The sequence below is a fragment of the Schistocerca serialis genome, chromosome 6, assembly GCF_023864345.2.
Source record: "Schistocerca serialis cubense isolate TAMUIC-IGC-003099 chromosome 6, iqSchSeri2.2, whole genome shotgun sequence".
Taxonomy (NCBI): domain Eukaryota; kingdom Metazoa; phylum Arthropoda; class Insecta; order Orthoptera; family Acrididae; genus Schistocerca; species Schistocerca serialis.
In genome coordinates, this window is record NC_064643.1 from 187,635,560 (window position 1) to 187,707,648 (window position 72,089).

The window sequence follows — 72,089 nt, forward strand, 5'->3', positions numbered from 1 at the left end:
TTTGACAAATGGATTTATGCCGACATTTGTAAAAACGGCGATGATACATCAGTCCATACTAATGTAAAATTGCCACCTTCTGAAGAAGACAAATTTAAATTTGTTGAAACCTAGGTAAAGAATTCTTTATCCATTGCAACTGGTCGGCTGTTAATAATTTCAATTATCAGCATTAATAAACTAATTATACAATAGGCTACACAAATGAAGAAAATGGTCGGTATTATTACGAAAGTAGGAATATCCTAAAAGAGTATCATGATTAGATATATTTAATTTGTTGAAATGTACTGCTGACAAAGGCAGATCTAACTTTCATGACAATGTTTTTCGAACTTCAGCTCACAAGGCACACATGGCTAGCTTCCACATTCTTGTTGCGCGCATTTTCCTCCGCTGCTGACAATACACTGACCATTGTGTTGTGCGACAGATCAATTGTTTATTTTTCTCAATAACAACTATGCCAGTATCTGGCATGTGCCTATCATTCTGCCTGAAGGAACGCACGTCATTATTTTAATACTGCTCAGATCAGGAGACGGAATAAAATCCTTTGGTAAGTTTCCATTCCAGTCGCTCAGTGTTAAAAATACGATGGGTTACGGGGGGTTCCACCAAAATTCCAACAGAATTGGCAATCTATTTTTGTGTTAGTTAACCTTTTCTCATTCGAAGAAGCATCACCATTTATCAGTAACGGCCACATTTCTGTTGGTACAGGTTTAATTGTACTTCCTTTGTCACAGTGTAATTTGCCAAACTCATCTCACAGCAGCTATTGCGACAGAATTCTGAAACGGAATGCCTCATTAAACAAGTAATTGGCAGTCACAGAGCTCAATAGCTTACGAAAAACCTCATAGTCTCGGTTTGCAGTAACACAAGAGAAGAAATTCTATGTTTATTTTCATTCTAGGAAACTCTTGTTTCGCTAGCTGTCGATAACTATTAAAAAATTAGTCACTGGAGTGAAATAAATAAAAAGGTAAGTATAAGTAGTGATATATCGCCATAGATAAGAAAGTTCCGTGTGTTTAATAATTGGCAAAACACTCTCCTCCCTGTGTGCTATCATTCGCCACACTTTCGTTTCGATGTCTCTAGTGTTTTAGGAGATACGAGAGATGTTGCGAGTATTTCATTCTCGAGGGCGTGAGATCGGAAGTGAGCGCGCTACATGGGATCCATTTTCTCGAGATCGGAGGCAGATAGAGACCTCCTCCCAAGTCTAAACAAAAATTCAACATGTTAGCTAAATTTCATACGCAGCAACATATGGTGTAATACGCACCAAACGCAAAATCATAGCGACCTCTAATTTTCGTTGCAAACTTTTTGAGTTTTGCGTAGTGTCTTACTAAAATGTGTACATCACAATAAGAATGGTGATTAGCGAGATGATGGGCACTTTGCCACGAAGCTGACATATAACTCTACAAGTAAGGCAAAAATGAAATGTTTTCAGTGAATAGTTTCTGTAAAGTCGTTTGAGGAAGGTTCGCCAGTCGGCACGTGTGAAGTATGGTGTACGAGTCGCAATATGCGCTGCACCCGCGCGACTCGTGCGGCACGTGCGTGTCGCGCTGTAGTGTCATGTCACGTCACACGTGCTATACGCTATACGCGTCTCAATTTGCGCCTAGGCTAGGCGCAAATTGAGAAGCGTATAGCACGTGTGACGTGACACGACACTACAGCGCGACACGCACGGGCCACGCGGGTGCAGCGCATATTGCGACGCGTACACCACACTTCGCACGCACCGACCTGGCGACGCTCTGCGCTGACAGAACCGAAGCGAGCGCAACCTCTTATCTTTCTCAAACGATTTTACAGAAACTATTCTCTCAAAATATATGATTTTTGGCTTACTTGTAGCGTTATATGTCAGCTTCGTGACGAAGTGCCCATCACCTCGCTAATCACCATTCTTATTGTGATGTACACATTTTAGTAAGACACTACGCAAAACTCAAAACGTTAGCAACGAAAATTAGGGGTCGCTATGATTTTGCGTTTGGTGCGTATTACACCATATGTTGCTGCGTATGAAATTTAGCTAACATGTTGAATTTTTGTTTAGACTTGGGAGGAGGTCTCTATCTGCCTCCGATCTCGAAAAAATGGATCCCATGTAGCGCGCTCACTTCCGATCTCACGCCCTCGAGAATGAAATACTCGCAACATCTCTCGTATCTCCTAAAACACTAGAGACATCGAAACGAAAGTTTGGCGAATGATAGCACACAGGGAGGAGAGTGTTTTGCCAATTATTAAACACACGGAACTTTCTTATCTATGGCGATATATCACTACTTATACTTACCTTTTTATTTATTTCACTCCAGTGACTGTAATTTTTTTAATAGTTATCGACAGCTAGCGAAACAAGGGCTTCCTAGTATGAAAATAAACATGAAATTTCTTCTTTTATGTTACTGCAAACCGATACAATGAGGTTTTTCGTAAGCTATTGAGCTCTGTGATTGCAAATTACTTGTTTGATGAGGCCCTCCGTTTCGGAATTCTGTCTCAATAGCTGCTGTGAGATGAGTTTGGCAAATTACATTGTGACAAAGGAAGTAAAATTAAACCAGTCACCAAGAGAAATGTGGCCTTTACTCATAAATGGTGATGCTTCTTCGAATGAGAAAAGGTTAACAACTCACACAAAAACAGATTGGCAATTCTGTTGGAATTTTGGTGGAATCCCCGTAACCCATCGTGTTTTTAACACTGAGCGACTGGAATGGAAACTTAGCAAAGGATTTTATTCCTTCTCTTGATCTGAGCAGTATTAATATAATGAAGAGCGTTCCTTCAGGCGGAATGATAGGCATATACCAGATACTGTTTACTCATCTAGGGCTTGCCAAACTGACAATTCGTGATCGCGAGTAAAATAGTTGTTATTGAGAAAAATAAACAATTGATCTGTCGCACAACACAATGGTCAGTGTATTGTCAGCAGCGAAGGATAATGCGCGTGCCTTGTGAGATGGAGTTCGAAAAACATTGTCATGAAAGTAGATCTCCATTTGTCAGCAGCACATTTCAACAAATTAAATATATGTAATCATAACACTCTTCTAGGATATTCCTACTTTCGTAATAATACCGACCATTTTCTTCATTTGTGTAGCCTCTTGTTGTATAATTAGTTTATTAACGCTGATAATGTGCATGCAACAACTGAAATGCTTTTTCTCATCACGGTGAACCAATTAAAACATTGTTATTTGTGACTGCTTTTCGACTGTTTCTAGCTTGCAGTGGAAACATGTTGTTCACATCCATGTAGTACAGTGTGTCGTATTACTTTATTATATCCATATCAGAGTAATCACAGTGAAACTTATATACTTCTGATCTTGGACGCTTTTTACCAGAAGCACAAAGGGATCACACCTGTGGAGATTATCCCTTTCTAAATTTTTGTAACAGATCGTACAGATACGCTAGCTTACGAGTCAGCGACAAGATAACCTTGCTTTACTTTCCTGCCTTGATTCTTAGTCACATGGTTTTATAATATTCCCTGCTTCCTTATTCACTACCCTCTGTCCCTTCTTGCGATCTGAAAACATCGCGGAGGCATATGGTGCAATTCCAGCGGCCAAATGGCTCATCAGTTACTGAAGTATACATTTTTCGTGACAGAAGAAAAACAAAACAAAACAAAACTATGCAGATATACATAACAGAAAAGTATAACGTGCTAACGAAGAAAGCTGGAGCGTTTAAATGGCGAAAAACGAAACACTACCCAAAGGCAATTAAATTTAATTCACAATAAGGCAAAATTTATCGTATGGGCAATACTACCACTGCTCATATGAGCCGTTCCGATGTGAGCACATGGCCGGGCTACTTTTCCGCTCCCCGCCTCAAATTTCCCACGGTGCCAGCGAGGCAAGCGCGACGCGCGGCGCGAGAAACTGTGCCGCAACCACAACGCCGCGCGACCTGGCGCAGGCGCGTGTCGCGTCCCAGTCGCGTCGCGTAGCAATTTGCGCGGTCCCATTTGAACCTGCAATGTTACAAAAACGCGTGCTGCGCTGCGTCGCGCCACACGCGCTATACGCGTCTCAATTTGCGCCTAGCCTTAAAGTGTAACACATGCAAGAAAGATCAAGATTATATGTGGACGCTTAGCTTCTCTTGCAGCTTATTAATCTTCGAGACCAGTCTTATATGTGAAAGCTTTTCGTTTCTTGTTGCAACACTATGTATATTAATTCAAACCATTAACTTTTCTTTTTTTTTTTGTTCGCGCTACTTAAGAGTGATCTTGTTATTGGCTGACTACATCACGTGTCCTATGCTGTCATCAGCTGGCGAGATCACATGAGCTATGACTGGCTTACAAAAGCGCGTTGCAATCTCGATTTCAATGCTTCGGACACTAATATGCGGTGTTTGGTGGTATTCGAATTTATACGTTCGTAACACGAAAATATGCAGCGTACATGTTGCTGCACATCAAAGATCTTTCCAAAATGTGCTTTTTTCCCCCCTGAGTTTCGCTTTCTAAAGTGTCGGGAAATTCTATGTCGGAGTTTAAAACCTTAAACATTCAAAGGATTGATAAGTTTTACACTGCTCAGGAAAAATATATTGTCATTTAACACGGAAAAACTGTATTTTCACCGGGAGAAAGTGTATTTTCAACTGGTAAGTCCGGGAAAAATCCGGGAATTTTTTTTCCTTGTCCATGTATACACCCTGTATTGTCGAACTATCTGTGTTCTGATCGCACGTGACGGTCTCAGGAGCAGCAATATGTTTTTGTAATCAGCATCACTGAAATCCCACAAACACCTATGCAAAGCATAGATATACAAAAAGCGAATATTATTCTCCGTTCCCCGCTTCATATTTCAGTTTGTCTACAGTCTACGTACACACATAACCTCAAAACTCATGCAACTAGTGTCGCCAAAGTTGGAACACGGCAAAAGTGTTAAGTTTCACCGACGAGTTGTCAAACGCGAGGCGCGCATGCGCAGTGGCCGGTAGCGCAGTTGCCTACTACCTAGTGTCGTCGTGTAAACTAGGTTTACGTAAGGGCTTATAAATTTACCAATACGAAAACTGACTCGTTACTGCTCTTACGCTACATTTATAAAAGAGCATATTTCATGACATGTGTCATTTGTACTCGTATATTGCTCTAAAGAATGTAATAATTTAATATTTATTCTTCGTTAAACTTTGGTTTTCATAAATTCTTCCAATTACTTTAAATTACATTAGGGAAGTACTGCACTCAGAAAAAATTCTTTGCAATATTGACTTGGTAGACTACTAATGTTTTACTACTTACAATGGAAATTAATTCCTTTCAACATCAGTCTTTGGGTAAATGATCTATCACAGTTTCTCACAAAGCACTTCCTTTGATATCACCTTAGTAACAGCACAGATATAGACGTGAAACTACACAATTACTAAACACAAAAATAAAAATGTATTTGAGAATAAGAAGCATATTTTGTCAAGAATATATTTCTTTATATACCGATGAGGATATAATTCTTTAATACAGTGCGACTCAGGCTGTACAACTAGATAACTAACTTCATAAGGGAGTATTATAATCTTGTTGGATCCTGTAAATAGCATTGGCCATTTACGATTTGTCTTCTTCAGCAAGGTAGGTTTAGGGAGCGTTCGAAGTAGGATGCGCCGGCCGGGGTGGCCGAGCGGTTTGCCGGCACGGTAGCTCAGCGTGTTCGGTCAGAGGGTTAGCTTCCCTCTGTAATAAAAAAAAACTGAGCTAATCGATCAACAAAGAACTGAAACGGATGTCTTGCGACGTTCGCCCCGAGCAGATACAGCGAACGAAAAAGAACAAAAAAGCGGTTCTAGGCGCTACAATCTGGAACTGCGCGACCGCTATGGTCGCAGGTTCGAATCCTGCCTCGGGCATGGATGTTTGTGATGTTCTAGGTTTAAGTAGTTCTACGTTCTAGGGGACTGATTACCGCAGAAGTTGAGTCCCATAGTGTTCAGAGCCATTTGAACCATTTGAAGTAGGGTGTTTCCACCAACCTTGTAACTTGCGTCGTATTTCATTTTGCGTATATAGCCATTTATGTTACCAGCTTTTTCGTTGAATACTTTAATATAGCTATAGAGCAGATCTTTTAATTCATTTTGTTGCTCAAATATTTGGACTCTGCAGCTTTTTCTTTAATCTGATTCTTCCGAATCTGCACATCACATTTTTCTTATCCTAACTCATGTACTTGAAGTGCAAGGAAACTTGTTGTCTTTAGACATTACCTCAGTACCTACGAATCCAATCCTGACACCCTGACATAACCTACTGCATCCCGTCTTACTCTTCATAAGTGGTAAGGTTAAGTCGACAAACGTGATGACATAACTTTTGTTTGAAGTACTATGTAAATATTTCATTGAGTTTTTCAAGTTAAGGATTTGTTCCACGCATGATCGACCTTTTCTGAACCCATCTTGGTATTCGCCTAGTTTTGAATCCAGCTGAGATTCTGCGCGGTTTAATAGGGCTTTAGACAGAATTTTGTATGTTATTGACAGTAAAGAGATTCCACGATAGTTGTTGGGGTCTGTTTTACTTCCTTTTTTGTACAGGGGATGTATGATGGCAGTCTTCCAATCTGTGGGGATTTTTTCAGTTTTCCCGATTTCATGTATAATTTCTTTGCGTTTTGCGATAAGATTTTCTCCTGCATTTTTCCATAATTCTGCGATGATTTGGTCTTCTCCTGATGCTTTGTTATTTTTCAGTGACTGAATTATCTCTTTCATCTCTTGTAAACTTGGTGGCTTTGAGTCTGGGTTTCGTTGTGTGCGATGGAACTCAAATTTTTCTGCAGGCTTTTCACAATTCAGTAATTTAGAAAAGCATTGTGCAAGAATTTCGCCGTTTTCGGTGTTGGTATGAGCAATTTCCCCACGGTCATTTTTGAACTGGAGTGATGGAGGAGAGTACTTTGTTAATTTTTGTCTGAATACTCTGTAGAAATTTCGGGAATTGTTTTTCTTGAAATCATTTTCTGTGTCTTGCAATTTTTTGTCATCGTGTTGTTTACGGACTGTTCGTATTGCTTTTGTGACCGTTTTCCTGGTATCTTTGAGATCTTCTAGGGTTTTTTGATTTTTGTTGCACAACCAATTTTGCCAAGCCTGTTGTCTGAGATTTATCAGTTGGTCACACTCATCTGTCCACCATGGGTGTTTACGTGTTCTTGTTCGCGGTGCTACAGTTTCAGCTGCATTTAAAAGTCCTGCTTGCAGTTGTTGCCAATTTTGTGGTTTTAAATTTTGCGTTTCTTTTGTAAATTGTTCATTGCCATTTATCTTTTGTACATCATATTTACGGTGTGGAGATTTCTTAGTGAATTTTCTTTTTTCTGGAATGACATCTAGGGAGAATTTTGTTGGGTAATGGTCGGAATCTAGGTCTAGTCCATTAAGGACTTTAAGTTTCATGATTTCTACTGTATTTACGCGGGAGATCATTACATGATCCAACTGATATTCACCTAGTAATGGATTAGGTGAGATCCAAGTTTTCGTTTTCGAGGCTCTTTTCTTGAAAAATGTTGATTTGAAAAATAGGTCATGGTTTTTGCAGATTTCAATGAGTCGCATGCCATTCCGGTTGGTCTGTGTATGCCCTGACCATTTACCTACCCAATATCGATATTTCTTTTCTTTACCGATTTGTGCCTTGAAATCGCCCATAAGGATTTTGACATGGTTATTTGGGATTTTTTGGAGAATATTATCTAATTGGTTCCAGAATTCTTCTACTTCTTCTATTTTGTTTTTGTTAGTGATGTTACTTGGTGCGTGTCCGTTGATTGGGGTGTATATCTTATTAGCTGATTTTATTGTCATCGTGGAGAGCCGACCCGAGTTAAGATTTGAAAGTTGCGACTGAATCAAGTATTGATGTATCTACTATAAATCCTGTTCCAAATTGTGGACAATTTGCCATGGCTCGTTTTCCAGGTTTTCCTTTTTTATATCCTGTATCCTTCCGAATCAAAAGGATTTTCATCCGTGTATCGTGATTCCTGAAACGCAATAATTTTGATTTTACGTTCTCTGGATTTGTCCAGGATGTTTTTTAGTTTTCCCATTTTTAAGAGAATTTACATTAAATGTCATTAGCCAAATTCTATATTTTGGTTTGATTTTGTTATTACGGGGTTTTGAGGTACTCCGATTTACCTCCATGCACACTTCTGTGGTCTCCCCAGAATCCGAATAGACCACTTGCGGTTTTTCAACCGTGGGATTTGACCCACTGGGGTAATTTGTCTTTGAAGGTGCTGTATCCATGTTGATTTAATTGGACTGGGTTTGTGACTGAAATTGAGATTTCAGTCTGGATAAGCTCAGAGTTCCACTTCTGAGTTTTATAGATCAGCCACCACTAACATGTGGTACAGACGCTGTAGGGTTAGCGCCACTAACGTGTGGAACCGTCGTGCCGTTTGTCCAAATAACCTTGGACGATAGCTTTTATAGTATCTCAAAAAGCAAGGTTGCCTCTTCCGCCAGTTCCGCCGTACCGATGATCTTCATCTCCGCCTTCACTGCCGTTGAGGTCTTCACCGTGTCTCTGGCAAGGGGCCCTCACGAGGTGCTATCACCCGGGCCAGGTGAACCAAGGTTTTTTTATGAGGTGTTACTCTTCCCCCTCCTCCTTTTTCAACCGGGCTTGGGACCGGCTATGGCGGAGTTCTTGTATCACTTCAGTATTCGGTCTTTTGCATTGTTTAGATTCGTTACAAAATTCTTCTCTGGTATCCATTCTGTCGCTGTAGGTTGCACGCTGTGGTCGCACTTACTTTGTCGCATCGGTTGTGGATCAGTCTGACAGGTGGAGTGTCATCGCCAATTATGCTCCCCTGTATTGGTGGATGCAGGAGCGTTTTTATGCCCATTCGCATTACCAGCTGACGTGAGTGTATTCCCAACGCATTGATGCCAGTTCTTTCGCTTACAATTTGCCAATGGTTTTGATGATTATTTCCGTAGTGGAAATAGCCAGAATTGTATCTAGTTTCTTGTCGCCTGCGTTTAGTAACAATGACAAACTTCCGCCATCTCGTACTCTGTTATTTACTCCATTATGATGCTGTGGTGACGCGTTATTGTTCTTTCCATTACCTTTACCACTGTAATTATTATATTGGTTGTTACTGTTCGTAACATGCCCACCACTGCTGTTTTCATTAGGCTATTCGTTTCTTCATGAAGTAGATCAGTTGCGTCAAGAGTTGACATAAAAAGCTTTACGTCAGAGTCAGGTACCTGCACACATTTCTCTTTAAAATGTATTCGTAATTTGGATTTTAAGGGGCAGATTACTTCTCCTTGCGACATGCACTCATACCAGGTTTTGTTAACATATTTTTCAAAGTATTTTCGGAGGGCTTCCTATTTGCTATTGTATGGCTCAGGGTTGCACACGTTCTTGAAATGTATGTGATCAATATTTACGCAGAAATGCTCTTTCGAGTTGCGCATATGTTTGACGGTAATCTGCCGGGTCATTTGTCCACAATGCACCATCCCCTAAGATATGTGTGGACACGAATGAATTTTTTGCATGTCGGTCCACGCTTTAGGAATCTCACTCCGAAAACTTTTTATAAAATTCACTGTGTGTGGGCCTTTTTTTGTCCAGAGTGAATGTTGGAAATTGTCTAATTTTAGAAGGCTCTCCTCGCCAAGTATAGAGGAAAGATTGTTTGCTGCCCCACGTCACAAGCTAAGTGACTGGTTGACGAACTTTCCTTTATGATTTTCTCCACTTCTTCAATTACCTGATCATGCCACTGCGATGTTTACTATCAACCTTTCTAGTTCCACTACCTGCTAACAAAGCTTAGTTTGTAGCAAGTTAGCTCCTTCAGCTGATCGTCCTTCTGTTTCAACCAGTGGACAAAGTCAAAGGTAATCGTCTTACTTTTGTTTTTAAATTTCTCTTGTGTATGTTTGTCTTGCTCTACGGCAAGGTTTAATAGGTGGCGAGCAAGCTGCTGATCATTGTCTTCTATTGTTCCCTGCGCAGTTTTGATTTTTTCGACCTACCGAGACATATTATGCACATCATCATCATCAACATCATTTAAGACTGATTATACCTTTCAGCGTTCAGTCTGGAGCATAGCCCCCTTATAAAATTCCTCCATGATCCCCTATTCAGTGCTAACATTGGTGCCTCATCTGATGTTAAACCTATTACTTCAAAATCATTCTTAACCGAATCCAGGTACCTTCTCCTTGGTCTGCCCCGACTCCTCGTACCCTCTACTGCTGAACCCATGAGTCTCTTGGGTAACCTTGCTTCTCCCATGCGTGTAACATGACCCCACCATATTAAGCCTGTTCGCCCTGACTGCTACATCTATAGAGTTCATTCCCAGTTTTTCTTTGATTTCCTCATTGTGGACACCCTCCTGCCATTGTTCCCATCTACTAGTACCTGCAATCATCCTAGCTACTTTCATATCCGTAACCTCAACCTTGTTGATAAGGTAACCTGAATCCACCCAGCTTTCGCTCCCATACAACAAAGTTGGTCGGAAGATTGAACGGTGCACAGATAACTTAGTCTTGGTACTGACTTCCTCCTTGCAGAAGAGAGTAGATCGTAGCTGAGCGCTCACTGCATTAGCTTTGCTACACCTCGCTTCCAGTTCTTTCACTATGTTGCCATCCTGTGAGAATATGCATCCTAAGTACTTGAAACCGTCCACCTGTTCTAACTTTGTTCCTCCTATTTGGCAATCAATCTGTTTATATTTCTTTCCCACTGACATTACTTTCGTTTTGGAGATGCTAATCTTCATACCATAGTCCTTACATTTCTGATCTAGCTCTGAAATATTACTTTGCAAACTTTCAATCGAATCTGTCATCACAACTAAGTCATCCGCATATGCAAGACTGCTTATTTTGTGTTCACATATCTTGATCTCACCCAGCCAGTCTATTGTTTTCAACATATGATCCACAAATAATGTGAACAACAGTGGAGACAGGTTGCAGCCTTGTCTTACCCCTGAAACTACTCTGAACCATGAACTCAATTTACCGTCAACTCTAACTGCTGCCTGACTATCCATGTAAAGACCTTTAATTGCTTGCAAAAGTTTGCCTCCTATTCCATAATCTCGTAGAACAGACAATAACTTCCGCCTAGGAACCCGGTCATATGCCTTTTCTAGATCTATAAAGCATAGATACAATTCCCTGTTCCACTCATAACACTTCATCATTATTTGCCGTAAGCTAAAGATCTGGTCCTGACAACCTCTAAGAGGCCTAAACCCACACTGATTTTCATCCAATTGGTCCTCAACTAATACTCGCACTTTCCTTTCAACAATACCTGAGAAGATTTTACCCACAACGCTGATTAAAGAGATACCTCTGTAGTTATTACAATCTTTTGTTTCCATGTTTAAAGATTGGTGTGATTACTGCTTTTATCCAGTCTGATGGAACCTGTCCCGACTCCCAGGCCAATTCAATTATCCTGTGTAGCCATTTAAGACCTGACATTCCACTGTATTTGATGAGTTCCGACTTAATTTCATCCACCTCAGCTGCTTTATTGCACTGCAATCTATTGATCATTTTCTCCACTTCCTCAAATGTGATCCTATTTCCATCATCATTCCTATCCCATTGTACATCGAAATCTGAAACATTACTGATCGTATTTTCACCTAGATTGAGCGACTCTTCAAAATATTCCCTCCATCTGCCCAAGGAATCCATAGGATTCACCAGCAGTTTTCCTGACCTGTCCAAAATACTTGTCATTTCCTTCTTACCTTCCTTTCGAAGACTGCTAATTACACTCCAGAATGGTTTTCCAGCAGCTTGACCCATTGTCTCCAACCTGTTTCCAAAGTCTTCCCAAGATTTCTTCTTGGATGCTGCAATTATCTGTTTGGCTTTCTTTCTTTCTTCAACATAATTTTCTCTGTCTACCTGAGTTCTAGTATGTAGCCATTTTTCATACGCCTTCTTTTTCCTTTTACAGGCTGCCTTGACTGTGTCATTCCACCAAGCTGTTTGCTTCATCCTACTTTTACACACTACCGTTCCAAGACATTCTTTAGCCACTTCTAGTACTGTGTCCCTGTACCTTGTCCATTCCTTTTCCAGTGACTGTAATTGACTACATTCAACTAACTGGTACCTTTCTGAGATCGCTGTTATGTACTTGTGCCTGATTTCCTTATCCTGAAGTTTCTCCACTCTTATCCTCCTACATATGGACCTGACCTCCTGCACTTTCGGCCTCACAATCCCAATTTCACTCCAGATTAAATAATGATCAGTGTCATCAAAGAATCCCCTGAATACACGTGTATCCCTCACAGCCTTCCTGAATTCCTGATGTGTTATTATATAGTCAATGACAGATCTGGTTCCCCTGCCTTCCCAAGTATACCGGTGAATGTTCTTATGTTTAAAAAAGGAGTTTGTGATTACTAAGCCCATACTGGCACAGAAATCCAAGAGTTGTTTCCCGTTCCTGTTGGCCTCCATATCCTCTCCAAATTTACCCATAACCTTTTCAAACCCTTCTGTTCGATTTCCAATCCTGGCATTAAAATCACCCATGAGCAGAACACTGTTCTTATCTTGATCTGTCCCTTCACAATGCGAATATACTGACACAATCCCAATTTTCTTGCTAAACACTGTCAAATCTATCCACATCAGTCGTTCGTTTACATACCTTACTGCATCTACGCTGGGTTCCATTTCTTTCCTGATGTAATGCCCTACACCCCATTGTGCTATTCCTGCTTTGACTCCTGACAGGTAGACCTTGTATTCTCCCACTTCCTCTTCTTTCTCACCCCTTACCCGAATGTCACTAACAGCTAAAACGGTCAGCCCCATCTTACTTGCAGCCTCTGCCAGCTCTACCTTCTTCCCAGAGTGGCCCCCATTGATATTAATGGCTCCCCATCTCATTACCATTTGTTTGCGAAGTCGTATCTTAGGAGTCCCTGGTTTGTCAGTTATAGGCGGGACTCCCGTCACCTCCAAAGGTCCGAGGCATTTTGCTCTGATTGTTGCCAGCATCATATTTAAAGTACCAGGGAAGCAGGTTGCTAGCCTTGCTTGTCCCGAGTCCCATTGAGTTTTACCCCTAACGGTTGAGGGACTAACCGGTGGATTTGGTAGTCTTTGCCGTATGAGCACAAAGGTGACCACGACTCAGAATATGTCCGAGATGCCCAGCCTTATTCCAAAGTAGCTGGTATCCCGACTGTCGGGACCACTTACTTGGCCACTCATACGTTGCCCGTGGTTCATGAACTAGGACATGACTACAGGAACCCACACCATGAACACAATCGCCGACAAATCTTTGTATGCTTTCTTCAGTTCGGTAAGTTCCGTCCTGATACACTGAAAGTTTTGTTTTTACTGAGAATTAATTCTTGTTTCTAATTCAGATGCTATACATTCAAAGTTCCTATTCATATCTGAATTTAGCTGTACAGTTACTTTAGTATATAATTCAGATGCTTCACGTTCAAAATTTGTGTTCAGTTGCTTCGATTTGGTTTAGAGCGATCTCTTTAAAAAATTTATGAAAATCAGTAAACGGTCTGGGTACCATTTGAGCGGTTTGCTGAGATTCTGCCGACATCTCTTTTCCACTTAAACGACAGAATCCAGATTTTCCACTGCTGTGCCAATTATTTCTTGCTCATCAATCTCCGATTCAACATCGGTCTTGTCCGGCGTAGCTGTTTCTTTTAGTTTTCCTATTTTTCCCATTTATGGTTAAACAGATAGACCTTAATGATATTGAATATTTATGCTCTAACTGTCCTGCTAATGTAAGATTTATGATCTGTCTTGATTTAATATTTATTAGCGCACAATGTATTATAAAACAATCAAGCAGCGCCGCGTTATTTGTGATAATATTGGACCATATTGCCGACTTTGATTCTGGCAGATAATTCCTATCTGTTATTGGTTCAAATTTTTTTGAAAAACTGATCGTCGCAAATGTGGGTTGCGATTCTTCACTTTACACTCACTTATCTTTGCAAAGATAAGTGAAAACGGTGACTTCCTTACCTTTCATTACGGCAGTCCAGCAGCGTGTGATTTATACTTTACAAAATTTTCGAAAATGTTGTTCTTTTTTTAGTTGGTTTCTGCATTTTATCTGCCTTTTCGTTCTTTATCTGTTGTTACACACTCTCTCATTGGATTGTTGTGCATAGAAAAGAAAACACCACTTTTAAGTACACAGCAATATAACATCTACATCTACATGGTTACTCTGCAATTCACACTAAGTCCCTGGCAGAGGGTTCATCGAACCATTTTCATACTACTTCTCTACCATTCCACTCTCGAATGGTGCGTGGGAAAAAGGAACACCTAAATCTTTCCGTTCGAGCCCTGATTTCTCTTATTTTATTACGATGATCAATTCTCCCTACGTAGGTTGGTGTCAACAAAATATTTCCGAATTCGGAAGAGAAAGTTGGTGATTGAAATTTCGTGAATAAATCTCGCCGCAAAGAAAACCGCCTTTGTTTCACTGACTGCCACCCCAACTCGCGTTTCATGTCAGTGACACACTCACCCCTATTGCGCGATAACACGAAACGTGTATAATGAATTCTACTCTGTAAATGATGAAAGTCTATATGAATGCAGCTTGCCGCTAACTTGGTGTAATGTTTTGTCTGTACAGAAGTGTATATGTCGCCTTTATCGCTCTTTCACCCTCACACATAAATCGGTACAATAAAGTCAGGGCTTCGTGTTTTCTTATTAGGCTGATCCGTGAAAAGACAGACAAACAATTATGCTAATGGAGGATTCTGAGTAATTTCTCGAATTTCATTCGCTCTCTCTCTCTCTCTGTCCTTTATCTGTGTACAGTTTAACTATATTATTTACGTGAAATCAGCCTAGTAGAATCTCTGGTGGAGCCCTTCGTCTTAATGTTCAGCGGCTGGCTTGCTAGAAAAGATCTTTACATTTGTTATTATTATTAAGCGCTGCATTCAGTTGGGAAAATCGATCGTTTGAACAATTCGTTCAGTTTACGACAGATCTAAAATTTCAGATGTGGACGAAGCCTTTTTGGACGATTTCAAAAAACTCAGAGATTGCAGGCTCTCTTCGTCACAGCTGAAACTTCCCAATTAATTACAGGGCCCAGACAATCATCAGTGATTCAGACAGAGAACTCATTCATCATTCACTCTAGAATAAAATGGTCACAAACCTTATTTCTGAGGAAAATTGTATATTGAATCCATTTTCGTACATGTTCCGTTTTCTGTTGGTTCCAAGTCTCATGTAATTTTCTTTTACAGGTTTTTCTTTCTCTTTATCTCTCACGCTAGCGGCACAAACTTTCCTAGCTCGCTTTAGCGCGAAGAAGAGTAAATAAATCTCTTTTAGCAATCCGAAAATCTTCCAACCGACACTTCCGAAGCTGTTCCTCTCTCCCACTATAATAACCATGGAGCATACATTTCTGTACCTCTGTTGTTCCAAAGAATAAACGTACTAGAAAAATACTTTGGCGTCGACGAGCTGTCGGCGCATATATTACTAGAAAATCTGATCAGATACTTTTCAAACGTAAATACATGTGGATGATTTGGTTGACCATTATTAATTATTGCGTGGTAGAGGGTAATTTTCCGTGGGGAGATTACACGTGCTGTCATTCTTTGCACTTTTTGATGTCCTCCGTCAGTCCTGCGTGGTAAGGATCCCACACCGCGCAGCAATATTTCAGCAGAGGATGTACAAGTGTAATGTAGGCTGTCTCTTTAGTGGGTTTGTCGCATCTTCTAAGTGTTCTGCGAACAAAGCGCAGTCTTTCGCCAGCCCCACAATATAACTATGTGGTCTTTCCAATTTAAGTTGCTCGCAATTGTAATTTCTAGGTATTTAGTGGCATTGACAGCCCTTAGATTTGTATGATGTATAGTATACCCGAAATTTATCGGATTTCTTTTAGTAAAATGACGTAAAATTACCTTTCACCTAAAGCTTAGTACGTCCCGTCATTTCGTAGCCATTCTGTCGTTTGGCTTGTATGTCACAAGATCTGTAGTTCTCGCCCTTTTCTAATTGATTTCTCATTAATGCAGTCAGCAATAGATACATAACATAATTTTCCCATCCGCTTTTGCTGCAACCCGATGTGCAATGGCTTGTACAAGCTTTTAATTACTTCAATAAAGTCTTTATTTACTTGATATTCGGTTTAGTGAATATTCAAATTCATAGCGACTATCATCATCTGTTTGGTATCGATTCATTCTGGAATTGCGTACACAAGCTATTACTGCATGATAAGCTGTGGAAATGAATGTAATCTGAAAGACGATCGGACTTATTTTACAAAATATGGAAGGTTCTGTTTCGGAAATACTAAGAAAATTAAAATTGAGCAAAATGATGGTCAACAATGACTTTTCATTAAAATTACAGATTAATACCTTTTACGGAAGACGGCTAAATTTACATTTATTCAAGAAATCATTGTACTGACGGGGAGGATAACTTTAAATCAGTAACAAGACACACATTTTCCAAAAATCATTTGTTGTTCGAATAATACTAATCACACAAAAGATGACAACCAAGACAATACAAGAGTCTAAGTAGTTACACTGAGTGAATGAGCTCAATATTGATAATGTTATCGGTTTTATAGAGAAAAACGGAGATCATTTGTCATGGTTTAGTTACATGTACCTACTATGCCTTTCTATTATCTCTCTGGGTTAATTACGTTGATTACTGCGGTATGATATTTATATTATTAAATACATATGTCATATACGAAAGAGTCACGCTAGAACTTCAGTAGTTGAAACTGCATTTACGACTTGTCAGACAGGATACCCACAAATGGTACTTTTGAAACCCATAAATCACGGTTTTTCTGGATTTTCTCAGGAACCACCCACTGTCCAGTCTCATCAATGTTGTTGTTGTTGTTGTTGTTGTGGTCTTCAGTCCTGTGATTGGTTTGATGCAGCTCTCCATGCTACTCTATCCTGTGCAGGCTTCATCATCTCCCAGTACTTACCGCAACCTACATGCTTTTGAATCTGCTTAGTGTATTCATCTCTTCCTCTACGATTTTTACCCTCCACGCTGCTATCCAATGCTAAATTTGTAATCCCTTGATACCTCAGAACATGTACTACCAACCGGTCCCTTCTTCTTGTCAAGTTGTGCCACGAACTCCTCCCCAATTCTATTCAATACCTCATCCTTAGTTATATGATCTATCCATATAATCTTCAGGATTCTTCTGTAGCTCCACATTTCGAAAGCTTATGTTCTCTTCTTGTCCAACTATTTATCGTCCATGTTTCACTTCCGTACATGGCTACACTCCATACAAATACTTTTAGAAACGACTTCCTCATACTTAAACCTATACTCGATGTTAACAAATTTCTCTTCTTCAGAAACGCTTTCCTTGCCATTGCCAGTCTACATTTTATATCTTCTCTACTTCGACCATGATCAGTTATTTTGCTCCCCAAATAGCAAAACTCCTTTACTACTTTAAGTGTCTCATTTCCCAATCCAACTCCCGCACTATCACGCGACTTAATCCGACTACATTCCATTATCCTCGTTTTGGTTTTGTTGATGTTCATCTTATATCCTCCTTTCAAGACACTGTCCATCCCGTTCAACTTCCAACTCCTTTGCTGCCTCTGACAGAATTACAATGTCATCGGCGAACCTCAAAGTTTTTATTTCTTCTTCATGGATTTTAATACCTACTCCGAATTTTCCTTTTGTTTCCTTTACTGCTTGCTCAATATACAGACTGAATAACATCAGGGAGAGGCTACAACCCTGTCTAACTCCCTTCCCAACCACTGCTTCCCTTTCATGCCCCTCGACTCTTATAACTGCCTTCTGGTTTCTGTGCAAATTATAAATAGCCTTTCGCTCCTTGTATTTTATCCCAGCCATCTTTAGAATTTGAAAGAGAGTATTCCAGTCAACATTGTCAAAAGCTTTTTCTAAGTCTACAAATGCTAGAAACGTAACTTTGCCTTTTCTTAATCTTTCTTCTAAGATAAGTCATAAGGTCAGTATTGCCTCACGTGTTCCAACATTTCTACGGAATCCAAACTGATCTTCCCCGAGGTTGGATTCAACCAGTTTTTCCATTCGTCTGTAAAGAATTCGCGTTAGTATTTTGCATCTGTGGCTTACTAAACTGCTAGTTTGGTAATTTTCACATCTGTCAGCACCTGCTTTCTTTGGGATTGGAATTATATTCTTCTTGAAGTCTGAGGGTATTTCGCCTGTCTCATACATCTTGCTCACGAGATGGTAGAGTTTTGTCGGGACTGGCTCTCCCAAGGCCGTCAATAGTTCTAATGGAATGTTGTGTACTCCCGGGGCCTTGTTTCGACTCAGGTCTTTCAGTGCTTTGTCAAACTCTTCACGTAGTATCGTATCTCCCATTTCATCTTCATCTACATCCTCTTCCATTTCCATAATATTGTCCTCAAGTACATCGCCCTTGTATAGACCCTCTATATACTCCTTCCACCTTTCTGCTTTCCCTTCTTTACTTAGAACTGGGTTTACATCTGAGCTCTTGATATTCATACAAGTGGCTCTCTTTTCTCCAAAGGTGTCCTTAATTTTCCTGTAGCCAATATCTATCTTACTCCTAGTGAGATAAGCCTCTACATCCTTGCCGGCCGGTGTGGCCGTGCGGTTAAAGGCGCTTCAGTCTGGAACCGCGTGACTACGGTCGCAGGTTCGAATCCTGCCTCGGGCATGGATGTGTGTGATGTTCTTAGGTTAGTTAGGTTTAATTAGTTCTAAGTTCTAGGCGACTGATGACCTCAGCAGTTGAGTCGCATAGTGCTCAGAGCCATTTGAACCATTTTTTTCTACATCCTTACTTTTGTCCTCTAGCCATCCCTGCTTAGCCATTTTGCACTTCCTGTCGATCTCATTTTTGAAACGTTTGTATTCTTTTTTCCTGCTTCATTTACTGCATTTTTATATTTTCTGTTTTCATCAATTAAATTCAATATTTCGTATGTTACCCAAGGAATTCTACTGACCCTCGTCTTTTTACCTACTTGATCCTCTGCTGCCTTCACTAGTTCATCCCTCACAGCTACCCATTCTTCAACTGTATTTCCTTCTCCCATTCCTGTCAATTGTTCTCTTATGCTCTCCCTGAAACTCTGTACAACCTCTGGTTTAGTCAGTTTATCCAGGTCCCATCTCCTTAAATTCCCACCTTTTTGCAGTTTCTTCAGTTTTAACCCAGTCCATAACCAATAGATTGTGGTCAGAGTCCACATCTGCCCCTGGAAATGTCTTACAATTTAAAACCTGGTTCCTAAATCTCTGTCGTACCATTATATAATCTATCTGATGCCTTCTAGTGTCTCCAGGATCCTTCCATGTATACAACCTTCTTATGATTCTTGAACCAAGTGTTAGCTTTGATTAAGTTATGCTCTGTGCAAAATTCTACCAGACGGCTTCCTCTTTCATTTCTTACCCCCAATCCATATTCAACATCAATGTTACCACCTGCCAATAGCTGAATAACCACCTTTTTGCAACACAGAACGCTGCAAGACGTGCGGGAAGAGTCAATGATGTTCTGGAAGTTATCGACGAAGATGTGGAGCCATGCAGATTCCAACGGCGTGGCCAGCTGCGCTAGGTTTCCCGATTGAGGATCCATGGCGTGAACAGCCTGAGCGAAGAGGTCCCGCAGAGTCTCTATTGGGCTAAAATCCGGTGTGTTTGGAGGCCAGGGTAAAACTGTAAACTCATCCTGGTGTTCTTCAAACCACGTACATATACTGCGAGTTGTGTAACGTGTTGCATTGTCCTGCTGGTAGATGCCATTGTGCCGAGGAAAAGCAAACAGTATGTAGGGGCTGAAATGGTCCCCAAGGATGAATGCATTCTTATATTGATCCACTGTGCCTTCCAGAATGATGAGGTAACCCAGGGAATGCCGTCCGGCTTGAACCATTCCGACGATTGTTGCAGCAGATTGTTGATTCCACATAGTACACGCCAACGGCCATCTGTCCGATGGACACTCATTGTACATCCAGTTGCGTTACTGTCATGCAAATCCCAGCCTTCGTTTCCCCGTAGCCGTCGTTCAGCCCTGCCATCTATGACGCTAGTTTTGTGTAGCACCAAATGGTTCAAATGGCTCTGAGCACTATGGGACTTAACATCTGAGGTCATCAGTCCCCTAGAACTTAGAACTACTTAAACCCAACTAACCTACGGACATCACACACATCCATGCCCGAGGCAGGATTCGAACCTGCGACCGTAGCGGTGGCGCGGCTCCAGACTGAAGCGCCTAGAACCGCTCGGCCACACTGGCCGGCTGTATAGCACGATTTTGCCATCCACGATATACTTTAACCATGACGTCACGCGTACAGTTTACAAACTTAGCTGTCTCGGAAATGCTTCCATTCTTGGCCCTGACAGCCAGTGATCATGCCCTTTTGTCTGTGTGGTGTGCATACTGTAAGACTTTCGGTACACACACCATCAGATTATTTGACTTGTCGCTCTAACGAAGTAGGCGAGTGTCAGCAATATGTCTCGTGGTCTTATCGTGGCGTGTCTATCTTCTGCCGTTAGGTCAGACGATAGAAATGCCACTTGCACGCTTCGAGTAGCAGATTGACGGTGACCAACTTTAAACAGAACTTGATTAATTTTCACACACATTTATTAAAATAATAAAAAGCATAGAAATTACTTAACTTGATTCTGGATGCTGTTTACAATTGACAATCTGAAGTTCCTTTGGTCTTGGTACGTTAATCTTATTCTCATATATCTCTGATAATTGACAAAGAGTCTATACATTTCTCTTCATGGCTATGTACAAGAATATGATAATCGCCCGCATCTCGTGGTCGTGCGGTAGCGTTCTCGCTTCCCACGCCCGGGTTCCCGGGTTCGATTCCCGGCGGGGTCAGGGATTTTCTCTGCCTCGTGATGGCTGGGTGTTGTGTGATGTCCGTAGGTTAGTTAGGTTTAAGCAGTTCTAAGTTCTAGGGGACTTATGACCACAGCAGTTGAGTCCCATAGTGCTCAGAGCCATTTGAACCATTTTTGAATATGATAATCTTATTAGGGGCAGACTGAAACTTGACTATAGACTAATGCAGACTGACTGTACACTCGTTATAATATCTCGAGCGTTCAGGTATCACTGCGCGAATGTGATACGCGAGGAGAAAAAGTTCTACGTTAGCAGCAATCTCATTGGCTGCGTTACGTATTAATACGCAGATCGGCGGAAGCAGAATTTGGTCCGTCTATAAGGCAGCGCCATCTCGTAGTGCGGAGACGGACGAGCGCTGCGCCTGCGCTGTTGTGCTTAGCGGGGCGCGCTCTAGTGGGAAAATTGTGTACGCGCTGACTACGCGGAACTATGTACACAACATTCTGTTTCCGCGTTACGACAACGACTGCATGGTGTTCCGCGTCCCACCGACACGCTTTATTTACCCTTCTAGTGCTGCAGGTCCGCCCCCGGTAGCTGAGTGGTCAGCGCGACAGACTGTCAATCCAAAAGGCCCGGATTCGATTCCCGGCTGGGTCGGAGATTTTCTCTGCTCAGGGACTGGGTATTGTGTTGTCCTAATCATCATCAATTCATCCCCATCGACGCGCAAGTCGCCGAAGTGGCGTCAAATCGAAAGACTTGCACCAGGCGAACGGTCTACCCAACGGGAGGCCCTCGTCACACGACATTTCATTTCATTTCATTTCTAGTGCTGCAACCTGCCAGCTGAGAGTATTATTGCACGTTGACGTCGAACGCAGGCGGTGGTCACATTAATCTGACTAGACTGCGTTTAAACCGTCTAAGGTTCACCCTAGACCACAGCTAATGCAAAAGAATCAACCGATTTCTCAATTTGCCTGAGCTGGAAGAAGTGTAGGATAACTACATTATACCCGTTCTTCCGATAGTCTTAAAAATAGTCGCTAGGCCAAGGGCTATCCAAAATATTTTACTCCCTTACCTGTGTGATCAACAAAGCCTAAGATATCATCCCCTGAAAAATCGTATTTCCGCGAGCGGCTTTTTGGAACATATTGGTACCGTGAACTGTCATGCAAGGATTCTATAAGACATTCGGTTGAATAAGAAGAAATTTTTCGTTGCTCCATGATTAAAATACTTCTTTAAGATACACTTCATGTCCTTCGCAGAATTTTCTGACTACTGTATCACCACCATTAGAACATAATGTATTTCTTTGCCAATAATTTTGATCCTTTCGGTGATGATTTTCATTATTGTTTATGTAAATAAGTTAAAAAATACGGAGAAGCCATTGTCCTTTTGGGCCTTGCCTCCCGCCAACCTTTGAACTGGCTTATTTAATCAGTAACAGATGATCCTAGGACCAAAATTCAACTTTTTATTTTTCACACCAACCAACTTTATTGAGGAGAAAGGAGTTGTAGACTGAAACATGTACGTTTGAAATATGACTGAAATTTATACGTGTGAAATATTATTGAAATTAAGTAACTGACAATAGTCTGAAACACAACTACTAGAATGGGAGTGCCATGTGAACGTGTATTTTATCTCGTCGCGTATGCGCTTTCCCGTGTATTGAACTTTTCTGACTACGAGAATGTAAACTCTCAAGAACTTTAAACCAGACCAAAACGATATGAATTTACGTAAAGCAAGATACTGAATCTGATGCAACACTATTGGTTTGAAATTGGCCCTGATAATAAAACAAAACGTGGTCAATTTGAAAATAATGGTCCCTGTGCTTAATGAATACTATCTCTGAAATAATAAAATTTCTTGCCTTTATCTGCGCAATGATGACGCCCTTCGCACTGCTCTCTGTTAGTACTTTAAACTGCATAGTTAGCAAACAGCTATCGTGCACAGTTGTTGCTTAGCATACATTTTAATTAAATCGATTATGCCTGAGACAATAACTTCTTGAGAAAAATGGTTTAACAAAAACGACGTGGATCTGGGAGCTGGTATTGACTTGGTGTAAGCAGCAATATGGCACTAACTTTAAAACTTGCATTTTGACTATTTGAAAATTAATAATGCTCACAATTACTACACACATTAAACTGGTTATACATTAACAATTAGTTTTACAAATTTATTGGATGTGAGTGCTATACCTTGTCTCAATTGTCACTTATGAATATGCGCCGTAGATTAGTAATAAAACAACTTTCTTTACCTTATTATATCCCGTATGGTATCCTGCAATTAATAGATCAGTACTGCCTGTAGAGAGTAAGTACGTATCCAGCACACATCAGTTAAAACACGTCTTTACTCTTGAGAGTCCTCCATACATCTCTCTATCTAAAGTTACTCGTAACACATTACCCATAACATCTTGAATCAGCGATGGCTGTTGAGCAGCGATGTTACTGCACAATCGATACTACATTTGACCATCTCTGGTTCAATACAAAATTTTCCTATATAATTTGAATTAGTTTACTCTATGTATATACCTGTCAAGATTGCAGCTGAAAATTTTTTGAATCCTGTCTGCCCACTAAGCCACTAAGGCTGCTGTATCCATATCTTCCAGGAGCAGCAGCAATGGAAGAGGGAGGGAAGAGCAGAGGGACCCTGAGGGACGATCTTGGAGCTCTGCTGTCATCCGGGGTAGCGGCTGATGTCACCATCATGGCAGACAGTGTCTGGCTGCCGGCTCACAGGGTTATAATGGCGGCCCGCAGCCCAGTTTTCGCTGCTATGTTCCGGCACGACCTGCTGGAAGCTGCTAACAACAGCGTCAGCATCACAGATATCAACCAGGAGGTGCTGCGTCAGATGCTGCATTTCATGTACACAGACGAAGCGCCTCTGTTGGAATGTTTTGGAGCAGAACTGCTCGCTGCGGCGGACAAGTACAATGTCCCGAGGCTGAAGCAGCAGTGCGAGCAGCAACTGATTCAAGACTTATGCATGGAGAACGCAGCAGACTGCGCTGTCCTTGCAATGGTGTACTCATGTGAGAAGCTGAAGGCGGCAGCTATCAGCTTCATTAGTTCCCACTGCAAAGAAGTTATGGCTACAGACAGGTGGGCTAACGCCATGAGGCAACACACTGAAGACACTGTGAAGATCTGCCGCTTACTGGGGGAGGCAGAACGTCTCGAGTTAGAATGGTATGGTTTCCTGTGTGATTTAGCTCTCTGTCTCTCTCTCTCTCTCTCTCACACACACACACACACACACGACCTATCAATGAACTCGTTTCAATTTTGGACTGTCGTGAGGAACTATTCGATTTTCATTGCAGTGGGTTTCTTTTCGCTGTTAAAATTTAGTAATTTAAAACAAATCACTTCTATTTGTGCGTCTGGCCGCCATGGCCGTGGGGTTCTAGACACGTCAGTCCGCCGGCCGCGGTGGTCTCGCGGTTCTAGGCGCTCAGTCCGGAACCGCGCGACTGCTACGGTCGCAGGTTCGAATCCTGCCTCGGGCATGGATGTGTGTGATGTCCTTAGTTAGGTTTAAGTAGTTCTAAGTTCTAGGGGACTGATGACCACAGATGTTAAGTCCCATAGTGCTCAAAGCCATTTGAACCATTTGAACCACGTCAGTCCGGAACCGCGCTGCTACTACAGTCGCAGATTCGAATCCTGCCTCGGGCATTGTTGTGTCTGATGTCCTTAGGTTAGTTAGGTTTAAGTAGTTTCTAAATGTAGGGGTCTGATGACGTCAGATGTTAAGCCCCATAGTGCTTAGAGCCATTTTGCCTTGTGCCTTGTCACGGTAATAACAGTCGGAGAATTCGGCTCGCTTTTTTTATATTTTCTCCTTTCATCATTTACATTCAGTATCTCTTGTGATATCCAAGGATCTCATGTCGGACTCGTCTTTTTACCTACTGGATCCTCTAGTACCGTCGCATTTTCATGTCTCAGAGTTACCCATTCATCTTTGCCTAAAGCTCCTTTTGAAACTCTCAACAACCTGTGGTTCTTTCGATTTATCCAGCTCCCATTTCCCTAATCTATCGTTTTGTAATATCTTCAGTTTTAATCTACAGTTCATAACCATTAATTAGGGTCAGTGTCCACATCTACCCATGGAAATGTCTTACAATTTAAAATCGGGTTCCGAAACCTGTTTTACCATCATACAATCAATCTGAAATCTTCCAGTGTCTCCAGGTCTCTTCATATATACAACGTCCTTTCATGTGTCTTAAACCAAATGTTAGCGATGATTAAATTATGCTCTGTGCAAAATTCTGTCAGGCTGCTTCCTCTTCTATTTCTCTCACTCACTCCACATTCACATACTATTTTTCCTTCTCTTCCTTTTCCTACCGTCGAATTCCAGTCCCCCATCAGAATTAAATTTTCGTCTCCCTTAACGATCTGAACTATTTCTTTCATATCACCATACGTTTCTTCAATCTTTTCATAATCGGTGGAGCTAGTTGGCATATAAACTTGTACTACTGTGGCTGGTATGGGCTCAGTGCCTATCTTGGCTGCGGCAATGAGTTCGCTAGGCTGTTCAGAGTATCTTACTTACATTACTATTTTATTACTGATCATTAAACATACTCCTGTATTACCCCTATTTGATTCTGTATTTATAAGCCTGTGTTCACCTGACCAGAAGTCCTCTGTCTCCCCTGCCACCGAACTTTACTAACTCCCACTATATATGACTGCAACCTATCCATCTTTGTAACGTACCTGCCCGCTTCAGGGATCTAACATTCCACAGTCCTATGTGTAGAACGTCAGCTTTGTTTCTCCAGATGACGACACCCGCGTGAGTAGTCCCCACCTGGAGACCCGGATGGGGGATTATTTTACCTCTGAAATATACTACCCAAGACAGTGCCATCATCATTTAACAATACAGTAGAGCTGCATACCCTGGGGAAAAATTACGGCTGTAGTTTCCCCTTGCTTTCAGCCGTTCACAGTAAAAGTACAGCAAGGCCATTTTGTTTGGTGTTACAAGGCCACGCCAGTCGATCATCTAGACTGTTCCCCCAAAACTACTAAAAAGGCTGCTATTCCTCTTTAGGAACCACACGTTTGTCTGGCCTCTCAACAGATACCCCTACACTGTGGTTGGACCTACGGTGCCGCTATCTACATCACTGAGACACGCAAGTCACCCCACAATGGGAAGGTCCATATGGTTTCTATTTATTATTAATTTATCACATTACAGGCCACCTTCCATAAGTTCCAAAGCATAAATTTACGTGTACAGTACACATTTAAAATTCTAGAGTGAAAAAAAATTGTTATAGAGTCTGATAAAAATCCTTATCAACTCTCTCACACGTTTCCCGTAAGATTAGAAGCAGACTCCTCGCCCATGAGCAGTGATACTGATATTTTTCTTTGTGTGCCCTTAGACGTACAATAGGCAGTAAACTTTTTTTTAAGTGCATTATCTGAAAACTACCTTGAGCAGTTAAACAGAGAACCGACTCGTGCCGACAACATGTTAGATCTTCTGCTGACAAACAGACCCGAACTATTTGAAACAGTTAACGCAGAACAGGGAATCAGCGATCATAAAGCGGTTACTGCATTCAGCTGTAAATAGAAATATTAAAAAAGGTAGGAAGATTTTTCTGTTTAGAAAAAGTGACAAAAAGCAGATGTCAGAGAACTTGACAGCTCAACACAAAAGTTTTGTCTCAAGTACAGACAGTGTTGAGGATCAGTGGACAAAGTTCAAAACCATTGTACAATATGCATTAGATGAGTATGTTCCAATCAAGATAGTAAGAGAAGGAAAAGAGCCACCGTGGTACAACAACCGAGTTACAAAACTGCTGCGGAAGCAAAGGGAACTTCACAGAAAACATAAACATAGCCAAAGCCTTGCAGACAAACAAAAATTACACAAAGCGAAATGTAGTGTGAGGAGGCCTATGCGAGAGGCGTTCAATGAATTCGAAAGTAAAGTTATATGTACTGATTTGGCAGAAAATCGTAAGAAATTTTGGTGTAATGTCAAAGCGGTAGGTGGATCAAAACAAAATGTCCAGACACTCAGTGACCAAAATGGTACTAAAACAAAGGATGACAGACTAAAGGCCGAAATACTAAATGTCTTTTTCCAAAGCTGTTTCACAGAGGAAGACTGCACTATAGTTTCTTCTCTAGATTGTCGCACAGATGACAAAATGGTAGATATCGAAATAGATGACAGAGGGATAGAAAAACAATTGAAATCGCTCAAAAGAGGAACGGCTGCTGGACCTGTTGGGATACCAGTTCTATTTTACACAGAGTACGCGAAGGAACTTGCCCCCTTCATGCAGCGGGTGTACCGTAGGTCTCTAGAAGAGCGTAGCGTTCCAAAGGATTGGAAAAGGGCACACACAGGTCATCCCCGTTTTCAAGAAGGGACGTCGAACAGATGTTCAGAACTATATACCTATATCTCTAACGTCAATCAGTTGTTGAATTTTGGAACACTTATTATGTTCGAGTATAATGACTTTTCTGGAGACTAGAAATCTACTCCGTAGGAATCAGCATGGGTTTCCAAAAAGACGATCGTGTGAAACCCAGCTCGCGCTATTCGTCCACGAGACTCAGAGGGCCATAGACACTGCTTCCCAGGTAGATGCCGTGTTTCTTGACTTCCGCAAGGGGTTTGATACAGTTCCCCACAGTCGTTTAATGAACAAAGTAAGAGCATATGGACTATCAGACCAATTGTGTGATTGGATTGAAGAGTTCCTCTCAATGGAGAGAAGTCTTCCGAAGTAAGAGTGATTTCAGGTGTGCCGCAGGGGAGTGTCATAGGACCGTTACTATTCACAGTATACATAAATGACCTTGTGGATAACATCGGAAGTTCACTGAGGCCTTTTGCGAATGATGCTGTAGTATATCGAGAGGTTGTAACAATGGAAAATTGTACTGAAATGCAGGAGGATCTGCAACGAATTGACGCATGGTGCAGGGAATGGCAACTGAATCTCAGTGTAGACAAGTGTAATGTGCTGCGAATACATAGAAAGAAACATCGTTTATCATTTAGCTACAATATGGCAGGTCAGCAACTGGAAGCAGTTAATTCCATAAATTATCTGGGAGTAGGCATTAGGAGTGATTTAAAATGGAATGACCATAGCAGGCCGGGGTGGTCGAGCGGTTCTAGGCGCTACAGTCTGGAACCTTGCCACCGCTGCAGTCGCAGGTTCGAATCCTGCCTCGGGCATGGACGTGTGTGATGTCCTTAGGTTAGTTAGGTTTAAGTAGTTCTAAGTTCTAGGGGACTGATGACCTTAGAAGTTAAGTCCCATAGTGCTCAGAGCCATTTGAATGACCATATAAAATTAATCGTCGGTAAAGCAGATGCCAGACTGAGATTCATTGGAAGAATCCTAAGGAAATACAATCCGAAAACAAAGGAAGTAGGTTATAGTACACTTGTTCGCCCACTGCTTGAATACTGCTCAGCAGTGTGGGATCCTTACCAAATGGGGTTGATAGAAGAGATAGAGCAGATCCAACAGAGCAGCGCAGGATCATTTAGTAATCGCGAAAGCGTTACGGAGATGATAGATAAACTGCAGTGGAAGACTCCGCAGCAGAGACGCTCAGTAGCTCGGTATGGGATTTTGTTGAAGTTTCGTGAACATGCCTTCACCGAGGAGTCAAGCAGTATATTGGTCCCTCTTACGTATATCTCGCGAAGAGACCATGAGGATGAAATCAGAGAGATTAGAGCCCACACAGAGGCATACCGACAATCTTTCTTTCCACGAACAGTACGAGACTGGAATAGAAGGGAGAACCGATAGAGGTACTCAAAAGTACCCTCCGCCGCACACCGTCAGGTGGCTTGCGGAGTATGGATGTAGATGTAGATGTAGATGCCGCATGGATACATCGCGAAAAACCAAGTTACTGAGGGAGGCATCGTGTGGTTACCCCGATTTTCAGTTAACCTCTTGAGTAAGCACTTTGACGTTCTACATGCTAAGCGTTACTTGATGAGCACCCCCACAGGTGATGGTGCTGTCTTGCTTTAAACTGAAGCGTGATTTCTTATATAAATGTGGGCACAATAATCGCAACCTCTATTACCTTACCTTCAAATGTTTATCAGCTGCAAACAACATGTTTTTGCTTCCTGTTTTACAATATTTACACGAAAATAAACTTAAATCTATCCCTTAACGTCACTCAAGTTAGCAGACTTCAACACTGGTCACATAAAATATATGGTACGTATCTTCATTTTTATTTGTGTGCCGTTAGATGTACAATAGACAGTAAATTTTTTCTTCCCTGTAAATAGAAGTACTGAGCTGACGGGACATGGTGAGATGGAGGTGTAGAAATGAAGTAATTTAATGTAATTACTTTTTATTTAGAACACAATTACGTGAAACTTGTTGCGGCGGAACTAGTTGGTACACCATATTTTTCGTAATATTTCACCTTTGTCAGGAAGCCATTTTTCCCTTTTGCGTATTTATAAAACTCCCTGCAAGTCAGCTCATAGTTAAACTGGCACTGTGAGATGGTTTCCACAGTCCATGGAAGTAGTCTATTTCTTTGATCACCCCACTGAGTCGACTTCAGAAAAAATACTCTTTCCACTGTGGCGTTGTGTGCGTCTGTAGTAACCAAATATTCGCATAATTTTAGCAGTTGGCTTTTGCATTTAGGATTTTCGGTTTCCTTAAGAAAGTAAATCCACCTTTCTTCCATTCTTCCGAGTCACGCTTCGTTTGTAAAAAGCTCTGCAGATACATATATTCCAGAAAACAATATTCACATGAAATCTTCACGCCATTTTTACTCTGGTGCATAATAGTTTTTCAATCATCACTCATTCCCGGGTTTCAGATAGCGTCATCCAATCAAATACGTGATATTTATTAAAAGAAATAGCCCATTTCTCAAGGAAATCAAATGATATGGTGTAGAAAGACAGTCTCTCTTCCTCCGATTTCGAAATCAAATTATAATATGGTATAGAAAGACAATCGCTCTAGCTCCGATTTCGAAAACAAATTATAATTATTTCTTGGTTAGGGTTCTCATTCTTTAATTTGTTCAAATTCATCTTAGTTTTCATGCCAATAAAACTGACAATTATCCTTTCATTGAGACATCTTTTAGTGTCGATTAATATGTTTCTTATTTCAATTATCGAAACTTTATTCTTCTCCTTGTTTTTTATATATTTTTTTCAAACAGAGCCAAGTTTGACTGCAGAAACATGAAGTAAATTTCACTGATCGGACTATGGAAAAAATATGAAATTATTTGAGGTAGCCTGTCTTCAGTGTCAAAAAATTGTTTTCAAGGAGTCCAGAGCTTACGAATTCTCTCAACTGCCGGCATTAGCGACAGTCATCTTGTTTTTGAGCGAAATAGAAGAGCCTGATGATTGACATCAAGGTATAAAAAGAATTATTTGCTTCTGTCTTTACCGTGTAAATTTACAAATAATTAAATGTTTTCATGACGATTATTTAAGTGTCGATAGTTAAGACTCCAGCAGCGCTGAATATAGCATTGTGGAGAATATGCACAGGGCGTCCAATTCCTTCTACATTTTTTCCTGGTTCTTCTTTAATTTTGTGAAACGGATTCCGCTGGCCGCGTCGATGAAGCCCTCCGAAGTTGGTATTGATATTGTCTCCGGAAAATGCGATCACTTTATCTAATGGAATTTGCAGTTACTCTTGAAGTGTCTAGACAGAATCTGCAATTGTCTCAGATGTTTCGTTATTCAGCGAATCATACTACGACAGCTTCTGTTGGATTCCATCAGTTTCAGTAAAGTATTGAACAACTAAAGGAAACATCTTTTCAGTCTTGTGGGTCGATGCGTCGATGTCTATGCCACGAAATGAAACTTCTTGCAATTCTTTTACGCATTCGGACACCGAGTATGGTGCGAGAATATTTTTAACAATCACTGTAACTTTGATGCTGGCTGTAGACTACTTTGCGACGACTTTGGAGTCAGGATACATTTCAGCATTCAGTTTTATGGTACAGTTAAGAGAATTGAGGGACTGATGATGCTTGACAACTTCACAAAGCTGTTGTTAGTTCTGCAGCAGAAACGAGCATTTCTTCCTGGATATCTTCTTTAATCATAAAAGAAGAAATAGGCTTTGATGTTGATGCTATCGCGAAGCTATTTGTATGATTCATCGTAGTAATTGTATTGTCTCACATCTACCTTCCTCCGTGAGTTATTGAGTTGAAACAGCTACAAATTTCACACAACACTTCCTGATGCGTACATCTTTTCTTGACAAGAGACCGCTCCTTTGTATAATCATCCGAAAAGCCATATTTTCTCTTTAAATCCTTATGCATTTTCATAAGCTATGGTAAGTTTATTAGAAGGTAAACAGTCGACAGTAACATTTTAGTCATCGAAGTACACGTCGCTATACACTTCACGCCCTGTATAACCGCAGTAAACATCTCAAACATTACTGACTTACACTCGATGTTCATATTATGTTTAGGAAGAATCCTCTTATCAGATCGCTATTCAAGTGGGAACTCTCCTATCCTTCTGCATGGCGCTGCCTAAATTGTCCCAGTCCCCTACTACTGGAAAAATGTGGTATTTTCTCGAATGATAGCGCTATATCTAGAAGGGAAAAAAGGTCAATTGGGCTACCTCCACTAACCTAAGAAAATGGCAAGGAAATTTTGGTGGGAAAAGGACTTAGTTTGTGCTGGGATGCTGGATAGGATGGACATACGTCTTTATTTTGCATGCAGTGTTTATTTATGCAGTTTCAGTTGTCATAGGCAGTAGCTGCAACCAGTGAGTTCACTGTGAGATCCGAAGTCCAGCTGACCTAGTACACAGTACCGCCACCAGATAGTGCTGTCGCCCCTTCCATGATGTAATCGAAGATGGTGGTCTGGGGAAAAATGGCGGGAAAAGGACTCAGTCTGTGTGCAGCTGCTGGAGAGGTTCAGTGTACTTTATTTTCAGTGCAAAGTTGGAACAGTTTATTTCGAGATTTATTACACTAATACAAAACACTCGCCCTAACGTGAATGGGATCACAATAAATATCCTACAGACCTGAAAACTGCTCGTAAATTACATCTACATCTACATTTATACTCCGCAAGCCACCCAACGGTGTGTGGCGGAGGGCACTTTACGTGCCACTGTCATTACCTCCCTTTTCTGTTCCAGTCGCGTATGGTTCGCGGGAAGAACGACTGTCTGAAAGCCTCAGTGCGCGCTCGAATCTCTCTAATTTTACATTCGTGATCTCCTCGGGAGGTATAAGTAGGGGGAAGCAATATATTCGATACCTCATCCAGAAACGCACCCTCTCGAAACCTGGCGAGCAAGCTACACCGCGATGCAGAGCGCCTCTCTTGCAGAGTCTGCCACTTGAGTTTGTTAAACATTTCCGTAACGCTATCACGGTTACCAAATAACCCTGTGACGAAACGCGCCGCTCTTCTTTGGATCTTCTCTATCTCCTCTGTCAACCCGATCTGGTACGGATCGCACACTGATGAGCAATACTCAAGTATAGGTCTACATTTGTCTATGTTAAGGGTCAGTTGCCACTCCCTGCACCAAGTGCCTATCCGTTGCAGATCTTCCTGCATTTCGCCACAATGTTCTAATGCTGCAACTTCTCTGTATACTACAGCATCATCCGCGAAAAACCGCATGGAACTTCCGACACTATCTACTAGGTCATTTATATATATTGTGAAAAGCAGTGGTCCCGTAACACTCCCCTGTGTCACGCCAGAGGTTACTTTAACGTCCGTAGACGTCTCTCCATTGATAACAACATGCTGTGTTCTGTTTGCTAAAAATTCTTCAATCCAGCCACACAGCTGGTCTGATATTCCGTAGGCTCTTACTTTGTTTATCAGGCGACAGTGCGGAACTGTATCGAACGCCTTCCGGAAGTCAAGGAAAATGGCATCTACCTGGGAGCCTGTATCTAATATTTTCTGGGTCTCATGAACAAATAAAGCGAGTTGGGTCTCACACGATCACTGTTTCCGGAATCCATGATGATTCCTACAGAGTAGATTCTGGGTTTCCAAAAAGACATGATACGCGAGCAAAAAACATGTTGTAAAATTCTACAACAGATCGACGTCAGAGATATAGGTCTATAGTTTTGCGCATCTGCTCGACGACCCTTCTTGAAGACTGGGACTGCCTGTGCTCTTTTCCAATCATTTGGAACCTTCCGTTCCTCTAGAGACTTGCGGTACATGGCTGTTAGAAGGGGGGCAAGTTCTTTCGCGTACTCTGTGTAGAATCGAATTGGTATCCCGTCAGGTCCAGTGGACTTTCCTCTGTTGAGTGATTCCAGTTGCTTTTCTGTTACCGAAATAATGCAGCACATTGATGTACAAACATGCAAACAACTTGTAAATTATCACAATAATACATGTAAAACGCTAAGCAAACACTCTCACTAATTGTAAATGTCGAAATATTGCATTGCACATCCTACACACATGTTCATAAAATAACGCAATACACTGATGCAAAGACACATTCACTACGCGTGAAATTGTAAAAAATAATACGTGTATAACGCTCTGCAAACACACTGACAATGCCTTAATAGTCAAAATAATGCAATGCACAAACACTCATTGCACGTAAAAACGCTTTCGAACCATGATTAAGAAGTTCGACCCCCCCCCCCCACATATCAGCGAACTGTTCCCTACAGAGGCCAATAGTCGCGCTCGCCGGGGCGGCGCGTGCACGCCTGTCCAGGCTGCTCCACATGCGAGATGCATATGGCCGCACACACGTTTACCTGCCCAGCATGGCTGATGCATAGCTGCGAGATGTGTACCTCGCGACTCACCCTTGTAAGCACAGCCAAAAAGTTGACAGTGTGTTGTGTGCATCTAGCAGGGGAAATATGGGTGGAAGACACATTTGATGGTTCTCTAAGCATGAGAAACTAACGTTAGATGACTTTGTAAATTATAAGGATGATTTGAAATCTGCTACATCACCAACATCGGTATTCGTGAGTGGAAATATCAGTTTCCCCTATTTTTTTCGAGTTTTCATATAAAGGTCTTCGCTGACGAGATAAGTTTCCAGTTACTCAGTGGTTTACAGCACGCTCCACCTCGCTACGGTTTTGGGTTTCTAGAGAAGTAATTTCCACTCTATATTTTCGGAAGCGATCAAGCTATCCAAGCGATTTTGCTACATACTTGATATCGAGAAATATCGCGAAAATGGTATGATATTCAGGCAAACCATGTGAAAATACATATGTTCTTGTAATACAGGAGTCTAGAGATGGTTGTAGAAAGCAAGCAAGCAGGTCGCCTCTGTGCCGACAGTTCTGACCCAGCTTTTGTACAACAGTTTAGAGAGTGACCTCGGTGCGTTGAGGGTGCTTTGGTCATGCGTCAGGCCAGTGTGTGTGCGGGGGCAGATTACTTGTGACCGTCGGCTGCAGTGTATGAGCTACCGAGCTCATGGGAAATATTTGGTGCTGCGAGGGCTATATATAAGGTCCGTGTGCCTATACCGTCTATCTTCGTGGTATACGTACGAGGGTCTGATGGTCAGTAGATATATGTAGGATGCAGAAGTGGTGATTTTCTATGTCGCAGGATACAAATTTTGTGTTCACTATGTCGATTGAGTATTTGGTTATATATAGCCAATTTTCACGCTGAAATATTCAAGCATCCATCTTTAGTGGCCAACCAATGTAATTGAGGACGTGTGTTTCTGTATTTGACGATCTGTAGACCACTTCTGCAGGGTTTAACTGTCAGTGCAATATGGCGATCTGTAGAAAGTAGGATTGCCGTTGAAAGTCTTATCTGCAGAAAAAAAAGGCGACTGTCCTCCTGCACTGGCAGCATCAGTAATTTCGTGAGTAAATTCAGTAAGAGCCAGTCAGTGCTCCATTCATTCACAAGACATCGTTTGTGCTGGGACATAGCAGCTTCTACAGACTGGTTGGAACACGATGGGGGCACGGTATCTATGGAAAGTTTTGAGGGTAATGTGATGTCTTAGTTGTTCTAGTGTTCAAAAAAAGTTGAAGTGGACCATCCATCTCTGGCGGGATGCTGTCCCTCATCCACCATTGTGGCATTAGGACATCTCCAGAAGAGTAGCTGTAGGAACCGAAACTTACAGTTTTCTCTTCTGTATGACTGCGTAAATGTTCTGATTATCCTATCTGTGGTTAGACTGCGCTCTCTTTCCAAACAACAAGAAAGGTTTTTTGATTAACGGTGTTTTCACAAGCATACACAGACAAAGGCTTTTAGCGGTGAGAACATGAACGAAACGTTTACCATTTCTGAGACATATGGGGAAAGCAGGATGTTACAATTTCCGGGAATGGTAACATGTGATGGACAGGGTGCTTCTTTAGGACCATCAGAAGGAATGCATTCGGCGTTATTCTGGGATATTTTCGTAAACAGGTTCTGTAAGGACAAGAATATCCATGCAGACAAGCTGAGACGTAATGAAAGCTCCTACAACAACAAAAGCAACCATTAACCATTTCTGTGGCACTTATTAAGATCACTATGAAGAATGTATCCTGCGATATTCTGGGAAGCATTCCAAAAGATTTCTATAGCACATCCAGAAGAAGACTTGTATGTTATTTACATAGACATTAGATGTCAGTATAACAATGACAATCTTTTAGCTGTGCGTACAAGCGTGAGTCACGAGGTAAACATCTCGCAGCTGTGCGTCAGCCATACTGGGCAGGTAAACATGTCCACAGCCAGACGTGTCTCCCAAGTTGGGCAGCCTGGACCAGCGCGCACATGTGGCCCTGGCGTGCACACCTGGGGGCATCTGTATGGAACAATTTACTGATATGTGGGCGTCGAATTTCTTAATGATAGTTCGAAAGCGTTTTAAATGCAATGAGTGATTGTGCACTGCATTATTTCGATTGCTGAAGCATTGTGAGTGTGTTTGCAGAGTGTTATACATGCATTATTTTTTACAATTTTACGAGTAGTGAACATGTCTGTGCATCAGTGTACTGCGTTATTTTGTGAACATGTCTGTAGGCAATGCAATGCGTTATTTCGACGTTTACAATTAGTGGGCATGTTTGCAGAGCGTTTTACGTGCATTATTTTGGCAATTTATGAGTTGTTTGCATGTTTGTACATCAGTGTACTGTACTGTAGCATGTCAGGGTAAGGGTTCTGTATCAGTGTAATAAATAAACAATGTGAAATCCATCCCTAAATAAACTGTTCCGACTTCCCACTGAAAATAAATAAAGTACATTGCTTCCTCTCCCGCAGCTGCACACAGATTGAGTCCTTTTCCCACTTTTTTTCCCCAGAGCGCCATCTTGGATTATATCATGGGAGGGAGAACAGCGTCCTGTGGTAATGGTACTGTGTACTTGATCAGCTGGACTCCAGACATCATGGTGAACTCACTGGTTGGAGCTACTGCCTAATGACAACTGAAATTCTTTAAACACTGCAGCCAAAATAAAGACTTATGCCCATCCTCTCCAGCTGCCCAGCACAGACTGAGCGCTTTTCCCGCCAAAATTTCCCTGCCATTTTCTTAGGTTAGTGGAGATAACCCAGTTGACCTATTTTCCCGCCAAAACTTGAACTTCCTACCATGATGTCACTCAGACATTGCCGCGTCTATCCCCGCCATCTTGGATCAGCCATATTGAATAAATTTGGCAACAATGCAATGTGGGGCCATCCTCTCTCTGCCCTACTACTAAGTTGTGCTATAGACAGTGATTTGAAGTAGTAAATCTCAGCTGTCATTCATGTCTGGTTCTTTGGAACTTTCGAAGCCCCTTCCCTCAGGTGCGCCTAATTACACATCAGCTTAGGGGAAAAAACGACATAGTCATTCATAGTCAGTAGCATCCATTGCCGGAACATATCGTGTGAACAGTCATAAAAAGGATACTGTGGGCAGATACAGTGTGAAAAATCATTTTGTAGGAGCAATACAGCGATGGCAAAGTTCAGTGTGGAAGAGTACTAAATTTAACCATTAATACGAGCATGAATGTGTTTACGCATTATGAGGAAGTTTATTACTTGCAAAAATCAGTAAATGAAGTACAGTTACCCTCAAGAAGCCTGGTTTTCCACTTAAATTTGCGAAACTTTGATATTCACGATGTAAAGAGACATGGTTTCTTATTTGGTAAAAGGGTTCTATTTATTTAGCGACGAAGTGTGTTCTCTCTCTTTTAACCATCATCCAATATCCATGTCCGTCTGCTGTATACTGAAAATTTTGGGAAAGGAGCTTGCATACTTTTGGTTGCACTTCACTGTATGCTCTACTGTGTCTGTGATGTAATACATGTGAAACGTGTGTACAAGATCGCGTGCATTGTAGATGTGCAACAGCTTTACCCTTCTTATATTTATTCGTTTTTGTCCGCTGCTCGTGGTCTCGCGGTAGCATTCTCGCTTCCAGAGCACGGGGTCCCGGGTTCGATTCCCGGCGGGGCCAGGGATTTTCCCTGCCTCGAGATGACTGGGTGTTGTTGTGTCGTCTTCATCATCATCATTCATCCCCATTACGATTGGAGGAAGGCAATGGGAAACCACCTCCACTGGGACCTTGTCTAGTAAGGCGGTGCGGGTCTCCCGCATCGTTCCCCTACCCTCTGTAAAGAAGCATGGGACTTCATTTCCATTTTTTTTTTTTGTTAGATATATCAGGATTTCCTTTCTTTTGGAACCCAACTGGGGAGCACTGAATTTTGATATTGAACTTCCTATTGTTCCTCATTATGTTACGAAATTCTAACACTTGTACAGCTTGAAATGACGTGTGCTTAAATTGTAACGTCAGGTATGTCAGTTTCTTAATGTACTACAGTTAAGTGTCTTACTAGCCAGTGTATTAAGTTGTAACCCATAATGAAGCTGCTCGTGACGAGTCACAAATCTTATTTCTTGATTTATTTGAACTAAATCACTATTATATACTTCGTAAATTGTTACACCAATCTAAGAGATTTACAACGATTATATGTACAAATGACCTAGTACTTGACATTACTAGTTACCTGAGGATCTACACAGACGATGCAGTGATAAACAGAACTGAATTGTAATTTATCATCGAAGCATGTCACCTACGACATTTTTATTAGGGTTATTCTTCAAAAGTCTTAGTCAGTGTGGAACCATTACGATGTTAGATATACAGTTGTGTTACAGATAATCCATAACGGGGATGCAGGGATGGCAGTTGGTTCATTCAGATGAGCGAGTGTGTCGTGCACATGATGTCCGTGACGTACCGTTATGCCATCATAGATCCTTCAATCACTACCAGGCGTGACCATAGGTCGTACCAGTTCTTTTACCACTTCACGACACCAGCAGTGACACCGCTGTCCCTCTCCAAAAAATTGGAAGAATGAAACCTCTCCCCAGGTTGTCACTGTACTCGACGACGATGGTCATCCAGGCTTGTGCAGAATTGCGATTCATTGCTGAACATAATGCGAGACCGAGAGCGCAGTGATTAGCACACTGGATTCGCTTTCAGGAGGACGACGGTTCAAACCTGCGTTGGCCATCCTGATTTAGGTTTTCCGGGTAAGCGCCGGGATGGTTTCTTTGAAAGGGCATGGCCGATTCTTTCCCTATCCTTCCCCAGTCTGTCAGGGCCGATGACCTCGTTGTTTGGTCCCTCCCCAAATCAACCAACCAATCATAATGTGACGCCGTTCATCAGCAGTCAGCGATTCCGTGTCACGGCAACATCCCAAATGCAAGTCGTTTGTATTGTAGTCCTAATGACAGCCTACACACGAGGTAGTTCGGCTGCTAGTCTCTGGCCAACGGTGTGGTGACACAGAACGTTGTAGGGAGTCCATTACTTGTTCTTAGATGGGAGATGCAGATGTAAAGGGGTTACAATGTGCTCGGTGCACAAGACAGCGATCCTTCTTGGTGGTGATCAGATATGACCGTCAGGAACCTTGACGACGAGTATGTCTGCCTTCACATTCATATGGAGTCCAACATTGAACCACTGTCACATAAAAATGCTACAAAAATCTGAATACTGCACCGTTCGACCAGCTGGCCAAATGGAAATTCACAGGCGCATTAGGTGATGATAACGGTGTCTCACATGTGAGCTCCCCATTCTCTTTGGCCTAATGAAATTAGTGTTAAAATGTGTGGTCTGATCAGTGGAGAGTCAGCTAAATCTGCAACCTAGTAGAGATTGTGGCTCGTATACCTGCCAGTGCCGATGGTTGCATATCGCTCCATTTATTACCCTTCGTCCAGCTTGGCTGTAGAATTGTTGGATTTCTTTGTGAGTTGGCTAGCGCTTGACGAAAATTGCAAAATATGGAAAGTTTTGCCAATAAAATTAATAAAATAGGATAATTAAGTAACTGACAAGTATTTTTGATTGAAACTGAACAAAGTTTTTATTAAATAAAAGTGAATTCACGTGCGAATGGTGGACACATACATGAAACCAATTCGTCAACAGGGTTTATGTCGATCGGTAAAGCTAACAGGACATAAGATCTGAACATAGTGAAGTCTCATACCAAGCATCTGTCACAGTTGGGGACTCAACATTCCGAAGGTGCTCTGACTACATGAAAATCGGAAATTAAAGGTCATTGAATGATTCTGTAGTCACTAAATGCGGTAATAAATCTGTCCAGTAACATATGTTTAGTTTGTCATTGGCGCCACTAGTTAGTGAGCAATTAATGTAAACAGGTTTTAGTTCATTGCGGCACATTGTAACACACTGTAAAACGAATATTTCAGATCGCTCCACTACCTAACACCCTTAGAAAGTTAGTTCTCGCAGCATCACCCGCGAATGTTGAATTAAGATGGAGTTCAACACATAGCGGAAAGTTTAAAGTGTTTGGCGCTCGACGCGGCCGATATGCCGCACAAAATCTTGCCGCCGAGACAGACAAAGCGACTACGACTGAGGCAGTGAAGACCTCACACATTGGCACCTCTCATTTGTGTAGCTGACGTCACGCTGCCTGGTTCGTTACAGCGAAAATATTTCTTATGACCACTGTTCAAATTTTGCAAATAAAACATTAACAATACACTTATATACTCCTTCTTGCGGTTATTTACCACCTACAAACTACATTATATGTTTATTCGTTCGCTTGTTATTGACAAAATAGATATTGAAACCTATTTGCAAAATTGGTTTACACAAAGAAAATATGTTAACCTAAGAACATAAGTAGCCAGTTATTCCGAAACCTGTTTTGAGGACGTTTTATATCGTGTACCGAAACTTTATAACACATGCAGCTTACTCACATGTCAAAATCTTTTATTAACGACTGATTCAAATAAGTATAATATTACTATTAAAACGCTGAATATCGTGGAATCACTCACGTAAGAGAGAAAACAGGTAATGGATGTGGATACGGTGCTCTGACTTCATAACTCGTACAACCGCAGCAAATTACGTATCCTGGCTTAATTTAAGTGCAAAATTGTTTGTTGCTTGTCACATTAAAACTATTTAATATGCCAGATCATGGCGCTCGACGCTATAATAGACTGTATATATAGAATGCCAGAAAGAAAATTAGCACACCTTGAAAGATGGCGTCGTAGAAAAACATTCTAAGTCTCTATGGATTCAATCATCGACGCTCTCTGTTTGGTAGCTGTGAAGTTAATGAAGCGGTACTAGATTGTGTTGCACTAAATATGAAAGAATTTTAGGCAGAAATATTTTATTTCAGGGTACATCCTCGCCGTGACACCCTTTCCATTCTATGCCTGCAGATGCGATGTGTATGTTGGTGGCAGGCAAACCTTGCCGTTTACCTGGCAGCAAGAAGCCTTGTTTAAGCTTTTCCACTTTGTCTGAACTAACATCACCACTTCTAATGGCTGGAAAGGTTTGAAAACGAGAGCTCCTGTGTGCGTCCTTGGGATCCGCTGTACACTTACGAACATGCAGCATCTCCATGTCCTTGAGTGATCACTGAGCATCTGAACCTGTTCAAGCTCCTTATATCCCTTGCCAGGCCTGATAACAACACTAAATAGAAGCAACACTAATGTACTATTGTGGCCATTTTGTCACAGAATTGTAACTCTTCTCATTTACGTACCCACCGATGGTCTGTGTTTGTATAATGGTTCACTGCCAGCTGACCATGTCTTCTAGGTGCTTCACTTTTTTTGTCGGGCAATGTATGTGGTCTGGAGTATCTATTCCACAACAGAACAAGTGTCTGCGCTTAAGCACATGACAAGATTACAACTCTCCAGAAGCTTCTGTATCAGAAGCCCGAGGATAGATGGTCCGTGAGCTATTATCAGGCAGTGACATCCTGTTTACAGTGTTACCAAAACGTGTCAGTTTAATTGGAATCCACAATGCTAGAGTTCAATTGAATGGTTGGTTGATTTGGGAGAAGGGACCAAACAGCGATTTCACTGGCCCCATTCGATTTGGGAAGGAGGGGGAAGGAAGTCGGTTGTGTCCTTTCAAAGGAACCATCCCGGCATTTGCCTGAAGCGATTTTGGGAAATCTCGGAAAACCTAAATCAGGACGGCCCGACATGGGTTTTAACCGTCGTCCTCGGGAATGCGTCCAGTGTCCAGAGTTGGGAGATGAACAAATGGATAATGTACTTCAAACATATGACTTCCACTTCAGTTTATGGGATGGTCCTTGTTGCATATTCATCTGAAGGGTAGTGAAGCAGTCGGAGGAACATCATGTGGAGAGACCAGTTTGTTAGTTACAGCTATGTGTGCAGGTGTGAGAGGGGGGCATGGGGCCAGCCTGTGTCAGAGAAATAACTTTTATGATTTGTCTACATCGATTTTCTAAATGAATTACAAGAAGGCAAGATATACACCGCAAGACCTGGGAGGTAATAACATCAACCAGAGTACTAAGTCTGGGATGCAATGGGAAGATGATTTATTGTCTATCATAACTAGCAAAGAGACTTCCATAGCGCCACACAGTTCCTTTGCAGGAAAAGAGCTGCTGCCAATGCATCACTTGAACCACGTTGTAAGTGGCTAAGTGGCCTGTGATTCAGGTGGCTGTAATAAGATGTTAGTGTTCTAGAAGAGATTTTACTGTTTTGCAATTTTTAGTCTGGGATATATTTCTTCTATTTCAGAATTAATGATGGGTTTGGACACTGTCTGAACACTGTTGTATACCAAATATCATGTCATAATAGCTTTACTGTGCTGTGTAACCGATATAAAATTCTGTTCATGGAATTTGCTGTCAGTACATGACAATGTTTAGGATTTGCATATTAGTGCAGGCGCAGGTTATAACTACACTCATGCTCATAAATTAAGGATAATTGCAGAATGCGCTGCCACACAATGTGGCACTACACAAAACTGGTGCTAATAGCATAGGCATATAGGGAACACACACGACACAGATTGTAAGTCCACGGTATTGGTGATAAGCTGAGAAAACCGTCCCGAAACACATGTGCTACAAAACGCCACTGTTTCCTGCTCATGTACCCCGACATCAATATGGGATTTGACCACCTTGCACACATACACAGGCCGCACAACGGGTTGGCATACTCTGGATCAGGTTTTCGAGCAGCTGCTGGGGTCTAACCCCCTATTCTTGCACCAGTGCCTGTCGGAGCTACTGAAGTGTCATAGGGGTTTGAAGATGTGCAGCGATACGTCGACTGAGAGCATCCCAGACGTGCTCGATGGCGTTTAGGTCTGGAGAACAGGCAGGCCACTCCATTCGCCTGATACCTTCTACACGATGGCAGCTCAGTGGGGCTGTGTGTTATCATCCACCAGGAGCAAGGTGGGACCCACTGCACCCCTGAAAAGGCAGACATACTGGTGCAAAATGACGTGCGATACATCTTACCTGTTACAGTTCCCCTGTCAAAGACATGCAGGGGTGTACGTGCATCAATCATAATCTCACCCCACACCATCAAACCACGACCTCCATACAGGTCCCTTTCAAGGACATTAAGGTGTTGGTATCTAGTTCCTGGTTCACGCCAGATGAAAACCCGGCGAGAATCACTGTTCAGACTATACCTGGACTCGTCCGTGAACATAACCTGGGACCACTGTTCCAATGACCATGTACTGTGTTCTTGACACCACGCTTTACGGGCTCTCCTGTGACCAGGGATCAGTGGAATGTACCTTGCAGGTCTCCGGACGACTAAACCAAGTCTATTCAGTCATCTGTAGACTGTGTGTCTCGAGACAACTGTTCCAATGGCTGTGGTAAGGTCCCGAGCAAGGCTATCTGCAGTATTCCGTGGCCATCTGCGGGCACTGATGGTGAGATATCGGTCTTCTTGTGCTGTTGTACACTATGGACGTCCCGTACTGTAGCGCCTGGACACGTTTCCTGTCTGCTGGAATCGTTGCCATAATCTTGAGATCGCACTTTCTGGCTCACGGAGGACTCGCGCTAAGACCTGCTATGTTTGACCAGCCTCCAGTCGCTCTAGTATTCCACCCCTCATGACGTCATAAATATATGTTCTTTGAGCCATTTTCAACACACAGTCACCATTAGCAGGTCTGAAAACGTCTGCACACTTACTCGTTGCACTGTACTCTGACATGCACCAACACACCTCTGTATGTGGACTGCTGCCAGCGCCACCTTGCGACGACCGCAGGACAAATGTACCGCATGGTCATACCCCGAGATGATTTAAGCCCACAAACCGCCCACCAGAGCATTGTTTCACCATGTATCAGCATTATCCTTAATTTATGAGCGTGAGCGTATTTTAGAACATTTCTAATTGTGGATTTTGGACACTTTTGTATACCAAATATCATGTCATGATAGCTTTACTGTGCTGTGTAACCGATATAAAATCCTGTTCATGGAATTTGCTATAATACATGACAATGTTTAGCATTTGCATATTAGTGCAGGTGTAGGTTATAACTACTTTGTCTATTATGTTCTCAGTAGTGTTGTATTTAAGTTCTGTAATTTATTTCCACAGCGAGAATGAGAGTGAAAGATCAGCAGCGGTGGAAGATGTCGAGGGCAGACTGGTCAGCGACCTGCTGGTGCTGTTGGAGTCTGGCGAGGGCAGTGACGTGACGCTCATGGTGGATGGAGCCTCACTGGCAGCTCACAGAGCAGTGCTGGCAGCGCGTAGCCCCGTCTTAGCCGAGCAGCTCAAGGGCACTCCAGGTGGCACCCTGCGGGTGGATGGGGTGCGAGAGGAGGAACTGCGTCAAATCCTGCTCTACATGTACAGCGACCAGCTGCCGCCGCCAGCTAGCATCACAGATAAGCTCCTGGTGCTGGCCGACAGCTATGCACTTTGTGGCCTGAAGGAGTACTGCGAAGAGCAGTTGGAACACAAAATTACTATTGACAGTGCAATGCTCTTGGCCGTGGTCGCCATCAAGCACTCCTGCTCCTCATTGAAGAGGACCTGTGTTGATTTCATCAGGACACACATCTTCCAGGTGATGGACACAGCTGGTTGGGATGCAGCAGTACGCGATGAAGCAGAGGTTGTGCTGCAGATAACCAAGAGCATAGCAAGGGCGGTGTTCAACGATAAAATTAAAGAAATACGCACTAACATCTGTGTAACTGCCAACGTACTGAAAGAACTGTCCAAATAAAATAAATGTCGGAGTAGGTATAGGAAGAATAAACCACCTATAAGTGATTAATATTGCTAAGGATGGTATACAACTAGGTGTGCCCTACAGACCTCTGTCCTACATGTATGTAACAATATGCCTCATGCCAAGCTCGTTGAGTAACAGTGTAAATGGGTCCTGCGTTGACGGCTGACATGATATAAAACTGAGTAACCGACTACACCAGTTCACTTTCCTGGCTGTTACCGAAAGCATCAAACTGTTCGCCCACTGCAGGTTTAATTCACCTAGGCATCACACTTGATAATGGTGACGGTGAAGCGTGATTAAAATTAGGGATAGCATACCTCTATAGCACAAAGATACATGTTCTATGCGAGAGTTAGCTAATAGAACAGAAATTGTTCGTAACATTGGAAGAAGAAGTACTCCAAAACTGGGCCAAACACAATCTATACATACATCACAAGCAGAAAAATAGAAAACATCATTATAGAAAGTGAATATATTAATCTATGTTAACAGTTTCTTTTTCAGGGATATTATTGTCCTTTTTGAATCTCCATGTCTAATTTCGCTCGTATCAGTCTGTGGTCGCTACCAATATTAAATTAGTTTGAAACCGAAACATCCTTGATTGATTTGTTTTAATTTGTAAAAATAAAATCTGTTCCATTCAGAGTCTTGGGATTTGAGCTTCTTCTAGTCCACTTCTGTTACAGTTTTTTTCAGCAAACCAGGAAGAGAGGAACCGTTGAAATACGACTTTTTTTAAAGTTCTGGTAAGTTATACCCCAATACTTGCTGTATCAGAATTTGTACAGCTTTTGCGTATTTAGTACATATTAATAGGAAAGAAGAAAATTTTTTAAACAACGACACGCCCCCCTCCATCTGCTGTCAATTGAGATGTCTTTATCCCAGCTACAACAGACTTTTTTTGTCTTTACGCTACTTATTCTTTGACCACTGCTTTTGAAATTGGTCAGCCTGGTGCTAAGAGAGTGTAGGCAATAGCTGAATATCATTTCAGAGTCCTTTTTTCGATTTACTCATCGTAGTGATCTGAAATAGTGATTGATTTTGGGAAGTAATCTTATTCTGTTTCTAGCTATATTTTATCCACGCAGATCGAAAGTATAGGCAGAATAAGGAAATTTAGATGTAGGAACGGAGGCGAAATTTCATTCTTTCTGTCCAAAGGGCCCCGAGCCACAGTGTAAATATTATAGGGCTAATGTAACTGGTTATGAATATAGATGTAGCCATCCCCAGTCTATGCCAAAAGCAGAAATTATAAAATTCATCTATAAAGATATAGCTAACAAAATCATTGTTAAATGTAACCATGGAAGAACTCAAGATCACAGCGAAAGTGTCAACGGTTGCTAATACAGTCTTTGTGGGCCTCAAACCCCTAAAAACTGGTATCATGGAAGAAGTGTTGTGTTTCAATGATGGGTCAGACAACAAGCAGAAACTTTTCAGTGATATGGGCTTAGAATCTGGAGTGAACGTAAAGAATACGCTTTTGTCAATTGACCAGCTGATAGTGCGGGAGGCTGAGAAAAGTATCCTAGAAATGGCAAAATGAACCAAAATTCAAAAGAAGGCCTCTAAAGATAATCTGGAGGAAACAGAAACCCGTTACGATGGCAGCTATGGCCCTGACGAGTTTCAGCTTTGAATGTAAGTTGAAGACACTGTATTAAAATCTTTAAATGCATTTTCCCGGAAGTATGTAATTTTTAGCTTCATGTAATTTTTTTCTGAAACAAATACATCTAAATCAATGAAACTTGGCACAGAGGTTAATTATATCACTTTCATTAAAATGTACTAGAATTATGGCATAATTTGACAAATGTTAAGATATTTTTTAAATGCCAATTTTTTAAGTCACATACCTGTTTTGGGGTTTCTTCTGTGATAAGAATGCTACTATCATACATGTAAAAGAAAATAGGGTAGGTTATGCATGATTCAGATTTGGTTCGATTCAAACAAATAGTATTTTAGAAAAGTGTTAGTACTGTCAAAAGCAGAAAATTCGCTCACGAACGGGTCCCCTTAAAAACGATGTTCATGATGAGTAAATCATTCACTTCAGCAAGCTAACAAGTCTTTTGAATCTTACATTTCTGTTACCATTTCCATGAAAATCTACAGAAATTCATACCAGCTCTGTCTTCTGCCCTTTATCATGGATATACATATTTTAAGATAAAAAATCGGCGTGCCACGAAGGACCTACGCAAATTGGCCACAAACTGTTATTCATAAGAGTATCTACGAAAATGTAAAACTGTAAATTTTGACTGCCGATGGATATATATTTGATGCCGCAACGCAGCTTCACCATACGGCTGACAAAAGTAGTAAACAAGGGACGTGCCAATACCAGTGCATGAAGTCTTTGCGAATTTAATTTCGTGTTCTTAGTTGGCGAGAAACTATGCCGCACAGAGCGGCACGTGAAGAATATACATGCAGATGTCAGCATTTGAGAGAGAACACTTAGTTGGCAAAGAAGCAGATAGAAATAACAAATCACTCGAAATTTGAATAGGAACAATACCATTACTCGACGATGTTGGCAGGAATGGGTGAACCATGGCCAAACACAGCGCCAAGAATGAAGAGGTCGATGTAAGAGGCTACAGAGCGCGAGGATCGAACAATCGTCAGAGAGGCACTCAGGGTCCAAGATTTTTCATTACTGCCAGTCCTATGTGCAACTGGTGCTTCAGGACAAGAACCATCAATAGGCGGCTCACAGAAAGGCGCTGAGGTCAAAGCGGCCCTTGCACTGACAACCATTGACCTCTGAACACCAACAAGCCCGTTTGTAGTGGTGTCGGCACATTCATTGTGGTTTCTCTTTGACTAGAGTAGAATTGGCTTCAGTGATGAGTGTCGCTTCGAACTGAGCCCTGATCACCAGCGAAGACGTGTCTGGTGATACCCCGGATAGCAGCGGGATATGAACCTGATTGTCGTTCGTCATATGTCCTGCAACCAGGAGTGATGGTTTGGGGTGCCATTTCATTTCATGGCGAGATTCCTTTGGTTGTCACCCTCACAGCACAGCGGACCGTCGATGGTATTCGACGCTCCATTTTGTTCCCTTTCATAGCAAACCATGCTGGACTTACATTTCAGTAAGATAATGCCTGCCTGCACACGGCAAGAGTTTCTACTGCTGGTGTTAATACTTGCCAAATCCCACTTTGGTCGGCAGGGTCGCCATATCCTTTCCCAATTGAGAACGTTTGGAGCACTATGGGCAGGACCCTCGAACCAGCTCGGTGTTTTAACGACCTGATGCGCCGATTGGACAGAATTCGGCACGATATCCTAAGGAGGACGTCCACCAACTCCATCAATCAATTCTAAGCCGAATAACTGCTTGAATAAGGGCCAGAGGTGGACCAACGCGTTACTGACTTAGATATTTGAGAAACTCTCTCTCTTGAGTAAATCTTCAAATTTTTCTGAAGAATCACTAACGTCCATTTGCAGTAGGGTTTTGGACATATACTGTATTCGAAAATTATGAAGTAGCTCGAAGAAAACGATTTATTGACACGTAGTCAGCACGGATTCAGACAATATCGTTCTTGCGATACAGAACTAGCTCTTTATACTCATGAAGTAATGAGTGCTATCGACAGGAGATGTCAAATTGATTCTATATCTGTAAATTTCCAGAAGGCTTTCGACACCGTTCCTCACAAGCGTCTTCTAACCAAACTGTGTGCCTATGGAATATCGCCTCACTTGTGCGACTGGATTCGTGATTTCCTGTCAGAAAGGTCACAGTTAGTAATAATAGACGGAAAGTCATCGAGTAAAACAGAAGTAATATCCGGCGTTCCCCAAGGAAGTGTTATAGGCCTTCTATTGTTCCAGATCTATAAATGACACAGGAGACAATCTCAGTAGCCGTCTTAGTTTGTTTTCAGATGCTGCTGTCATTTACCGTCTTGTAAAGTCATCAGATGACCAAAACGGATTGCAAAAAGATTTAGATAAGATATCTGTATGATGCGAAAAGTGGAAGTTGACCCGAATAAAGGAAAGTGTGAAGTTATTCACACGAGTACTAAAAGAAATCCACTAAATTTCGATTACACAATAAGTCACGCAAATCTGAAGGCTGTAAATTCAACTAAATATTTAGGGATTACAATTACAAATACCCTAAATTGGAACGATGGCATAGATAATGTTGTGGGTAGAGCCAACCAAAGATTGCGATTCATTGGCAGAACACTTAGAAGGTGCAACAGGTCTACTAAAGAGACTCCTTACACCACGCTTGTCCTCCCTGTTCTGAAGTATTGATGTGCGGTGTGGGATCCCCATGAGATGCGACTGACGGATGACATTGAAAAAGTACAACGAAGGGCAACTCGTTTTTGTATTATCGCGAGGTAGGGGAGATAGTGCCACATACATGAGACGTGGAGTGGCAATGATGAAAACAAAGGCGTTTTTCGTTGCGACGGGATCTTCTCATGAAATTTCAATCACCAGTTTTCTCCTCCGATTGAGAAAAAATTCTGTTGGCACCCACCTACATAGGGAGAAATGATCATGATAAAATAAGAGAAATCAGGGCTCGCTCAGAAAAATGTAGTAAATGCTCGGTTTTCCCGCGCGCCTTTGGAGAGTGGAAACGTAGAGAGACAGCTTGAAGGTGGTTAATTGAACCCTCTGCCAGGCAATTTATTTTGAACAGCAGAGCAATCACGTAGATGTTGATGTAATTATTTCTTTATCTGTACATGGACATCACCTCTACCGATTTCCATCCCTTTTAGTTAGTTCCTTTCTGATGCGTCGTTCTTTTTTTGTGTTAGTTTATGTTACCTTCTCATGAAACACATCTAATTGATCCTTAGAAAAACACATGCACTTGCACTCTGTCTCTCTGTCTGTCTGTCTGTCTCTCTCTCTCTCTCTCTCTCTCTCTCTCTTTCGCAGGTGGCCATTAACCTTGCGACACCATAAAGGCGGCAATCAAAAATCATTAAATTCGCATTAAGGGGATTGTCTAGTAGAAAAAGGAACTTTATCCATAATGAATCAGTTGGTCTCAAATTTTAAACATACAATTTCTCCAGATTGCTACATATAACTACAGAGTTACAATTCGATCCATCCCACAATGTTTGAGAAATTATTTTATTTTGTTTTGAAGGATTTTTTGAAATTTACTTTCGTACAGGAAATTTATTTTAATGTTCTTGAAAAACTGAAGAATGTATTTAATAATATAAGCATTTTTGTGTATCTTGATGGCAACCTTAAAATTAATTTTCGATGTTCTGAATCTTTTTATTGAAGTAAAGCATTCACATATCAATTTTTTCTTTTCTAATTTTTTTAAAAAATTATACTCAGGACTGTTAGCAGTGATAGGAAGAGTTTTCTGTAAAAGTTTCATCCAATTTACGGAATATTTACTAAATTTCCCAAATTAGAGAGAAACACAGTCAAAGTTACACAACACAATAACTCTCCGGTCCTTGCTCTAAAATACACCTGGGCTGTACGTTGCTTTTTCTGCTTTCTTCTGGGCTGAGCATGTATGGCCATCAATCTGGATGCATGTCGTCTGCGTTTTTCAAATTATAGGCACTGTCTGACCTTTTTCTTCCTTCTTCGCTCATATCCAAATTTGTTCCTTAATGTCCTTATTGCTGACAGTGGAGCGGTCTCTGTTGTTCTTGTTGCTTCTATCAGATAGAACGCTTGACTGAACTGTGAAGCAGCTTCTGTTACAGCTGGTTCTGTTTTTCTTTTGAATACAAATACATCCTTTGGGCATTTTGATCAGAGTGTACTATGTACACACTCATTTGCATTTTGAGTCTTTCCAGTAGTGCATCTGGAGAGCATTGTATTAGATGCTAGCCTCTGATAAACAGGCACCATTTTCTAACAACAACAGATGGTCTCAGAGCAGTATGGATAGCAGTTTTATGTGATTCTGCTTGTTCTCTTTTGGCAAGGGTACGATTAAAGAAACTTCAAGAATTCTCACTTTTGGACACTTGATGTGTTGCCATTCCTCACCAGTGCTCATGCAATGGTCCGGTATTGCGTAGACTGCACTCTTTATTGCCGTAGTATCTGGAGCACAGTCAGAAACGGTTCTGCTTTAATAATGAGTCAGCTTTAGAATTGCTTCTTCTTTCAAACTCCCATGTGGTTTCCCACTGATAGTCACGTTTTGTGCCTGACTTTCCTTCACTACATTTCTCGATCCTGTCCCAAATTCTTTCGCAATGTGATTTACACACTCTTCCTGCACAATTTATCTGCTTCCATAGACACTGGTTTGAACTAATTATATTTTTTTTCTACATTTTGCTTTCGAATTCCACAAAATGCTTTCACACAGTGTATATACGAATGCATATATTTAAGCAAAAACTTTTTTTTTTGCAAGAATTACAATGTGGCTGAGCGGTTCTAGGCGCTCCAGTCCGGAACCGTGCGACCACTACGGTCGGAGGTTCGAATGCTGCCTAGGGCATGGATGTGTGTGATGTCCTTAAGTTAGTTAAGTTTAAGTCGTTCTAAGTTCTAGGGGACTGATGACCTCAGATGTTAAGGTCCATAGTGCTCAGAGCCATTTGGACCATTTGCAACAATTCAATATGTTTCCAGAATGAGATATTCACTCTGCAGCGGAGTGTGCGCTGATATGAAACTTCCTGGCAGATTAAAACTGTGTGCCCGACCGAGACTCGAACTCGGGACCTTTGCCTTTCGCGGGCAAGTGCTCTACCAACTGTGCTACCGAAGCACGACTCACGCCCGGTACTCACAGCTTTACTTTTGCCAGTACCTCGTCTCCTACCTTCCAAACTTTACACACTCCGCTGCAGAGTGAAAATCTCATTCTGGAAACATCCCTCAGGCTGTGGCTAAGCCATGTCTCCGCAATATCCTTTCTTTCAGGAGCGCTAGTTCTGCAAGGTTCGCAGGAGAGCTTCTGTAAAGTTTGGAAGGTAGGAGACGAGGTACTGGCAGAAGTAAAGCTGTGAGTACCGGGCCTGAGTCGTGCTTCGGTAGCTCAGTTGGTAGAGCACTTGCCCGCGAAAGGCAAAGGTCCCGAGTTCGAGTATCCGTCGGGCACACAGTTTTAATCTGCCAGGAAGTTTCATTCAATATGTTCTTTCCATACTATCCGTTAAGTGTGCTATATACTTGCATATGCATATGATTAGCATTTCAGTACAACTGCACTAAGTAAGTAGGAGTAACGTCATCTACACCCTGTAAATACGGAAAAAACTGTACAGCATGTTTTCTATTCAGAAATAGCATTTGATTTTTGGTTGTTGGCTAGGCAGTTGTGTTACGTCTCGTCTAAGGAGGAGAAACTCGTACCAGCACATGTTGAAATGTGACAGCTGCAATTTCATCACTTACCAAGACTAGAAAAATTACAAATCTCAGGGCCGACTTGACTAGGTGTTAAGGGGAAGGAGGAAGCCTTCTCACTTCTCACTCATTTCTCAGCTCAAGGATTTCTCGAAATTTTCCTCCCACTCGTGTACCCTGATCAAGGGTACATGTGAAGTGTAATGATGTCTACAACGTCACAGAATGCCACCCTCATCAAGGGTACACGAGTGGGCCTTCGGCTCTGAAAGCCATATCGATGGTGTTCCGCTGAATGGTTTGCACGCTGACACATGTTGATGGCCAAGCGGTGAAATCTGCAGCAATTTGAGGAAGGGTTGCACTTCTGTCACGTTGAACGATTCTCTTAAGTCGCCGTAGGTCCTGTACTAGCAGGATCTTTTTCCTGCCGCAGCGATGTCGGAGAACTGATGTTTTGCCGGATTCCTGATATTCATGGTATACTCGTGTAATGGTCGTATGGGAAAATCCCAGCTTCACCGCTACCTAGGAGATGCTGTGTCCATCGCTCGTGCGCCAACTATAACACCACGTTCTAGGTAGTTGATCCGTTGGACACGTGTAAAAATAAATGTTGTCTCTTTCAGTTGTTGTCTTTATGTACAGCTGCATAATGAAGGGACCGTGAAAACAAGGTACCAATAGAATTTGCATAAGCATGGGAAATGCATCTGGTAAAATGATCTGTGTTGTGTCATATTATTATGTACGCTCATACAGTATGTAAATCAGAATATATATATATAAGCATGGGAAATGCATCTGGTAAAATGATCTGTGTTGTGTCATATTATTATGTACGCTCATACAGTATGTAAATCAGAATATATATATATAAAAGCTGGCAATATAAATACATACATCTGTAAAAAAATTGGAAATTAGCATCGTTCCTGAAAAACAGCAAGAAATTTATACAAAGCTAAAAGTCGAAAAAATAAATGAATAACAGTATTGTAATGTCTTCAGAATGCAAGACGTCGAAATGATGAAATAATTTATGTCGACAAGATTGGTGCATATCGGTAGTGTAAATAAAGTAGCTGGTTACATAGAAATTTCGTAGAATAAATACCATAAAATTTTCTTTTCAAACTCTTGCTGCTGAACTAATCGTGCGTATAATTTCGTTCATAATAGCAGTCGTATTCTTGGCACTAAAACTTACCTTATTGGTATTTCAGTAATTTCTCATCATTGCTATACGATGGAAATGGAAGTTCAGAGCATATCATTCAGGTGTTGCATAGCGACAAATGACGTAAAAAAATGGACAAATTCGGTGAATCGGTGTCAAAATCGTGTGTGACGTTGGAGTCCGGGAAAGCAGAATCGTGTAAAAAGTAATTTATGTGTTAGCAGAATCTGCTAATTGTATTTACATAGCGCAGTGTAAGTGATCCAGTTCTATGTTTGGCTTTGCATAATATTTTTGAGAGAATGTAAATGTTCTTAGTTTTGGAAATCGACGTTTTCCAATAAATGTGCTTGACAGTTTGGCGCTGGTGATATTCAGCTCTGGTTATTTTATTGTGGACTGATTCGTTGTTGATGACTTTGCGATTAATTTCATAGGATCTGTACACTGCTGTTAAATCACCTTGGCTTTGCAAGTAAAAGGAAGTAACTTTGACGTCAGTGGACTTGATATATGCGGAACAGAGTTTTGTTTTTTTCGGTGTAGCGCTACATTGCTTTGAAGTAAGGTGTGGCGTACAGCTGTGCTGCCCGATGGTATTGTTGACGGCGCCGATGCTGTTTTGGAGGACGGCATGGCATTTACTGTTGCAGATATCACACTCTGTCCACGGCCTCTCTACTTCGAAATAGGCTGTACTACCGATTGAACTTGACCTTGAATAATTTTGTGACATTGGAGGAATCTCAGTTTTATCACAGCTGTTTTCAGTTTGTATAGGATAACTGTGCGGGGTCGGTGTATCGGAATCTGTGTGTTCGTGTTTATTAAATAAACGGTGAATAGAATATAAAATATTCTCTTCTTCTTGGTAGTCTGTTGCGAAAATAATTTGGAACTGTTTTTGGCATTATGCTGACGGGCTGCCTCGTTAGATAGAAATGATTGATCATAGTCAATAAAATCCTGTTCACACTAAATGACATCTGCATTTATACTGGTCTTCTGAACAAGCTTCCTACGACGTTGCTTTTGTGGCTTAGCCGCGCGGGATTAGCCGAGCGGTCTCAGGCGCTGCAGTCATGGACTGTGCGGCTGAGCCCGGTGGAGGTTCGAGTCCTCCCTCAGGCATGGGTGTGTGTGTTTGTCCTTAGGATAATTTAGGTTAAGTAGTGTGTAAGCTTAGGGACTGATGACCTTAGCAGTTAAGTCCCATAAGATTTCACACACATTGAGCATTTTTTTTTTTCTGTGGCTTAGGCATTTCTGTACCTGTGCTAAAAGTATTACTCTGAGTGGTTTCACAAATTTTATCAGAAATACCAGAAATGTTGCTTGACAGTGTAAGGTCAACTGTGCCAGAAGATAATTTTTCTTTTGAGAGCTGCTGTCAATTGTAGTTCTCTGACGTAATTAGAGTGAATATGCTGTTCGTTGTGATTAGAAGCAGGCTGTTGAAATAGATTCGAAATATTGTGACCATCATTCTTACAGGCTCTGACAACAGACTGGGCTGGTTTATCGTCGATAATAAAACTCTGTTTGCTCAAAATATCTGCATCTGTGCTGGAATTCTTAATGAGACTTCCACGAAGTTGCTGTGTTTTATTTTCTGTAGTAATGGACATCGTCCTCTTGTAGCTGTTAATTTTGGGTTCTGGCTGTAGGTTGTCATGATTAAACGTATCTGGTTTGAAAGAGATAACCGGAATGGTGACGTATTGCGTGGTTTCACTGGAATCTGCATCAGTAGTAGATTGAACAAAAGCGTTTATTAGAAAAATTTTGCTTCTCAGAATGGTCTACTAAATATTACTCCTCTTGACAGGTCAGGGGTGCACTACACAAAGGATGTAGCTTCTGGGGTAGCAGAGTACTTGTTGAGTACACATGAGGGTTTTTTAGAGTAGGCGGTAGTTTGAAGTGCTCTGATGAGCACTCGCCAGTCGTTTCACAGCATGGGAAATCAAACGGCGTTCAGAACAGAGACTGCCACAATTTTATCAGTAAACTGTCGAAGTATCCGTAATAAAGTTCCCGAATTTACTGGCGTCCAGGAAAATTCTCGCGCTCAAATTATTCATCGGACTGAGAACCGGCTGAAGCCCGAAGTGGAAAGCTATGAGATATTTAGCGAGTTGTGGAACGTATATCGGATAGACAGATTAGAGGCCATAGGAGAGAGAGATGTCATTGCAGGTGACAAAAAAAAGTCTCTATTGAGGTCGAAGTTGAGTGACAGTGAAGTCCTCTGGTCACGTATAACAGGTGTGGGTGAAACTAAGTTAATTGCTGGATGTTTTTACCGGCCACCCGATTCCACTGTGGCAGTTCTAGAGTCATTCAAAGAAAGTCTACGGTCATTAGCTCGTAAATACTCAGACCATGCAGTTCTAGTTGGAGGCAACTTTAACCTGCAGCGTATAGACTGGAGTGTCTATGGATTCATTGTGTGGAGTACAGACGGACAGTCATGCGAAATACTTTTGAACACATTTCCTGAAAATTGTCTTGAGCAGCTAGCTCACAGCCGACACACAATGGAGATATCTTAGACCTTTTAGCTACAAATAGGCTGGACCTTATCGACAATGTCCGCATAGAAACGGGTATTAGTGATCATGATGTCATTATAGCAACTATAATTACGAAAGTTAATAAATCAGTCAAGAAGCCTAGGAGAGTGTTTCTGCTAGGTGGAGAAGATAAGCAGTTATTAACATCTTACTTAGACAGTGAACTGGTTAAAACGCCTGGTTAAATCCGCAGGCCAGAACAGGTAATTGGAATTGTGGAAAGGGGCCAAAAATGATCGGCTGTCAGTTACACTCGAACACATATAACTTTATTTAGTTGCCCAAACATTACAGCGCTAATTTCCGAGCTTAACTATGGACTGAATATGTCACACAATCTTATGACTTAAGGGCACAACCTCTTTAATTTTTAAAGCGGCTGGAGGCCCATGATTTTAAACACAACTACAACAAATTTTCAAAAGGCGGAAAGTGCAAGGTTTTATCCTTAAATAATATTTCAAATGAGGCTGAAGGCCCAAACAATCTAAGCCCATGACTGAAAACACAACTGCAATAAATTTTCAAAGGCAGAAGGCCCAAAGCTTTATCCAGAAAAAATTCAAATGTGGTTGAAGGCCCAAACAATGCAAGATTTAACAAGTAAGAAATTTTCAATTTTAAAACGGCTGAAGGCCCATTATTTAAAACCCAACTACAAGCATACAAATTCAAACCATCGGCTATAAGCCATTAAAATACACAACCAAACACCAATAAGAAAAAGCAATGCAGCCGGCGGCGCTCAGAAGTTAACGGTTTGTTACTGACTGCCAATTGAATTCAGAGTTATGCCATAACTATCAGTGTGCTCAGGGATCTTTTAGAGTAAGTTTTTCAGTGACGAATAATGGTTTGCTGCGCGGTTGCCAGTTGCACTAGCCACAGTAGACAACTAGGTAATTTAGGAATTAAGTTTCATAATTTCCTAAAAACAATGAGACGAAACGAAAATAAATAAATGGTTGTGAACGTGTAGATTTGTTTTGAGTTGAAAATGCTCATGTCTGCTCAATACATTTCGCTTATTCGGATTACGAAAGGGATTTTAACTTTCCACCCCATGACGTAATCGCCTACCGCACCTTTATGACCAACCAGTCCTGGGCAGCTACGAGGACTGACCAATCCACAAATTTCTTTATTGACAAACCTATGTGTGTTCGTACTAGACGTATCTGTAAATTGTCAAACGATGATTCTGTATCAATATTTACAGGATAGGGATTGTTGTTGTTGTTGTGGTCTTCAGTCCTGAGACTGATTTGATGCAGCTCTCCATGCTACTCTATCTTGTGCAAGCTTCTTCATCTCCCAGTACCTACTGCAGCCTACATCTTTCTGAATCTGTTTAGTGTATTCATCTCTTGGTTTCCCTCTATGATTTTTACCCTCCACGCTGCCCTCCAACACTAAATTGGTGATCCTTCGATGTCTCAGAACATGTCCTACCAACCGATCCCTTCTTCTAGTCAAGTTGTGCCACAAGCTCCTCTTCTCCCCAATTCTGTTCAATACCTCCTCATTAGTTATGTGATCTACCCATCTAATCTTCAGCATTCTTCTGTAGCACCACATTTCGAAAGCTTCTATTCTCTTCTTGTCGAAACTATTTATCGTCCACGTTTCACTTCCATACATAGCCACACTCCATACAAATACTTTCAGAAACGACTTCCTGACATTTAAATCTATACTCGATGTTAACAAATTTCTCTTCTTCAGAAACGATTTCCTTGCCATTGCCATTCTACATTTTATATCCTCTCTACTTCGACCATCATCAGTTATTTCTCTCCCCAAATAGCAAATCTCCGTTACTACTTTAAGTGCCTCATTTCCTAATCTAATTCCCTCAGCATCACCTGACTTAATTCGACTACATTCCATTATCCTCGTTTTGCTTTTGTTGATGTTCATCTTATATCCTCCTTTCAAGACACTGTCCATTCCGTTCAGCTGCTCTTCCAAGTCCTTTGCTGTCTCTGACAGAATTACAATGTCATTGGCGAACCTCAAAGTTTTTATTTTTTCTCCATGGATTTTAATCCCTACTCCGAACTTTTCTTTTGTTTCCTTTACTGCTTGCTCAATATACAGATTGAGTAACATCGGGGATAGGCTACAACCCTGTCTCACTCCCTTCCCAACCACTGCTTCCCTTTCATACCCCTCGACTCTTATAACTGCCATCTGCTTTCTGTACAAATTGTAAATAGCCTTTCGCTCCCTGTATTTTACCCCTGCCACCTTCAGAATTTGAAAGAGAGTATTCCAATCAACATAGTCAAAAGCTTTCTCTAAGTCTACAAATGCTAGAAACGTAGGTTTACCTTTCCTTAATCCTTCTTCTAAGAAAAGTCGTAGGGTCAGTATTGCCTCACGTGTTCCAACATTTCTACGGAATCCAAACTGATCTCCCCGAGGTCGGCTTCTATCAGTTTTTCCACTCGTCTGTAAAGAATTCGCGTTAGTATTTTGCAGCTGTGGCTTATTAAACTGATAGTTTGGTAATTTTCACATCTGTCAACACCTGCTTTCTTTGGGATTGGAATTATTATATTCTTCTTGAAGTCTGAGGGTATTTCGCCTGTCTCATACATCTTGCTCACCAGATGGTAGAGTTTTGTCAGGACTTGCTCTCCCAAGGCTGCCAGTAGTTCTAATGGAAGGGTAGGGGTATTTCAATCAAACGTAAATTTATTGGTGATTGTACTGTTTATTATTATTATTGTTACTATACACGTAGTAGACCCTTCGTGGATCACGTGAAGCTTCTACAGTTCCTCCTGCGGTTTCTCCATGAGACCTTCATTTACTCTCTCATGGCTTTCTTTCTTTCATCCGTCCATTGGACTTCCCACTTGTCTATTTTGCATCTGTTCATGTTACGGTCTTCAGTGTTGTGAATGGTGAGTTGAGCGTCAGTAAGGTCTCTTCGTACTTGCTCGACCCATGTCATACCTTTAAAGTTTTCACTGGCTGTGAGTATCTGGCGTGTGAGTCTATACTCTGGGAGTCTGTCTATGCGTCCATAGAATTTAACGCGTCTTTTTCTAATGTCAGCAGCAACATTTGAGATTTCCTCTGTGGTTTTGTTGGTTTGCAGTCTATATCCAACTTCAGTCCAAGGATTTTCCTAATGATCTTTCGTTCTTCTTTTTGTAGATTTTGTAGCAGCATCTTGTTATGAGGTGATAAGGTTTTTGTTGCGTATAGCACCTCGGGTTTATTGACAGTGCTGTAGTGCCCGACTTTTGCATGCATGGACATGCACTTTTTGTTGTAAAGTTGGTGTGTTCGACCGTAGGCTCACTTTAGTTTCTGTGCCCGAGTTTCTTGAGATTTTTTTTCTAGTCCAGTGGGTTCCAAAATTTCCCCCAGGTACTTAGAATGTGGAACTCTGTTTATCCGTCCATATTATGTGGTGAGATTCTGTACGTGTATACACATAAATCCCGTTTTCTCAAAAGAAATTTACAAGCCAACCTTCTCTGCGCATTCCTTGAGTACTGTATTTCTATTTGTATTTTGTACACTGTCTGTCAAAATTGCAAGGTTATCGGCAAAGTCTAGGCAGGTGACTTCAGTTTTCCTTCCAATCTTCATTGGTTTCCATAGGCCACATTTTCTAAGCTCACTCTCCCATTCCCTTATGACTTTGTCCAAAACGATATTGAACAGAATTGGAGATAGTCCGTCTCACTGTCTTACGCCAGTTCTGATCTCAAAACATTCCGAGATTTCCCCCATGAATTTTACTTTAGGGGTTGTATTGGAGAGTGTCTGCTCAATGAGCTTACGTGTTCTATTAATATGTTGACAAGGGATTTACGGTCGACTGAGTCACACGCCTTCTTGAAATCGACGAATGTGCATATGGGGGCTTATGTCTAATAGCTCTGTATTTCAATGTTGTTTTTAGATTAAAAATTTGTTGAGGGCCAGAAACCCGCTTGATATTCCCCAATCTTGTGTTCAATTTGTTCCTTTGTTCTCTGCAATAGGCATGAAGGTGACTGGTAGAAGTGAAATGCCTCGGTAATTGTTGACATCCGTTCTGTCTCCTTTTTTATGCAGGGGATGGATAAGTGCACACTTCCAATCGTCTGGTAATACTTCTGTTGTCCAAGTTTCTTTAATAATTTCCGTGAGCTCATCAAGTGATTTAGGGCCTACATTTTTCAGTAGTTCTGCTACTATGTTGTCTTCACTGGCTGCTTTGTTGTTTTTGAGATGGTGGATGTGCCTCAGGATTTCTTCTTTTGAGGGTGGTATTGAGTCTTAGTTGGTGTGTGCGGGTTCAATAAGTGGGAATCTTTCTGTTGGTTCTGGACAATTTAGTCAATTGGTGAAGTACACTGCTAGTTCTTTGCAATTTTCTTCATTGGTAATTGCTAATTTTCAATTTTGTTTTTTAAGGCAGAGATTTTGTTTCGTGTGCCCCTGTATCCTATTTGTAAATGTCCTCTTGTATTGTAATTCCGAAAGTCACTCTCCAGTTGTTCGTTTATGCATCGTATCTTGGTTTGTCTGATGGTTCTAGCTGTTTCTTTCTGTACTTTGAAGAAATTTTGTTGTGGTTCTGGCATTTTCTTGCTGCTGTATTTCTGGAAGGCCAATTAGCGTGTTTTAAGGACGTCACTGTTGTCGTTCCACCATGCATGTTTTTTCTTTTTTCTCAGCGGTAGTTCCTGTGCTTTACTCATGATCTTGTTTTTGAACTCTTCCCATGTGTTTGCTTCTTCTTTCTCCCATTCGCCCTTTATGTTTGTTTTGTGGAGACTGTTTATGTCGAATCTCTGCAGGTACGATTTCTTTGGATTGTACTTTCGTGGAGTGAATTTTACTTTGACTCGTGTAAGGTAGTGGTCTGAATCAATATTGGTACCTCTTCGGACTTGTACATCATGAATTTCTCGTTGCTGCGTGTGGGTGATTGCTATATGGTCAATCTGGAATTCTCCAAGTTCTTGAATAGGAGAGTGCCAAGTTTTTTGCTTTCGTAAAGATGTCGACATTATCTTCAGGTTGAATTGTTAGCAGAAATCAACTAGTCGCCTTCCATTTCTGTTGGTAAATTTGTGCGCAGGATGTCTGCCCATAGTCTTCTCTGCCCAGTTGTGTATTAAAGTCACCAAGGAGTAAGGTGGTGTCCTTCTTGGGGATCTTCGCCATAGTCTCCTCCAGTTGGTTCCAGAAATTCGGTAGGGTTTTTCTTGTTGGCTATGTTGGTTGAGGCGTGAGCGTTGACATGTGTATAATTTCTGTTGGCGCACTGTATACGTGCTGTCACGAGTCTATTGTTGACGGGATTGACTTTCTTGACGGAGTTTATGATCTTCTTGTGCGCAAGTATCGCCATTCTCAGAAAGGGTGCACCTTTGCCAATTAGTCTCAGTTTTGCTCTTGAATATGCGGTAGTTACCACAATCTATGGTATCATCGTCAGTATATCCTGATTCCTGAAGTGCTACTAAAAGGATTTTTTGTCTGTCGAGTTCTGTAGTAAGATTCAGTAGCTTTCCAGGTTGTATTAGTGTATTGATATTTAGTGTGCCAATGAATGTTGGTGTTTTAGTGGGTAGTTTGCCAGAGAACTCCGATTTTCTCAGAGTTCGTGGTTGCCCGGGTCCCCTAGAACCAGAATGCCCGGTTGCCGCCTGTCGACGGGTGGATTGATTACCACCTGGGGTAATGTTGTTGTTGTTGTTGTTCTCACGAAGCATAGTGCTTGTTATTAAATTTTGTCCTGCTAGGCTGGTTGTGTAGAACTAGGGATTGTTAGTTTCTGGATGAACAGTCGCTGACCAAGTTGCCTGTGGTTTCCACAACAGACGCCGCTTGGGTTTTAAGAAGAGAATTCTTCCGCCTTCTCTGCCGCTGAGATCTTCATCTTCATTCGCCATGAAAGCCGTTGATCCTCTTCACCTGTACCCTGGTAAGGGGCCTCTACAAGGTACTACCAGCCGGACCAGCTGGATCAAGGTATTTTTACGAGGTGTTACTCCTCCCCCTCCTCCTTTCTCAACCGGCTTGGGACCGGCTTTGGCGGAGTTTTGTACTGTTTATAATAGTATTTAGTACGCTAGCGTCAGCCGAGTCCAGTTCGTGTACATCGGAGCCAGGGGCTCAAGGATGCAACAGTTTGTTCGGTAAATTATACTGATCACTTACAAAAGTCTTTTCATTTCAGTCTTATTCACCCATTAATCCAATCTTTGATCCCTTTGTTTGTGAACTGTTGACTATTGTTTCAAAACGCAGGATGAAGATTGATGCTGTTTCAGCTCTAAATCTACCATTCCCTAGCGCTGATTTAGGTCGCAGTAATGAGCCTAATAATGTGAGAAATATTTGGGCACAGAAACGAAGCTACCATAAAGAAGTAAAAGATATTTTACTAATATCTATATTACCGATTAATGAAGAAATTACTACTAGACAAAACATTAACCGTGGAAACGTACACTGCTGTAAATGCGACAATGCGTGCTTACCCCAACAATTAGAAAATACGCAAACAGAAATTTAAGATATTAGGCAAAACAATACAGATTTACAGGATGTAGGGCTGAGATACATGAAATTAAAACATCTTCAGAAAGTGATTCAGGGCTCTTTTTCTAATTGACAACAAGAAGTAGTTATGGAAGGATGGTGTACTAACTGATCGTCTGAAGATACTGCAAAGGCAGCGACGTTACATTGCTTATCTTACAAAGTGTTATATTTTTTCAGGAACATACTGGAAGATCTTCCTAGTTAATTCACTATTAAAAAGAAGACTCAGACAATTAAGCATTCCAAAAGTTTTTATTGATTTAAGCCTTAGAGTTTTGAAAACTCAAATATATTAAGAAAATTCTATAAAGATGTTTTCAGACGTTTTACACTAACATTTCCCCAACTACAGAAAAAGTCAAACTAATATAAAGCGCAATAATAATAACAGTAAGAATGATACACTACAACCTGGAAAATTTCGTTACATTCATGCCTGTGTGTGAGATCGGCATGAGTGCGCTCTGTGCTTTTAAGCTTCAATGCATGGCGGCGTGGCGGAGGGTTCACAGTGACGTCAAAGCTCACAGCCCGCCTGCATGTGACCTTTACCGTGTATTCCAGTACCCGTGCTCGTGTGCATTACGTGCGAGCTAATGTTGAACACGTTGTAGTAGCCATGTCCTTATTTAATCTTTACGATTGTTTTTGTGCCTCCAACTGGAACTGCCGTTGTGGTAGGCAGTATAAGGCCAGTCTTACACAGTGGGTCTCAATTATTAACGAAATTATAATTCACTATTGCCCATAACCATTTTGAAACATAATATTAGCGCCACTTTACAAGGATAGTCGTGCAGTTTTAATTACCAGGTCGACAAAATAAAGTAGGGCAATTATTTTTGTTTACAGTTACGTATCTTCAAGCAACGAAACTGAACATCCCTCACCACAGTACCATAGAACACGCTTAGGGAAGCCAGTTGAAGGAAGGGCACAGAAGAACAGCGACCAAGGGCCATTTTATAAAAAAAGTTTCACAAAAAACTGATTTGACAGTTTAATAACTCAGTACTAGAATCACTAGGAGAGGCAGTTAACCAAACCACAGAACTGCAGAGACTGGAAGCTAAAGCAGGCCTACAGATCTCTATCGAGAAGACGCAATATATGACAAACATCACGACAGCTCCTAGGAGGATGACAACAGGAGGAGGGAAAATTCAAAAGGTGGCGAGATTCAAATACCTTGGAGAATGGATAGACATTGGACTGACCGAAAAAGAAGCAATGTGAGCACGAATAAACAAAATGAACTTAGAATATAAACTATCAACACCCACAATATGAAGAATACTTCGATAAACGCAAAATTGAAACATTACCAAACAGTAATCCGCCCAGAATCTCAATATGCTGCAGAAACTCTCAACTTAGCGCAAGAACCGGAGTGATCAAGAGACTAGAACTGATAAAACGAAAGATTCTCAGGAGAATATTAGGACCTCGAAGAACATACGATGGTTAGTTTAGAAACCGAGCCAGCCGGGAACTGTATACCAAGATAGAAAAAATTTCTGACGTCATCAGGAAAAGAAGGAGCATGTTCTTCGGACACATCCTCAGAATGGACCAGGGGAGGCCAACACAGCGATTCACACAATTTCTGAAAGTACGATGGAACCAAGAGATACAAAGAGATATGAAGAAGTGACAATACAGGAACCAGAGATATACCGGGTGATCAAAAAGTCGGTATAAATTTGAAAACTGAATAAATCACCGAATAATGTAGATAGAGGGGTACAAATTGACACACATGCTTGGAATGACATGGGGTTTTATTAGAACCAAAAAAATACAAACGTTCAAAAAATGTCCGGCAGGTGGCGCTTCATCTGATCAGAATAGCAATAATTAGCATAACAAAGTAATACAAAGCAAAGATGACGTTCTTTACAGGAAATACTCAATATTTCCACCATCATCCCTCAACAATAGCTGTAATCGAGGAATAATGTTGTGAACAGCACTGTAAAGCATGTCCGGAGTTATAGTGAGGCATTGGCGTCGGATGTTGTCTTTTAGCATCCCTAGAGATGTCGGTCGCTCACGATACACTTTCGACTTCAGGTAACCCCAAAGCCAATAATCGCACGGACTGAGGTCTGGCGGCAGAGCACACGATCATCAGCAAACGACGCGCGCAAGAGATCTTTCACGCGTCTAGCAATACCTTTTTTTTGGTTCTAATAAACCCCATGCCATTCCAAGCATGTGTGTCAATTTTTACCTCTCTATCTACATTATTCCGTGGTTTATTAAGTTTTCAAATTTATAGTGACTTTTTGATCATCCACTACAACAGGGTGATTTTTAAATAAGAAAATTCTGGCCTTCAAGGCTTTAGAGGACAGAACAAAACCCAGAACAAAATCATCTTGCACAGAAGAACGAAGAAGGTTTCAAAGTATGAGAACGAAGAATATTGGGAAAGAAGAGTGACCAGAAGAAACGAAGCTGAAGCAAATTAACGTGGTCCTAATATGGCCAAAATGAAAGAAGAAGAAGAAGAAGAACTAGTACTCAGTTCTGTGTATGATAAATGAAAATTGACACAGAGGAATATAAAGAATAATTATTTCTTAGAAATTAAACGACAGTATTCGTTTTAACTGGTAGACAGCAACAATGGAAAATGCAATTCAATGAAACAATGTGTATTCGTCCAAAATAAGAACAATCAAGGTCCAAATGAATACTGTCTTGAACACCTTAATTGTAATGCAGTACCACTTCAGCCCAAAAAGTAAACTGTTTCTCGATCACCTGATACATATTTGCAACACTGTTATTTACTCGCTTGCACTAAGGCTTCTCCACTGGTAAACAGGCAATGTACTCCTGTGCTGTAGGACTGCAGAACTGTTTCACTTCTAATAAATCATTCAGAGTTGTCCTTTTGGTATATAATGGCTTCACATGCTCCTGTTGAGCGTAATCTCTGTTGTACTGTTTGTCTTCAGATTTCTTTGAAGTAACATAAAACAAATAAATGACGGGGAAATTACTATTCAAGGATCCAAATGATGCATTCAGTCATGAGAAGATATTTTAACAAATAACGCAATAAACTCGCAGTGCAGCTTTCGTGGTATCTGCTGTACGACTGTCTCAGGAACGCCAGTTCAGAATTTTCCGGGATGTGGTATACGGTATTGCAATGGATCTCTGGACAAGAAGGCTTCTCTTCCTACAGTAGCTACTCAGAAATTCTCGCAATCTATGAAATATCTCCTTCTTGCAATTAATAACATCAGCAATCTCTTGTTTCCAGTGATACACCAACACACACTGCCTTCTGATTTATCAGGCCCACATAGTTCTTACAATATAGGTACGAATGACCTCCTGCTAGAAATGTCACCTACAGGTGATCAATATCTCACTCATCTGCACCATTAAGTGGCAAAATGAGAACACAGTAAACTTTTTATTCTGTCCAGAACTGGAATCATACAACAAACTGAGTTCACCCGCAGCCAGGCAAAATTTCCGAACAAAAAGTATCACATTGAGCACACGTCATCAGGTCCTTTGTTGGAAACTGTTTCATCGTTTGTATAAAATACAGGTCACCCAGAGGAAAGCAAACGAATATTGAATGAATAAAATGATAGGTGCCTGTGATAATTTGCTTCCTTGGTTGAAATACTGGGAGACAGTAATTCTTCTGGTAATCCCTATAGATTGTTTTCTTAATCACTGGTTTTCTCCTACAAACTTAAGTCGTTCGGAGAAACGTCATTCTAAAATGAAGTACAAAAGAAGATGAAAAAATTTCTGAGTAGAAATTCGATCTTGACTGTTCTTCCGCAGCACGGAGTGGACATTAATAGTTTTTCTCAATTAAATCAAAACTTTAACACAGATCTTCAAGCACCTTGATCGTTTTTACACAAAACAAATCTTATCACATTGTAGTAATGTAGGAATTGTAGGAATCGCCCCTATCTGAAATGACATTTCTGAATTTAGCTATGAACAATCGGCCACCGTTTGTGTTGCTGGATCATACAAAAAGTAATCTATTTACTTGATATACATTATGCAGAATAACAGTGTTCGGATTCGTTAAGATAATATTTAACAGCGTTAATCTGCCGGAATTCACGAGTTTAAAACATCGTTGGTGTGAAATAACATGTCTTTGCGCTCAGTTCTCAGACGCTTCGAATTAAAATTAGATATTGAGGTAGTTTATTGCTCATTGTATCAAAGTACTACAGATACTGAATTCCTGTTAAAGTTTATATTGCTATATACTTCCAGCCCAGGCAGCAGTTAATGTTTATTAACACGATCAATCTGAGTTGTTAGAACACGAACCTGTTAACGCACATCAGGAAATATATACATTCTGTTCACTTAGTCTGTGAATGACATTTACATAAAGCGTATTTACATTACTTGTCCACACATGCACTTTCGGTAGCTAACGGTTACACATCAATAATCAATACTGCAGCACCTCTTAAAAAAGTTGTGTGTTTATATCTATGTACACACATCAAAAAAAATTCTGCATCACCTCGGTTCCAAGAATTCCGGAACCCGTACAGCAAATTGGAATAGGTATCAACATAAAATCATTTTCGCCCTTTTTATTGCTCATGAAAACCACACATTGCACGATGTACCACCATACAGTGATGAGACCATCAGAGATGGTGGTCCAGACTGCTGTACACACCGGTACCTCTAATACCCAGTAGCACGTCCTCTTGCATTGATGCATGCCTGTATTCGTCGTGGCACTGTTGGTACATATTGTCCCACTCCTCAACAGCCATTCGGCGTAGATCCCTCAGAGTGGTTGGTGGGTCACATCGCCCATAAACAGCCCTTTTCAATCTGTCCCAGGCATGTTCGATAGGGTTCATGTCTGAAGAACATGCTGGCCACTCTAGTCGAACGAAGTCGTTATCGTGAAGGAAGCCATCACAAGATGTGCACGATGGGGGCGCGAATTGTCGTCCATGAAGACGAATGCCTCACTAATATGCTGCCGATATGGTTGTACTATCAGTCGGAGGATGGCATTTACGTATCGCACAACCGTTACGGCGCCTTCTATGACCACCAGCGGCGTACGTTGGCCCCACATAATGCCACCCCAAAACATCAGGGAACCTCCACCTTGCTGCACTCGATGGACAGTGGGTCTAAGGCGTTCAGTCAGCCTCACCGAGTTGCCTCCAAAAAGTCTCTGACGACTGTCTGGTTGAAGGAATATGTGACAATCATCGGTGAAGAGAACGTGATGCCAATCCTGAGTGGTCCATTCGGCATGTTGTTGGGCCCATCTGTACCGCGCTGCATAGTGTCGTGACCGCAAATGGACGTCGGGAGCGAAGTTGCGGATCATGCAGCCTATTGCGCACTGTTTGAGTCGTAACACGACGTCCTGTGGCTGCACGAAAAGCGTTATTCAACATGGTGGCGTTGCTTTCAGGGTTCCTTCGAGCCATAATCCGTAGGTAGCGGTCATCCACTGTAGTAGTAGCCCTTGGGCGGCCTGAGCGAGGTACGTCATCGATAGTTCCTGTCTTTCTGTATCTCCTCCATGTCCGAACAACATCGCTTTGGTTCACTCCGAGACGCCTGGACGCTTCCCTTGTTGAGAGCCCTTCCTGGCACAAAGTAACAATGCGGATGCGATCGAACCGCGGTATTGACCGTCTAGCCATGGTTGAACTATAGACAACAAGAGCCATGTACCTTCTTCCTAGTAGAATGACTGGAACTGATAGGCTGTCGGACCCCCTCCGTCCAATAGGCGCTGCTCATGCATGGTTGTTTACATCTTTGGGTGGGTTTAGTGACATCTCTGAACAGTCAAAGGGACTGTGTCAGTGATACAATATCCACCGTCAACGTCTGTCTTCAGGAGTTCTGGGAAACAAGGTCATGCAAAACTTTTTTTTATGTGTGTATATATTTCATTGTAGGCATTGGTTTAAGCACCACTATGGGTGTGTCAATGTGTTTCAGTAGTCTGTTCTGTCAGGTGTAAGGAGAAAAGAAAGCTGTCAGATTTTTGCATATGTTCATTTGCTCGAGTTGGAAGCTTTCTGCACTTAATTGATTTTGACAGAAAGAGCATGGCATCACAAGTAATATTTAGCCAGTCAGGTGTTGTAGTGTATATATTCTGTGTTGAGCTATTACGTGATTGTGACAGTGTAGTGTATTCTGGAAATCCAAGTTTATACTCAGTATTGGAAGTGCGCAGGCTACGTAGATATTCGTTGATCAGAGTGGGAAAATACTGTGAAGCACGCAACATTTTACAAGTTTCACGAAGGTTCGTCAAACTGTCCCAACCAATCAGGAAACAGGCATCGCGACTAATCAGTTTTAGAAGCAGAAAGAGATAATTAGGTCCATTTTATGTGTTGGACGTGTGGCGTACTGCTACTGTTATACACAACAGCAGCCGTTTAGACCAGTACGTTGATCTTCGGACGAAAACGTATGGAGTAGGTAACTACCTGTTTACGCTCACTCGAGTCAAGCGAGATGGAAAGCTATCAAGATAACCTTTGTGCCTGGGGAAACCAGCCCAGTCTTTGTACACCACTTTGGAGAGTGACTGTAGGTCATGGTTGATGATCGACCGACCTCGAGGTAAATACCTAGTGCTGCGAGGACTATATACTGTGCTTATGCTTATATTTTTTGGGACCTATGTTCTTGCGTTATATGCTCGAGAGTCTGTTGGTCGATAGCTATAAGCAGGATGGCGAAGTGACGATTTTGTATAATGCAGGATACGAATTGTGTTTACTACATCGATATGGTATTTGGTGTCGTAGCCCAGTTGGAGATCGGTTTCACACTGAAAAATTCGAGCTTTCCTCGCCAATAGCAGAGCAGTGTAATTGAGGAAGTGTCTTTGGCGGGAGTTTTCGTATTTCGTGATCTGTAGACCAGATTTGCAAGGTTTAACTGTCAGTGCAATATTGCTGCCGTATGTTTTTTTTCGATCTATACAAAATAGTTTTGCTGCTGAAAGTCTCGTAATTGCAGAAAATCGCGGACAGTGCTCTCATACCGGCAGCAGTAGTAGTTTGACAGGTAAATTCAGTAAGCACCAATCAGATTATTCCACTCTCAAAAAGTTCCAAGACGTCAGAGACTCACAAGACATAATTTGTGCGGAGCATAGGCGTCTCTACAGACTAATTCGAACAAGATGGGGATAAGGTATCTATGGAAAGTTCTGTGACGTCTGAGAGTTACGTGATGTCTTCTTTGTTGGAGTCTTCAGAGACAGAGACACTTCCTAGCAGACAGTCCTCCTATGGTTCAGTCAGATAGGATGATGTCCTTCAACCGCCGTACCGGTTTTAGAGCAACTCCAGACCACCAGCTACAGGACATCGAAAATTCATCGAAAATTCCAGCCTTTTTTTTGTCTATAGAACAGTACTTCGAATTCTGTTTGTGTAATTGGTCTGAATTTCCTGTCTGTGCTTAGACACCAGTGTGTGCTTCGAGAAGTGAGAAAAATACCTTCCCTGACTCCAGCAGCAGCAAATGCAAACTAAGCCTGCTCACCATTTCAGAAAAGTGATGAACACCACAGCAGCTGTAGGACTCATAAATTTTTCTCTCTCTGGCAGTGCCTTCAACCAAGCAACTAAAACTTGGAAAGTGGTGAGCATCATGTTTAGAGTTAGAGAGATATTTATTTCGACTTCCAAATATCGTCGTTTTGGCGTGTAAAGTCAGATATTGCAGGTGATATCGTTTTTTTTTCCCCCTCAAGAATCCCTGTTCGACTGTGGTATTATACATCTCAAAATTGATGCAAAGTGCTGTGTAGCGATATTTTTGAAAGTGTATATTCAACTGGATTTAGTAGCTCCTGAAGCACCTCGTGCTCAAAAGACAGGGGTATTTCTCACAAAAGCGCGCGAAATGTCTCTGGGATGGTTTCACGAGTGTGCCGTGATCTTTTTAGTGTCTGTGTTCAAGTGTTGTGGTGGTGGTATTTCTCAGAATAAAACGTGCAATTGTTTAAATATTCTTGCGTCATCCGCTAACGTTTATTTCTCTTTCTTTGTGCAGTGGTACATGTAGTCCCTGTGACATCTTCAAGCTATGTATGTGACAGTACTTGGGATCACCATATATAATAACTCCTCTAGCAGTTCAACAACAATGGGTATCTATGTGTTGGGGATAGGAATGAGGAAGGCTGTGGATATTTTCAATGCGACACAAAGTATGTGGCCACTCCTGCGGTTACCACTTGGTCATGCCGTAAGCTGGCGTGTGGCAGGGAGTGCAAGCATTGAAGTGGACATCTTGCCTCTTGTACTTCAGAAGAATGACATGACTGTTATCAAATGATCTGCAGTTACGGCACACACATTTATCAGCATGAGTTGCGAAGTGTAAATTAGCCCCATCCTGCTGCATCTTCATTATTTGCTGAAGTGTATTCGTCTTCACCAAATATCATTACTATCGACACAGTCCTCTAATGCTAACATACCTGTTAAACTCCTCCTCCTCCATCACAGACATCTCATCCACTGATCACAGTAAACTGATCCTCCTAGTCCAGCAACTAGACACAGACTGCGTGCTTTTCCCGCCATTTCCCCTCCCCCCCAGACACCATCTTGGATAATGTCATGGAAGAGGAGGGGGGAGGGTTGACAGCACCCTCTGGTGACAGTGTTGTGAACTAGGTCAATTGGACTCTGGACCTCATGGTGAACACACTGGATGGAGCTACTGCCTATGAGAACTCAAATTGTTTAAATAAACAATGCATACTGATGTCTGTCCTATCCAGTTACCCAGCACAGACTAAGTCCTTTTCCCACCAATTTCCAGATGGGGAGGGGAGCAATGCACACAAAATAAAGACTTATGTTTCTCCTGTATGGCAGCCAAGCACAGACTAAGTCTTTTTCCCATCAATTTTTAGATGAGGGAGGGGAGGGGAGGGAAGGAGAGGAGAGGAGAGGAGGGGAGGCGGTTAGGTTAGTGAGGGTAGCCCAATTGACCTACCGTCCTGCCAAAATATGAACTTCCTGCCATGATGTCACTGCGATGTTGCTGCCATCTTGGATCCGCCATCTTGAATAAATTTGGTAACAATGTTATGTCGGGTGGTGCTGTCTTTGCTCTACTACTCACAGGGGCTATAGAGTTGTTAAAGTGCTCACACCTGCGGAGCAAGGAGTAGGAACCTACTTTCATCAGAGGGCACAGAAATGATGCCTATAGGAAAGTTGAAAGAAAAAAGAATGAATCATTACACGAAAATTGAATGGAAGAAAATGTCGTGAACGGCTGGGAGACTCTATGGTTGCCAAAACCATTTTACAAGCAGCAAATCCCTGGAGATTAATCGAAAACTCTCAGAGATATACCTTAAGAAACTTCTCATCTCAACAACTAAGCATGAAATAGTTTGACAACAGCGTTTAAAAGAAGTATAAGAAATTTACTGCAGTACACAGGTCCATTGGTGTGTGTGTGTGTGTGTGTGTGTGTGTGTGTGTGTGTGTGTGTATGCTGGTGCTTAAGGGCGCTCAACACCGAGGTTATCAGAACCGTTACACACATGAAG

At 41.6% G+C, this 72,089-nt stretch overlaps 1 protein-coding gene across 1 annotated transcript; it reads left to right on the plus strand.

Moving 5' to 3' along the window:
- The first annotated feature begins 23,707 nt into the window (after positions 1-23,707).
- LOC126484736 (leucine-zipper-like transcriptional regulator 1) lies at positions 23,708-44,791 on the plus strand. Its single transcript, XM_050108330.1, has 2 exons — positions 23,708-24,279; positions 44,155-44,791. Exons 1-2 carry the CDS (start codon positions 23,708-23,710, stop codon positions 44,789-44,791), a joined length of 1,209 nt encoding a protein of 402 aa, XP_049964287.1.
- Positions 44,792-72,089: the final 27,298 nt, after the last annotated feature.

What these genes read in the sequence shown, in the direction of transcription:
- LOC126484736 (XM_050108330.1), top strand. Translation starts at nt 23,708, where the DNA reads ATGGAAGAGGGAGGGAAGAGCAGAGGGACCCTGAGGGACGATCTTGGA. An exon ending in GAACGTCTCGAGTTAGAATG is followed by an intron (nt 24,280 to 44,154) that starts GTATGGTTTCCT and finishes TTATTTCCACAG; the next exon opens with CGAGAATGAGAGTGAAAGAT.